Source organism: Neolamprologus brichardi, chromosome 18 (genome assembly GCF_056152115.1).
Source record: "Neolamprologus brichardi isolate AB-2024 chromosome 18, ASM5615211v1, whole genome shotgun sequence".
In the NCBI taxonomy this organism is placed as follows: Eukaryota; Metazoa; Chordata; class Actinopteri; order Cichliformes; family Cichlidae; genus Neolamprologus; species Neolamprologus brichardi.
The window spans coordinates 2,749,347-2,820,669 of record NC_142121.1 but is presented as its reverse complement, the minus strand read 5'-3'; the positions used below and the strand labels follow the sequence as shown (position 1 = coordinate 2,820,669).

At 41.4% G+C, this 71,323-nt stretch overlaps 5 protein-coding genes across 10 annotated transcripts; 2 read left to right on the top strand and 3 right to left on the bottom strand.

The window, feature by feature from the left end:
- The first annotated feature begins 15,053 nt into the window (after positions 1-15,053).
- LOC148097286 (uncharacterized) lies at positions 15,054-15,633 on the top strand. Its single transcript, XM_087832184.1, has 2 exons — positions 15,054-15,350; positions 15,458-15,633. The coding sequence occupies exons 1-2, from the start codon at positions 15,140-15,142 to the stop codon at positions 15,631-15,633; spliced, it is 387 nt and encodes a 128-aa protein (XP_087688310.1). The 5' UTR covers positions 15,054-15,139.
- Positions 15,634-20,628: 4,995 nt separating this feature from the next.
- LOC148097285 (immunoglobulin lambda-1 light chain-like) lies at positions 20,629-36,404 on the bottom strand. The gene is made up of 6 exons (XM_087831804.1): positions 36,362-36,404; positions 35,934-36,269; positions 22,974-23,024; positions 21,338-21,649; positions 21,131-21,205; positions 20,629-20,777 (listed from the first exon to the last, which is right to left on the bottom strand). The coding sequence occupies exons 1-6, from the start codon at positions 36,402-36,404 to the stop codon at positions 20,629-20,631; spliced, it is 966 nt and encodes a 321-aa protein (XP_087687930.1).
- A 2,507-nt stretch (positions 36,405-38,911) lies between these two features.
- LOC148097284 (immunoglobulin lambda-1 light chain-like) lies at positions 38,912-52,214 on the bottom strand. Of its 4 annotated transcripts, XM_087831681.1 has the most exons (8): positions 52,172-52,214; positions 51,775-52,079; positions 48,334-48,342; positions 45,732-45,747; positions 41,257-41,304; positions 39,621-39,932; positions 39,414-39,488; positions 38,912-39,060 (listed from the first exon to the last, which is right to left on the bottom strand). In XM_087831681.1, exons 1-8 carry the CDS (start codon positions 52,212-52,214, stop codon positions 38,912-38,914), a joined length of 957 nt encoding a protein of 318 aa, XP_087687807.1. The 4 variants fall into 4 exon arrangements, with proteins under 4 accessions (XP_087687807.1, XP_087687808.1, XP_087687809.1 ...); XM_087831682.1 differs by lacking the exons at positions 45,732-45,747; positions 48,334-48,342 and having other exon boundaries at positions 51,756-52,079; XM_087831683.1 differs by lacking the exons at positions 45,732-45,747; positions 48,334-48,342; positions 51,775-52,079; positions 52,172-52,214 and adding an exon at positions 40,033-40,051 and having other exon boundaries at positions 39,621-39,920; positions 41,195-41,401.
- A 3,002-nt stretch (positions 52,215-55,216) lies between these two features.
- Positions 55,217-56,008, top strand: LOC148097283 (uncharacterized). Its single transcript, XM_087832218.1, has one exon. The coding sequence runs from the start codon at positions 55,217-55,219 to the stop codon at positions 56,006-56,008; it is 792 nt and encodes a 263-aa protein (XP_087688344.1).
- Positions 56,009-60,250: 4,242 nt separating this feature from the next.
- On the bottom strand, positions 60,251-62,313 carry LOC148097282 (immunoglobulin lambda-like polypeptide 1). Of its 3 annotated transcripts, XM_087831527.1 has the most exons (4): positions 62,113-62,313; positions 60,949-60,967; positions 60,537-60,836; positions 60,251-60,405 (listed from the first exon to the last, which is right to left on the bottom strand). In XM_087831527.1, exons 1-4 carry the CDS (start codon positions 62,311-62,313, stop codon positions 60,251-60,253), a joined length of 675 nt encoding a protein of 224 aa, XP_087687653.1. The 3 variants fall into 3 exon arrangements, with proteins under 3 accessions (XP_087687653.1, XP_087687654.1, XP_087687655.1); XM_087831528.1 differs by lacking the exon at positions 60,949-60,967 and having other exon boundaries at positions 60,537-60,848; positions 62,175-62,313; XM_087831529.1 differs by lacking the exons at positions 60,949-60,967; positions 62,113-62,313 and having other exon boundaries at positions 60,251-60,396; positions 60,537-60,753.
- Between the last annotated feature and the right edge of the window lie 9,010 nt (positions 62,314-71,323).

Sequence of the window (71,323 nt, the reverse complement as noted above, 5' to 3'; positions counted from 1 at the left end):
AACGAAAAATGAGCAATGTGGGATACTGTTTGTCCGTGATTTACACAGGGGGAACAAATTGTGGCAGGATCAGCCTGATATTATTTGTATCCCACTATAACTTCGTTGTATAAAGAGCTAACATCTCAAAAATGTCAGGAGTAGTTAGTCATTATAAGAAGTGTTTGTAAACTAAAAATCAACAATGTGGGATACTATTTGTCCGTGATTTGGACAGTCCAGCGTGTGCTCCCGAAGCAGGGGAAACAAATTCTGTCGGGGATACCTAATTTGGCACAACACCGGCTCCGAAGGACCAAATAAATGTTGGGTCTGTGTTTCCACAAGCCCTGCTAATTCTAGAGACTTATTCATCATGAAGAAAACAAGACAGTCGATCGATCGATTATTTGCACAAGGGAGGCCTCGTCTGTGTCCACCACGAAAATAACCCCCAGATCTGACCTCGTCCTGCTGCCTTTATTGAGAGACGGTTCACACAAAACACGTCAGAACAAAGCCACGCCCACATGGTTCTAAGACAAAGCATTGTATGTATATGTGTGAACTTCTGTAAGAATGTATGTGTGTGTGTGTCAGACCTCCTGCTGACCAAAGGGTCGTAAACGCAGGAAGCTTACATCAAAAGAAGCACAAGGATGTGTCTGTGATAAAAGACTACAGCCCCCCCCCCCCCCCCCCCCCCCCCCCCTAGAACCTCGAGAATCTGGGGAGGGGAGGACAGAAAGAATTCCTTTCACAGAATTAAAACAATGTACGAATGGCAAACATAAAAATGACAAACATTTAACAATTCACCCTGACACACAGTGTGTGTGAATTCCAGATTAAACTTTTTAGTTCAACATACAAGTGACGACCTTTGACCTTCATCAGGTTTTATTTAATTGTATCAGAAAAAATCTCACTTCATGCAGCTGACTACATTCAGTGTTTAAAACAGAAGCTGTGCAGGTCTGAGATCAGCAACTTTCTGAAACACCAAACTGAGTTAATATTTATGCTCCTATAGTGACACAGTTACATGGATGATTAATCCCTTTGACTTTTTGTCTTTAACTTTATCAATAAAACAGCTGCAGCTTCCACTGACAAAGAGTGAACATGTAGGATGATGTGTGTGATGTCACTGGGTGGTGCTGAGGGCAGCTCCTAAAATCACAAAGAGAACAGAATCATCACAAACTGTGAAAGTTTATCCATCAAACCTGAAGTAAAGCTGACTCTTCTCTGTCCTCACACACTTCAGGATCTGAAGTTCTACAGTTCTGCTGACAGCTGATAGATGAGCTGTTTGTTAAAAAAGACAAAGTCTTATATACTAACACATTATCCAGTATAATATTTACCTTTGAGTCATTGGTGCTTTTTAAATGGAGACCTCAAAGATGAGATGATGAGCAAGTTTCCAGTCCTGGTTCAGTCTGCTGAGTATTGGACAACATATATTATTTATCTCTAAGGATGGAAGATGTACAGAGTACTGCACATGTAACTTTGTGAACAAGACTCATTAAGAATAAATCAGACTGATCTTTAACCTGAATATTTCAAACAAATTCAGTAGAGAAAAATCTATAAATAAATAAACAGTCTGGAACAAAATCCCAGAAATTTCCTGTGATTAAATGACTAAGATTCAATTTGAGGAAATGTGAAGTTATGTGAGTTAAAACTGGTGAACGAGAGTGTTTTACATGGAATCACTTTTTCTGCTGTTAAATCTGTGTGTTTGATCCAGTCAGACTCTGATTCTTCTTCAGCAGCGATGCTGCAAATGAAATTAAGCAGCCAAAGCTGCTCAAATGTGATTGGTCAGGAAACAAAAGGAGAAAGCAGAAATCTTGTCCTTTTATTCCAGATTTGACATATTCAGATACAAAATCTGTTTTTTTCTATCAGAGAGAAAAGACGGTGACAGAAAGATGAGGCACCGTGACTGATTCATCCTCTATAAACATCCACAGGAAACTGATGGAAATCTATCCAACAACATCAGCGTCCTAATGAGCCGCTGCTAGAAGGACAAAATCCTGAGCTGACATCAGTCCAAGTGTCTGGTTAAATGTACTGAAAGGTGTTAAACAACAAGTGCTGCTGGAAGAGTTTTCATGAAGAGAACATTAACACTGTGAATGAGGGATGGACTTTGATTCAGTTTGACACAATCTGTTTTTCTTTCACTTTGAATAAATGTTTTTGTGGGACTGAGGATACATTTGTTTCCATTTGGAAGTTTGATGTCATCTGTTCCTCTTGTTTCTGTCTTAAAACAGGATGAAAAATCTGTTCAAAACAGAAATAAATAGAATTGAATTTCTGACAGCAGTAAATAAAAATCGTCCCTGAGCTCAGTATGTTTGTGACTCTGAGATGGAGGTGAAACATGTGAAGCTGGGCTGTGGTTTACTGCTCTCTTCCTGTCACAGACACTGTTTGACATCTGTTCATCTGTTGGTTTTTGTTCAGGCTGCAGGGATCATTTCTCACTGTGGGGAGCAGTCTTAATACAGGAGCAGTAGTAGGTGGCTGAATGATCGAGTTTAACTTTTTCTATCTTCAACTCACAGCCGTTCTGTTTATTCACAGCTGAGAAATCATCTTTTTGTGCATGATTGTAACTTTTATCTATGCCATCATTTGTTTTATCAATATCAAGAATAGCTTTGAATGTTTCTTTTTCTTTCTTCTGGTACCAGAATATATAATCATTATCACACTTATTAATCCCTCCACAGCTGAAGGAGACACTTTCTCCAACTCTCCTGGTCAATGTTAAATCGTCCTGAATCAGCTGTTCTGCTGCCATGGTAACCAGTGCTGTAGAGACACAGACAGATAGATGAAGGTTAGTGTGACAGTGTTTGTTACAGGTTGACTTTGTTGGCTCCTGATTGGCTGGAAACACTCACCTGAACACAGACAGCACAGAGCAGCAGCTGGGAGGAAAAGCATTTTGTGCAGTGGTGTTTCCTCTGGTGAACCTGGGGAGAAGTGGCGCTCTGATGCAGCTGAGGCCAAACAAGGACGAGCTGCGAGATCAGACGAGGGCCACGTGGTTTCTAACAGGTCCTCAAAGCTCCCATCAGCCCCTGCGGCCCACAGATAAGACTGCTGCTGCTGATTGACAGCTCAGCTGAAGCTGCTGTGGTTTCATCGTCTTCATTTCAATCTGACAGCAGATCCAAAAATCTGGGTCACATGATGCAGAAACACTCAGAAACATTCATGTAGCTGTGAATTTAGTAACACACACTGTTATCTGTGGTTTTCTTCTTTATATAACTTTTTGAATATCTTCACCTTTTCTTTGTTTTTGTAAATCAAAATGAATAAATAATATTCACAGCATCTCATTTTTAATTGTTCTGTTTTATTGACGACAGTTTTAAGAATCATTCAAATGATGATCATCAATTCTAATATCTATAAACAGTAATAAAAACAGGGCTGTGTTTCACGTCAGCTTCATTTATTTGTAGCCATGGTTAGATTTCATTTGCAGTAGGCAGTCATCCACCTTTACACACACATTTACACAACAGTACAAAAGTAGGAATATTTGGAAACATCTCTGTGATCTCTACTAAGACAAAAGGATCGGAGAGGCTGGTGTCGTCTCAACACTGTTCATAGTGTTTTCCTTCAGTGCTGCTGACAGCGTCTCACAGCGTGGTGTGATACGTGATACCTTGTAAATTAGTCATTTACCTCAGAGACGATTTTTAGTTCATGTTTGTTTTCATCTCTCGTTGTCGTCACACCGAACCTCCTGTAATAAACTTCACTTAATTCTTCACCATCGAGCGTCTGAGTTTTGTCTGCGCCTGAGTCCACTCCTCGATGACGACATCTGTTTCATATTTTGTCTTTTTCACTTCATAGTAAATCACTTAAGTTATAGATTATTTACCCTGACATAAAACACAAATCTGTGGAATAAATCTCATCAGATTTTATATTTGCATTTAAGATTTTAAAATCACAGATTCTTTAAAAGCATCACTAAAGTTCAGTTAATTGATAATTTATCCTCCTGCACTTGTGTCAAATATGGACACGCCTTTGTCCTCATGAAAGTTTGCCTTCACTCAGACCCATGCCCTGCTGTTCCTACCATGCCAAAATACAGAAAACTGTCAGGCAATGAGTTGGAATAAAGTTGAATGAAACCTTGAAACACAGAGATGGATGATATTTTATACCTTTCATTTAGAAATAGTCAAAGCAGACGGGGTCATTTTGGAGCCCAAAGGAAAACGTGATTATTTGCTGCCAGTAAAAAACTTGTAGTTTAAAAACAGCTTCCTACATTAACTTTGACATAAACCCGTCTGTGATCCAATCCAATTTTATTTATAAAGCACTTTAAAATACCCAGCACAGGAACAAAGTGCTGTACAGAGAATAAGTTAAAACAATAGAATAACAGAAAACAGCAAAATAAATAAATAAAACACATAAACATGAAATTAAAACAGCCCTATATTAAAACAAAAACAAGATAAAACAGCATCGAATCTCCTAAAAACAACTGAAATAAAGATAAAAATAAAAAACAACATCTCACGTGGTGTCAAAGGTCAGGGTAAAGAGGTGGGTTTTCAAGAGTGACTTAAAAACAGATAAAGAAGTGGCCTGTCTGATCTCTAAAGGAAGCTCGTTCCACAGTTTTGGAGCTGCTACAGCAAAAGCACGATCACGAAGTTTACGCCCAGTCCTGGGTACATGCAGGAGCAGCTGATCAGCTGACCTGAGAGAGCGGGTGGGTGTATGAGGCTGTAGCAGCTCAGAGAGATAAGATGGGGCGAGGCCATGGAGAGCTTTAAAAGTAAATAAAAGAATTTTAAAATGAGTCCTAGAAGAAATGGGCAGCCAGTGAAGTGAAGCTAAAACAGGGAAATGTGCTCAAACTTTCGAGTGCCAGTTAAAAGACGAGCTGCGGCATTTTGCCTCCTCTGTAGATGACTAATATATGATGCGCTGACCCCAATATAAAGTGCATTACAGTAATCCAGCCGAGTGCTAACAAAGGCGAGGATCACTGTCTCAAAGTGCTGCCGTGAAAGAATTGGCTTTATTTTTGCAGCTGCCTGAGCTGAAAGAAGCAAGATTTTACCACTGCCTTAATCTGATTGTGATCATCTGTTAAAGCGACCGACTCTGGTTGTGAAACAATAATCACAATAACTCATCATTTAATGTAGTTTTTTACACATTGACAATTTATACTTTAAAAAACACTCAAATGAAGTGGGGACATTTCTGACCCTGAGGACCACAGGTGTATGGAAATCGGGACGACATTATGAGGGTTAAATCTGAATATTCATATCAACAGAATTTATAGCACAGCGTGAACTTAATAAATATTCATCACTGGTTAAATCATCAAATTGATGAATGTTCTTTGTTTGAGTTTGTTTCTCTGTGCTGGTCTTAATTATAATAATTATGTTTTTATTTCAATTTTTAACTCAATTATATTATTTGTATAAATTGTACTAGTCTGAATAATTAAGCTGATTAATCAATGACACATTTTGATTAAACATTTCACATATTTATAATTATTAGAAAAAGTGAGAAAGATGCTCAATATCCATCTGAACTGATGGTGTTTTGTGAAATTGTTTTTACAAATGTTTTCTTAATTTATTCACTTTTTCAGTGTTTTTAAATCATAACGGTTCAACTTGAGTTCTGTGGGATTTAATGTTTAGACTTCATCTTGTATTTGTCTTTTGTGATCGTACTAAACATCAACTCTGTAACAGCTCTGAGTTCACACTTTGTTTCTCTCACACACATGAACACAGATGCTTCCTGAACAACTTTCAGCAGAGTTCATGCTTGTAACTGTCATTGTGTTATTAAAGTGAAAAGCCACAGCTAACGGTGTGGAGGCTGCAGAGCAGAAAGCCACACAGCCCGTCTGCTGCAGGAGAGCAAGTTTATGATCTGTGAATGCTGCAGTCACACAGGTTATGTATCACAGAAGAAATGAGAAATGCATTCTTAAAATCCAAATCTTTATTTTTACTTCAGACAAATAACTACACTGTTATTGTGTTATGGTGGGATCTGAATACATCAGTTGAGTTGAGCGAACATAGCTGCTACACTGTTCAGTTCCACAGCTGAAGGAGACACTTTCTCCAACTCTCCTGGTCAATGTTAAATCGTCCTGAATCAGCTGTTCTGCTGCCATGGTAACCAGTGCTGTAGAGACACAGACAGATAGATGAAGGTTAGTGTGGCAGTGTTTGTTACAGGTTGACTTTGTTGGCTCCTGATTGGCTGGAAACACTCACCTGAACACAGACAGCACAGAGCAGCAGCTGGGAGGAAAAGCATTTTGTGCAGTGGTGTTTCCTCTGGTGAACCTGGGGAGAAGTGGCGCTCTGATGCAGCTGAGGCCAAACAAGGACGAGCTGCGAGATCAGACGAGGGCCACGTGGTTTCTAACAGGTCCTCAAAGCTCCCATCAGCCCCTGCGGCCCACAGATAAGACTGCTGCTGCTGATTGACAGCTCAGCTGAAGCTGCTGTGGTTTCATCGTCTTCATTTCAATCTGACAGCAGATCCAAAAATCTGGGTCACATGATGCACAAACACTCAGAAACATTCATGTAGCTGTGAATTTAGTAACACACACTGTTATCTGTGGTTTAACAGCTGTGATGAAAACACTAAATATACAAACTAAATATAACTAAACTATAAATAAAGAGAAAAATAATAATATGGTTCAATATTTTAAAAGTTCATAAATTGCACACAAAGTAGTTAAAAAAACAAAATCATATATAACAACATTTAGAGTAAAAATCTTCTTTGAAACAAACACATGTGGTTCTGTTGTGTGTTTAAAATATGTGCACACTGTGCTTCTTTCCCACATCTTCTAATGTGTTTTGTTCCAAGTTGGTTTCAGACTGAAGGATTCATTAAAGCCTTTTTAAGAATCATTCAAATGATGATCATCAATTCTAATATCTATAAACAGTAATAAAAACAGGGCTGTGTTTCACGTCAGCTTCATTTATTTGTAGCCATGGTTAGATTTCATTTGCAGTAGGCAGTCATCCACCTTTACACACACATTTACACAACAGTACAAAAGTACTTTTTGATTCATGAAAGAGAAATAAGACAAATGTTGCCTTTGTATCATCTCTGATATGGAAGGTCTCATTTGAAGATGTGAGTGAAGGACACAAATCTTTTGATCTGGTGTTGTTCTACATTTTAGGACTAAAAGACAGAAGGAAGAAAGTGAAAGTGACTGTGCGAGGGGTTGAAGTCATGAAGTCAAGTGGAGGCCGCTGACTGCTGTTACTTTCTGCTGTACAGCTTAAACAGGGACTCACAGTCAGCCTGCTAGAACATTTGGATGAAGAGAAAAAGGAGGAAAAAGACTTTGAGGGAAAAATCCAATAAGATCAGCATGTTTTTAATGTGGGAATACAACAGTTTCCTCCACCATGACACACACTGGAGCCTCTTTTTGCTCACAGCTTCACTCTTTGTCTCAAAGTTCAGTTTGGAGGCCAAAATTGTTGCAACACATTTGTAAGTTTGCACTAATTTGACTGTGTGACCCTTAATGGATGTAATCAAAGAATCAGTCAGTGAAATATGAAGCTGTGCTGTAAGTTTGGAGGAGAAAAGTGTCTCAGTGACTTTAATGAGGTGAACACATGAATACAGAGCACTGACTGACACGTACAGACTCCTTTAATGAGTCGCACACATTTTTGTGACTTCATTAAATGTCAAAAATGACACAACAACCTGCGAGCACATTATTGTCTGTTTGCTGTTTGTGTGCTTTGTTTCCTGTTATGATAGCAGGCATACAGCCATGTTCTCAATGTCTCAGCTATCATTGATTATTTCTGCTTTTCCTCTTCTATTAGGCACTTCAACTCAATGAATGACACACAGAAAGATTTCATGACTGTGTTCTTCAAAATAAGGACAATATGTTATCTGCATCTGAATGACTCATGTTGCCTTGTTTCTACTTTGTTTGCATATTTCTGCTTGTTGGAAACGATTTTCTGAATCATTCAGTAGTTTTTGTAATAATAAGGACATTTAGCAACACTTCAAAATGATTCTCCAACATTTGCTGTTCAGACTTGATCTGTTCTTACGTGTGTGATATCCAGAATGAAAAACTCAGCTCAGCTAATAAAATGGGAGCTGAGCAGACTGCAGGGGCTTCATGGTCTCTCCTTTGAGTCCATGAAAGTTCATTTGTCAGCTCTGAGTTGAGGATTTGAGCTGTTTCTCTCACAGGTGAAGAACACAGATGCTTCCTGGAATCATTCTTGAAGCAGAGTTCATGCTTGTAACTGTCATTGTGTTATTAAAGTGAAAAGCCACAGCTAACGGTGTGGAGGCTGCAGAGCAGAAAGCCACACAGCCCGTCTGCTGCAGGAAGTTTGGATACAGTCAGTTTGTGCTTCACTCACACGGCTTGTTGTTCATCACACAATGAAAGTCGAATCAAAGTCTTCATCTTGAAATCTTTATTATTCACACAAACACAACTACACTGTTTGACATTTGAAAATCAAACAAAAACAAATCAAACTGAAAACTTGTGATAAAAATATTCCTGATGATTTTTGTTACTACAATAAAAGTCACAATAAGTACAAAAAGAATTCTAACTCAGAGCAACAATACATGTAAAGATGGATTTATTTCAGATGATCTTCTAACTGTTGAAGAAAAAGGCAAAATAAGCACAACACATCATAACTAACATTTGTGAACACTGATCAAAGTGATGAATGAGATGAATTGATGAGATCTGATGGTGAGAAAAGGCGAACAGGAAACAGTCAGTCAGCATGTGTGCAGTTGGTGGACGCTCCCTTGTTTGTGAGCATCATCAGCAGAGAGAGTCCACAGCAGTACACCAGACTCTTCACTATCAGCACTGTGTACAGCAGGCAGAGCAGCTTCACCCTGCACTGAGACTGGAAGGACACTGAAGGACAGACAGACACAAAGAGACAGACAGACAGTCGGGTTATTCCTCTCAGATCAAGGAGAAAAAGTCCAAATAGAAACAGTCACAGCTTCTTCTTCAAGTGGATGAATTGATGTAGTGTTTGTGTCCACTTGGGGGCAGAAGAACTCCACAAGCAGCTAACAAACTGATCTCTGACATATTATGGTCTGTCTGCTGTTTGGTGCTGAGCAGCTAGTGTACAGTGGCTTTATCAGAGCTTGTTGGATGAAGATTTGATCAATTAGTGCAACTTTAAGACCCTAAACTTGTTCCAGCTCCCTCATTGGACATTGGAGCTGTCCATGCAGAGAGGCAGCAGGTGATCTTACAGTCAGCTGGCTGCAGAGCTGGCAGGTCTGCTGGCTCTCTCTCTGGAGGACAGGAGGCTGCTGGAGCTGGAAGCTCTGAAACAGAAAAGGAGTCAAATGTTTGGAGCTGCAGTGAGAAATGTCAGTCCTCTGCTGCTCTGCTCTCTTTGACAGCATCTCCACATGAAGCTGAATCACTGCTCAACACAGTCACCAAGCCTTCATTACCTTGTTGTGTTTGGGCCTCCACTGTGCCCCCCTCGTGCTTCACCCAGCAGCTGTATTTATATGTGTTGGTGTCCTGCTCCTGGATCAGTAAGATGGAGGCGCTGTGTCCCGACTCTCTGAGCTCCAGCTGCTCTCCCTCAGCAGGGGGCAGCTCCTCCGCTTCTCCGCCGTTCTTCTTCTGTCTTTTCCAGGAGAACTGGACCAGAGGAGGAAACATGGCTGAGGCCACACACAGCAGGGAGCTGTTCCCCTCCAGGTGGGCTCTGGATGCTGCTGGGTACACGCTCACCACGGGCTTCACTACCTGCTCATCTGAAGTTTGACAGCAGCAACAAGCAGCACAGACACACATTCACACAGTCAGCAGCAGCTTCCAGCACTGCACTGCATTCAGTCTGATCCTGGAAACTACATGGACTCTGATCACTAAACTACTCATCAATACAGCACAAAGTTCACTACATACACTGGATTCAGCTTCATATCAAACACAGTCATCACCTCATGTCATCATGGCTCACATGAGGAACACTCAGCATGATTTTAAAGTCAAATTAAATTAAATTCAGTTTAATTCGTCATGTGTTTGTTTGTTATTGTTTTATACATGTACAAGATGGGTATGTATACTTGTACCCAGAATTTAACAACTATAAAGTTGTAGCATGTCAGACCATCTTGATTGAATGTAACTTTGCTCCACACAAGTTTTATGGTAGACATATTCATATTGGTATCTAATAAATGATTAATTCTTAGATTTTATTGAACGTTAATTCATAAATTGTTTCTGTCTTTATGTGTTTGTTTCAGATTATGCAAGATGAAATTATTCAGTCAGCAAGACACTTGCTGCAGTTGCTGACATCATCCAACCGAACTGCTGCTGTGATGAATCATAATACAAGGTTTACTTTAGCAAGACTTATGAGTTAATGCTACATTTAACTAAATTGTTATAAATTTTTTGTGTCCAATATTGTCTCCATATGATTTAGTTTTTTGCAACATCTTGCAGAGAACAGAGTCAAGGTGGCCAGGGTACCAGCTTGGTCAACCCTGAAAGACCATCCGTTCATCAAGAAATGACCAGGTGAAAAAGTCATAAACTAAACACTCTGCATGGAATTTAGGATTCAACTTTATATCTTACCTGCTCTACACTCAGGGCTTGAATTACAACAACAGTCAATCACATAAAAAAATATACTTTTGGTAGTTCTGTGTCTCTCTCCTCCAAACCCAGATGGCTGCTGGTACTGAACCGGGTTCTGGTTCTGCTGGAGGTTTCTTCTTGTTAAAGGGGAGTTTTTCCTCTGCACTGTCACTTCATGCTGCTCAGTGTGAGGGATTGTTGAGGTTGAGTCCATATGTCCTGGGAACAACTGCTGGGCAATGACACTATGCAATCTTCTGGGATTCCTTAGAAAACCTGTGAACTGCAGTTGTCCTTGGTCTTCACAGCTCACCTTTCTACTGTTTATTGAATCAAAATGCTCCAGTGACGTGGATTCTACATGTAACTGATGTGATGTTCTATGAAGTGGTTTTAATAAAAAAAGGCAAAAATTAGTTTGTTTCTTTATTCAACTTTTGAACAGTGATACTCAGTCAGTACATATTCAGTAAATGCAAATTATTTACACTGCAGTGCACTACAGGCATAAATCTAGACCCCTAGATAAAACATTATGGCATTATAGCAGTGACAACTCCTCCACAGGAGCAGGTGGGATTTTTCTTTTTTGAGGACGGCTCCTTTTACCTGTCACTACAGATGGTCTGTTTGTTTTGATCAAGAGCCTTTTTTTGGGCAGCTGAAGAGGAGAAGTCTATCTTACGGCCAACCTCTGACTGTATCTTGGTCACATTACCCAGCAAAACCCAGCATGCAGGTTCATCTGTAACAGTCCTTGTGCCACAGATCAACACTGTTGCTTCTACATTAAACAGAAGAGCAGTGACGTGGGTGCAGGTCTCCACGACTCCGGCCTTACAGGTGCTTCAACCTTCCCTGTGATGCTCACAGTGACCCATGGCTGCAATGCTGGTTCATTCAGTCTTTGAGAGAGCAGGACCTGAAACACACACAAAGTTCATTTAAAGACAAGAACTATGAGCCAAGATCGACATAAATGTGTTTTATCTACTTTATCATAAATGTAACAGTGTTTAGAAAGTTAGCACATACATGTAATTTTTCATTTCTTTATGTGTCCATCTATAGAACGCTGCATGTTATAGTGTAAATCTGCCTGTTCTCTGTCAGAAACCTGCCTGCAGAAAATGAACCTAAAGGATGTAATGCAAGGATGTCATCACTTTAGAGATGGAGAAAGCATAAAGTGACAATTATGAATCACTTAATATGATAAGGAGATTCTGCAGGTCATTAATCAATGTATAAAATTAAAATAAAATGTATTTTTAGTGACACAAGATACAAATATGGAAGCAAGATGTATAATCACTCAGTTTGGGGAAATTGTGGGTAGCCTGCAAGGGCCTCAACTTCTCCATTCCCACAATGTGCAACAAATGGGCACAGCTGATCTTCAACAGTGGAACATCGGCCAGTTACTTCCAACTTTAACGCAGCTTGTAGTCTTGGAGAGCAGCACACCAAAACTGCATGCACAACTTCTGCTAACAGTGGAAACGGATTGAGAAATCCATGCAAACAGATTCATGAACCGAAAGAATATTATTTTACAGGATTAATTATATCAGCCGCTGGCTGATCACAAACCCTGAGGGTGTATACGAGAAGCAGAAGAAGCAGAGGGAATATCCCGTTTAAGTTTAGATAGTATTTGTAAAGATATTGACCATATCCTTTTCTGAAAGTGTGGATATAATGGATGGGGTAAGGTACTGACATGCTACAACTTTATAGTTGTTAAATTCTGGGTACAAGTATACATACCCATCTTGTACATGTTTTTTTTAATTATTATTATTATTATTATCATTATCCTACCCAATTACATGTTTCTTTTAATCAGAGTATGCTGTTTTAATGACTTTACAATATCATTTACATTGTGTTCCTCACATTTTCCCTAATTGTATGTTACATTAATCCTATATTTCCGTTTTAATATTTCTAATGTTTGCCTTGTTTTCTTCACTGTCTGGTCTGCCTCTGTCTCGCCTGTATGGATGCATTTACACCTAAATGTCCCCAACAAAGGATGTTTTAATTCACCACTATTCCAGTGAAACACGAGCCTCCCATCTTCCTGCTACCGTCTCGAGTTTTTGTTCACCAAAGCACACACCAACTTCATACTGACGGACAGATCACTGCCCTTTTGCCGCCTTGTCTGACCGTGTTTTGTGGCTTTGGTTCACTTCACCTCACTCTTCCGTTCTTGTCATTAAATCAGGCCGTTCTGCAACCATGGCAGCCATTCACTCTATGGCTTTATTCATGGTGTATTTTACCCCTTCACCAAAGGCCGTTCTCGTTTCCAACATTATATTTGCAGTCTTCGTCTATCTATCAATATCTGCGGAGTATTTTTTTAACGAGTATCCTATTTTCTAAAGCACAGCATGTAAAGGGTAGCTCGGTTAGCAGGAAGCTAGCATGTAGCACTTAGTGAGACACGCCTCAGACGAGTTGAGCAAAGACCCCGTCTGTGTACTTTATACGTGAGCAACGGATTTAAATAAAATTAACGTTTCAAAAGACAAACTTGAAGATAAAAAACAATATACTTACCGGAGAACCGCCAGGGTTTGCTGCTTCCATCTTGCTGCTCCTAAATTCAAAACTGCCTCTGCAGACAGGCAGGAGAGGTGTAGAAATTGTCTTTGAGTTAGTCAAACGTTTTCCTTAGTTCGAGTAGATGATAAAATAAAATAAAAATAAATGGGATGTTAAGTAGGACTAGGCGTTCTGTAATGATCTCTATTTAGGAGAAAAACTTAATCACTCACCTTTAAACAGCTCTCTTTTAGGAGACACACTGCTGGCTAACGGTGTCATGTGATCAAACAGCGTAATTTAATTGGCTGAGAGCCGCTCGACTCGATCTAGTGCTGATTGCTCTGGCTTGGGTCAAAAGTTCATCACTTTTGCAGTTGAATTTTTGCAGGTGAATTTTTTGCAGGTGAATTTTTGCAGGTGAATTTTTTGCAGGTGAATTTTTGCAGGTGAATTTTTGCAGGTGAATATTTTTGCAGGTGAATATTTTTGCAGGGAAATTTGGAGGATAAAAATTCAGTGTTATAAATTCAATGTCTAAAAATACTTGAATTCTGATGATACTATATTTATTCCATAATTTAGTGATTTTCCAATAAATGAAAACCCAGAGATCATCCACATTATTATTTTTCAGGATTTGAAGAAATTGGTGATGATAAATAATAATAAAAAAAAAAAATTAAAAAAATGATGTGGCACAAACATATAATTACATTTTGGTTCATGGTGTTAATATATTTCTTCAATTTTATAGTTTAACATGACCAGATAAAATAACTGTATGAAGGATGTGACAATTAGGAAGAGCCTGCTCCGGTACCGTACATCAGCCTTCATTAGAGAAGGTTTAAATGATTTATTACTAAATATTAGACTTAACAGTTAAAGTGAGTTAAGTGCTAGAAAAGATCTCTTGGTAGTTGTTGTCTATTGTTTCAATGATTTTTCATCAAAACAGCGCAAATGTGAAATTTGCTATTTAGAATGAGAGGAAGTTATCTTTGAATATATTTGATAAGTGATTGTGCAACCATGACAAACATGAAGCAAATATATCCAAAGATAGCAGAGACAGCTGGTTTGCTGAACAGTTGTTTTAAAAAAGTAGATAAAGAAATAAAAAGAATTAATAGTGAGCCGGTGAGCAGTGAAACATACACATGAGCAGAAATTACTTTGCACTTCTAAAGGTGCAGCAGAGCAAGTCAAACATCGTCTTGTGGATTTAAGAGACGTTTATCTTTAACGACAAGACTTCATGACCTCACCTGTAGAGGATTCAGATAAAACCACAAACTAGTCTAATCTGGAAAAAACAGGCCAGTGATTTCCCAGGATACACATATAAACTAATATGTATCTTTATGTCATTGTAGACTAGTAATGCATTTATCATATACTTAGTATTGTGGATTCTTTAGCCATAATTCATAGTAATATTTCACTGTAGCTATTATACCAACATAATCTGTATATTTCCATTTATTCACAGGGAAGTTTGGATAATAATGATTATGAATGACATAGTTTAAATTTCCTGTATACATAGATAAAAAAATAAATTCTGTTATTAAGATGCACATATAAAACTGCAGAAGATTTGTGATAAATCATGGTACATATGTGCAGTACATACTGTGTATGTGTATATGAGTGGTTAATGCTTATGGTCCATGTAGTTTCCAGGATTGGGCTGAAAGCCGTGCTGGAAGCTGCTGCTGACGGTGTGAATGTGTCTGTGCTGCTTGCTGTTAAACTTTAGATAAGCCAACAGTGAAGCCCGAGGTGACCGCTTACAACGCAGCAAACAGCACCAGCCTCGGGGGGAGGAGCGCCCTGGTGTGTCAGGCCTCAGGAATGATTCCTCCTCTGGTCCAGTTCTCCTGGAAAAGAGAGAAGAACGGCCGGCTGGAGGATCTGCCCCCTGCTGAGGTGGAGCAGCTGGAAATCAAAGAGCCGGGACGCATCACTTCCATCACGGTGCTCGATCAGGGTGATATCTACTCATATAAATACCTCTGTGAAGTCAACCATGAGAAAGGCAAAGTGACCGGCCAAAACAAAATAGGTAATTAACACTTCATGACTGAGTGATTCAACAGTCAGAGAATATTCAGAGAGCAGAGGAGAAGGTCACTGACATGACTTTGTTAATTCTTTCCTTTTCTTTTACAGAGATTAGAGGACCTTCTCCTCCCCCACCGCCTCCCCCACGCTGGTTTAAAGAGAGGCTGCTGTGTCTGATGTACACAGTGCTGATAGCGAAGAGTCTGGCGTACTTCTGTGGACTCTCTCTGCTCGCGATCACGAGAAAGAAGGGACGTTCAACCAACAGCGCACCTGCTAACTGACTGTCTTTAAACAGCTTTTATGTCTCAATTACATCTGTTAAAACTATATATACATGATGAATTTATGCTACTGACAGACTTGAAATGTTCACTGTCAGCAATACTTTGCATTTGAGTGACATATTCCTTCAAAATGAATGTGACTTATTGTAGATAATTAGAGTTTTGTACACAGTTGTCCTCATGAGAAACTTCCAGTCATCTATCGCACACATGAAACAGAAGCTGTTGTTAATTTGTAAAAACAAAAAAACTTTGCTTGTGTTCGCAGTTCAACAGCTTGTTGTATTTTATAGACGGCAACAAACTGTGCCAAGGAAAACACATCGGTACAAAATGATTGTTCGATACATACATGAAGCTTTTGGAAAAGAACACAAAATCATAATGTCAAAATAAAAGAGAACCCCGTCACACGCAGAGATAACACCTGTTATATCACCATTTTTTAAGAAACGTTTTTTTAAAGCCTAAAATGTATATAATTTATCAAAAACATGATTTGGGAGAACAGTTCTCACAAAAGAAGCTTTTGGTAATTTTATGTCTTTCATATTTTAAATATTGTTTTATTAATAATACTTTTTTGTTACTGTAAGAAAAAACATCATCTTTTTTATTCTTTTCAGCTTTTAGCTGTTACAGATTCACTTTTATGAGTGTCTGTTTGACTTTTATAGTGTCAAATTTTAATAAATCTATTTCTGCACCAGACTTACTTCAAGAAGAAATTATTTGAAATATAGTTTTTCATTTTTTATGTCTTTTGTAGCAAAGTAAGCTTACAAAAATTATTATTGTGGAGTAATTCCCTATGAAAAATATATGAAAAGCTTTATAGTTTGTTGTAAAGACCAGTAAAATATTTCTTTAGAATCAGATTTTGATACTTTTGACTTAACCGAATATAATAACTGATTCATAGAGAAATAAAATGGCCAAAAATAAACAGGAAGCTCAAATTTTTTATTTTATTTTATTTTTTTTCCTGTCCCATTTGGTTCTTTTTCATCAGAATTATTGTCTAAAGACGAAGAAAGATGCCCAACGGACTTACTTTACCAAATTGACCATCCCAGCCTTGCCGTAATGGTCTATTTGATTCACCTTTTATCATTTATTTTATTTATTATTTTTTATTTTCACTTGCTAGATACGGGACAGACTTGAATGAGGAAAAGAAAAGGGAGAAAGGAAGAGGGGAAAAATTTGAGTCTGTAATACTTGTTAATAAAGTTTTTCATATACAGTTTATTTATGATTCCTATGCAGTTTCTCTGAGTTTGCTTTAATGTGGCAGAAACATTACAACATTTAAAACATCAGTAACAGTGAACAGAAAATTATTAACCCACATCTAACAAAAACAGTTCTTTAAGTACAAAAATATTTTATTTACTGTAAAAAGCAAATTGAGAACTCACTTAAGTTTTTTCAATTAGATTAACCTTTAGACCAAGGGGGTCAAACATGAGGCCTGGGGGCCAGAATTGGACTTATTTAGACTGACCAGAAAAACATTTTTTATTTTTCCTCTAAAATTTAAATTTACAATTTTAAGTTAAGAAATAACACTTTCAAGTAGTGAAAATATTATACAGAAAATAAACCGTCCAAATCTGTAATCTGGTTCAAATAATAAATAATAAATCTTCAAGCATCAATTCATAAACAGATTTTACAGACTTAATCTGAACTGTTCAAATAACTCAAGTTTATTTATGTAACGCCGTTTCACAGCAGTGATCTCGAGACAAAAGGCTGCTGGAGGGAGAAGTCATGACCGAGCACAACACATCCTGAGTCAACACACCATAAATATGACAGATATCTTAATTTATTTCATGATAATTTAACTTCTAGGTAATTCATATTCTCAGTATTCGACTATATTCAGATCATAGCCCTCTAGTATGTACGGCGGGCTTGTTGGTTTCGTATCACTTGGTCAAAAACAACTGAAAGTGGGTCATTAATATTGTTTGTTTGAGTGTAACTCTGAGTGGGTGGAGGGGGCTCAGTGGAAAAAGGAGCTCTTACATGTGAATCTGTTCTCAGTGCATCAGCACTTCCTTCCTCGTGCAGCAGATGGGCTGTGTGGGTTTCGACGCTGCAGCCGCCACACCGTTAGCTGCGGTTTTTCACTTTAATGACATGTTGACAGTTACACGCACTGGTTAAAGAACGATTCCAGGAAGTCGGTCTGATTTCAGCTGCGCCTGCAATGATCAGTGTTTTTAATCTGTGAGAGAAACAACTCACAGATGAGTTCAAAACAACTGTGATGAAATAAAAGAAGAGGTGAAAAACCCACTCACGAGTTCGTTGGTGACCATTTACAATGAAAAAAAGTGACACATTAAAAAAACTTGCACAATAATAACCATTGTGCACATATACAGCTACGTATAACAATCAACACATGTCACAATTTATGCAAAATATCACATTTGTCCAACCTTTGTTTTTTAAACTAGTGCAGTCGTTTGTGTTCTTGTTCATTTAATTTAATTAATTAATAGATTTTTGTGTTATTATCTTCATATGGGAGGGTTTACAAAAATGCCTCCTGTACATCTGTTCCTGTTATCAGATCAACAGAACATGAAACCCCCGATACAGAAGCACAAAAGTCCCGTTGTTGCCTCATTCTTAGAAAAACAAAGACTTCTTCAAACTGAAGAAAACATTTGTGCTTATTCACCAACAGTCTCTTTGTTTCCGCTCATAAATATTTAAAAACCTCTTTTGCATCTTATTTACTGAAACATATTTATTTCTTCTAACATGAAGTGTTGTTAATATGACACATGCAGACAGATACAGATATTATTATTAGTGTTAAGGACATTGTGTTTTTGGTAGCACTAGTGTGTGTGTGTGTGTGTGTGTGTGTGTGTGTGTGTGTGTGTGTGTGTGTCATTCTGTCCCTAAACAAAAAAGCTTAACAATTAATTAACAATTAAAACGTATTTTTCAGCTTTGTAGAGTAAAGTCATGTTCAAGGTCGGCTTAATGATTTATAAATTACATAAATAAATAAATAAAAATATTTACATAAAACCTCATAACCTACAAGAAACACAAGTGCCGTGTCAGCTTAGAGAAAGTAAAGTGTAAAGGTTTAAAATATCATATTTGACCTCTGACCTTCAAAGTCAATAGATTGATCTGAAGGTCAAAGTTATGATAATGGTATGTAAAGTTATTTAAAACTATGCCTCTTAATGTCATTTTTTGCACTAACAGCATATTCAATTCAATTTTATTTATATAAAATCACAACAAAAGTCGCCTCAAGGCGCTTCATAGATACAGAGAAAAGCCCAACAATCATATGACCCCCTATGAGCAGCACTTTGGCGACAGTGGGAAGGAAAAACTCCCTTTTAGCAGGAAGAAAACTCCAGCAGAACCAGGCTCAGGGAGGGGCGGGGCCATCTGCTGTGATTGGTTGGGGTGAGAGAAGGAAGACAGGATAAAGACATGCTGTGGAAGAGAGACAGAGGTTAATAACAGATATGATTCAATACAGAGAGGTCTGTTAACACATAGTGAGTGAGAAAGGTGACTGGAAAGGAAAAACTCAATGCATCATGGGAATCCCCCGGCAGCCTACATCTATTGCAGCATAACTAAGGGAGGATTCAGGGTCACCTGGTCCAGCCCTAACTATATGCTTTAAAGGAAAGTTTGAAGCCTAATCTTAAAAGTAGAGATAGTGTCTGTCTCCTGAATCCAAACTGGAAGCTGGTTCCACAGAAGAGGGGCCTGAAAACTGAAGGCTCTGCCTCCCATTCTACTTTTAAATACTCTAGGAACAACAAGTAGGCCTGCAGAGCGAGAGCGAAGTGCTCTGATAGGGTGATATGGTACTACAAGGTCATATATCACATATAGAGAATGAAATATGGAGATGCTGAATTTGACATTACTTTATTCCTCTGAGCTCTTCTTCAAGGTCAAATAATGTCAAACTTTCATAAAATGTCTTTCAGCTCTAGGATTAAAGCTGAAAATGCTGCTGCCTTTGTGCGTATTGGCAACATTTAGGAAGTAATACGAGGATTCTGCACCTCACATGTGGCCTGCATCCAAATGTCATGTCACATTTGACCTCTGACCTCACATTTACACATCACATCTGCCAGTTATGTCAACCATTTTAATATATACCAACAGCACTAAAAACCTCTTAAAGTACTTTTAAAAAGAGCAAATAAAACCAAATGAATATCTGCTGAATACCATACTTTTACCTCAAACGTAAATGTTGAGTGTGAGGTGTTGTGATCATAATTATTTCATCATTGTTTTAAAATATTTTCAAAATTGTATTTTGAAAAAAGTATCACTAAGTATTAATGAAGCACAGGTCTGATGTTCTCTGACATACAAAACAACTCCAGGTGTCGCTGTTGACAAACTTTTCATCCACAGAATCTAAAAACTTATTCAGTCACAGTTCAGATGATTTCGGTTAAAAGTTGTGTTTAAATATTTTACATGTTTTAGTACATTTGAATCATTCATTTGACTTTTGTCTTCTTCAGATGCAGGAGTTCTGTTTGGAAATGGATATAATTTAAAACTAAAGATGTAAATGTGACAAACAAGTGTTAGCATGGTTTCATAAATTACTGATTTTTTGAATGCATGAAAAAACTCACTCTGGACAATAATGTAACTATAACAATGATAAAATATGAAGCTTTATTTTTTTGTTTTAGAATACATGACCGAATTAAAAATCAAAATAAACTAGACAAAAAAAAATCACATTTATTTTGATCAGTGATCAGTTTATTATAGGAATTTCCATTTGATCCATAACTGTCCATATATATACTACTTTAGAATAGAGTGTGCATAAACATGCAATAAAAAAACAGAATAGAAGAAGAATGAACTACATCATGAACACAACACTGATCAAAGTGATGAATGAGATGAATTGATGAGATCTGATGGTGAGAAAAGGCGAGCAGGAAACAGTCAGTCAGCATGTGTGCAGTTGGTGGACGCTCCCTTGTTTGTGAGCATCATCAGCAGAGAGAGTCCACAGCAGTACACCAGACTCTTCACTATCAGCACTGTGTACAGCAGGCAGAGCAGCTTCACCCTGCACTGAGACTGGAAGGACACTGAAGGACAGACAGACACAAAGAGACAGACAGACAGTCGGGTTATTCCTCTCAGATCAAGGAGAAAAAGTCCAAATAGAAACAGTCACAGCTTCTTCTTCAAGTGGATGAATTGATGTAGTGTTTGTGTCCACTTGGGGGCAGAAGAACTCCACAAGCAGCTAACAAACTGATCTCTGACATATTATGGTCTGTCTGCTGTTTGGTGCTGAGCAGCTAGTGTACAGTGGCTTTATCAGAGCTTGTTGGATGAAGATTTGATCAATTAGTGCAACTTTAAGACCCTAAACTTGTTCCAGCTCCCTCATTGGACATTGGAGCTGTCCATGCAGAGAGGCAGCAGGTGATCTTACAGTCAGCTGGCTGCAGAGCTGGCAGGTCTGCTGGCTCTCTCTCTGGAGGACAGGAGGCTGCTGGAGCTGGAAGCTCTGAAACAGAAAAGGAGTCAAATGTTTGGAGCTGCAGTGAGAAATGTCAGTCCTCTGCTGCTCTGCTCTCTTTGACAGCATCTCCACATGAAGCTGAATCACTGCTCAACACAGTCACCAAGCCTTCATTACCTTGTTGTGTTTGGGCCTCCACTGTGCCCCCCTCGTGCTTCACCCAGCAGCTGTATTTATATGTGTTGGTGTCCTGCTCCTGGATCAGTAAGATGGAGGCGCTGTGTCCCGACTCTCTGAGCTCCAGCTGCTCTCCCTCAGCAGGGGGCAGCTCCTCCGCTTCTCCGCCGTTCTTCTTCTGTCTTTTCCAGGAGAACTGGACCAGAGGAGGAAACATGGCTGAGGCCACACACAGCAGGGAGCTGTTCCCCTCCAGGTGGGCTCTGGATGCTGCTGGGTACACGCTCACCACGGGCTTCACTACCTGCTCATCTGAAGTTTGACAGCAGCAACAAGCAGCACAGACACACATTCACACAGTCAGCAGCAGCTTCCAGCACTGCACTGCATTCAGTCTGATCCTGGAAACTACATGGACTCTGATCACTAAACTACTCATCAATACAGCACAAAGTTCACTACATACACTGGATTCAGCTTCATATCAAACACAGTCATCACCTCATGTCATCATGGCTCACATGAGGAACACTCAGTGTGTCTTTACATCATGAAATAAAATATTTGTTTGCTGATATTTTAATATATTATTTATCACAAATGTACGCATATATAGATTTGTCTTCCAACTATTTAAATTATATTTTCCATCTTAAACACAAGTTTTACCAGAGATATTAATAATTCAACATGATTTAATCCCAGCAATGAAATTTCCACTTTTGTATCCGTTTTTAAACAGGTGTTTTATTCATGTTTTAATCAATACTATACTTCTTTCACAGACTTCACAATCCTTAAAAATGTTATTGGAATAATTTGAAGGGCACTACATCTATTATTTAGTTTGATTATTGTGTTTTTATTTTGTTTTGATTATATACGGTGTATGTTTGAATTGATGCACAAATTAAATGTAATTAAGCTGCAATTTGAATGAGAATTAAATACCTTTATTCAACAGTATAAATTAATTCATCATTATTTATAATATAATATCTAAAGAATCTGAAACGTCATGAAAATTATTTTTCTGAAGAAATATTTACTGAAATATGACCATTGCGGATTTTTTTCTTCATTTCTAATTTAGACTGACAAATCAAACAAGCAAGAAAAACAAACATGACTTTAACTATTTCATATTTTGTTGTTTGATTTATATTATTTATTATTTATATTTTTTCTTCACTGTTTAAACACTTTGTGTCCCTAAATCAGTATCCATGTCAATTTATATATTAATATATTTAAAAAATCACCAATAGCATCTATCTTTGAATATTAAAAACATGTTTACATTTTCATTTATATTTACAAATGTACTACTGTATTATTTTAACATCAAATATGATCTTGTGTTAAAAACCAGCAGAATCACTGAGAGGATCAAATCCTAAATATTTGTAACATCACTAATATTTGCAGAAATAAAGAAGAACTTTAGTTGTTCAGTGAGATTTCAACATGTTTTCAGAGATTATTGAGCTTTTCTTCTGTAACAATGGCTGCAGATGAATTCTCTACTAATGATGAAAAACTAACATGTAAAGCCTGAAGCAGCAGAAACTGACTTTAAACACATTTTCAGCTTCTACAATAAAACAACTGAAGGAAAATAAATGTTTGTTCTTACCTGTTACAGACAGTTTAGTTCCAGAGCCACAGATGGGGTAGTAGTTATAATCTCCACAGTGAGAAAGACTGCTACAAAAACCTGTCTGCTGTTGAACGTGTCAGCTGAGGTGAATGAGTCCAAATGAGGAAGCAGGATCATATTTCAGCTCCATGATGTGTTTCTCTAATGTTCATATCAACATGACTGTCTCTTCTTCTCTTTTCTTTTAGCCACACTAGCAGCACGGCTCTGATGTTAATGTCAGTCTGTTGGTCAGTCCACTACTTTAGTCCACATGAAAATAGAAAATCACTATATAAGCACCAGTCCATTTATCCCATCAATGATGCCACCACTACAATGAAACATCTGCTGATAGTATCATGGTTTGGCCCATCTGGCTCACCATCATTAATCACACAATCAATTTTGAATTATAGCAGCAAATTCTGAAGAAAACTATCAGAACATGTGTCTGTGAACTGAATCTCAGGAGAAAGTGGGCCATGCAGCACCACAATGACACAAACCAGTCAAGTTTGTTTTCTTTGTTCCAAATATGGTGAAAGAAAAATAATCCAGTGAATCCAGCGAGTGATGTGATGAGTCTCTGATGTCTTTCTGATGTGGTTTTGTTGCGTCCTTCAAACCACACCTGGTGTATTTTAGAAGAGAAACATGTTGGTCTGCACAGGCTCTTCTATTTTCAACACTGACAGGATTTCCTTTGCTGTTTCTTCTGTCCTGCACATTTTCTTCTGTCTGGGCGAGTCCCCTCACCCACACCGGCTCTGAACTGTACATTGCCCGCTGGGTAAGATCAGCTTAACTATAAATCAGTTGTACAGATGTGAAACTGGTGATCGTTGGATCTCCACTTTGTAGTGTGTATATCATTGTGTGTGGTACCGCGTGTGACTGGTGTGTGTTTGTTACCTTTGTGGTGGGAGCCTTTCTCGGCAGCCTCCCAGGTTTCTGTTGCCCCGATCCAAAATGGAAAATCTCACCTGCAGTGACGTGCTGCTGGCGCCATGTCTCGCAGGCCGCACACTCGGTGGACACCTAGGGTCCTGCAGCCAGCATGAATATTGCCCGCGGACTTGCAGGTGTCCAGTATGTCCTGCTGTGGATCACCTGCCCAGTGTGAGTGGGAGTTCTCTGGTGGAAATCAAGCTGTTCTCACAGTCTTGCAGGTTTGTGCTCGGTGCCCTCTCCATGCTCGCTGTTGTAAGCTTTCTGAGGTCTCATCTCGGAGAAATGCTCCAGGGGTTAATGTGTGCTAGACAAAGTGAACAAGAGACGCCCCAGCAGTTTCTGTATCGCATGATTGGACTTAAACAGAAGCTTCTTTTTCAGTCAAAGCAGGCCAACACTGAGATCTCCTATGACCCGAGGACCGTCCAGGAAGTTTTCCTTCACACAATCTATCAAGGGCTGGGAGCTAAGTACGCAGACTTGCGACAAAGACTAAGACATCTCACCTCAAACAACAATGTCACTGACGAAGAGTTTCTTAGTGAGGTCACAAAGATTATCAGTGATGAAAATGAACACCAGCGAAGGTTAGGCCAAGTCACCCGCCAAAGGAGTGCACAAGCCCAAAGTGCTGGGATCGAAGCAAACAACAAGATAGCCAAAGAACAATCCTCACCAACAATCAAACAACTTGCCGCCCAAGTACAGACTCTAACTAACATGGTCGCCAGCCTAATTAAACAACAGGAGGCAAAGCCTTGCCAGCTGTCCCTACAACCACCTCCCAACCCGCTTTTCCAAACCCCAGCCAACCCCAACAGACCTCCTCAAAAGAAAGCATTCCTTTGTCCAAAGTGTACTGAGCAGAACTTGCAGGACTGTAGTCATTGCTTTGTATGCTGCGAGTCAGGACACCGAGCAGTGGGATGTTTAAAGCGGACCAAAACTCAGGGAAACTGGAATCGGTCTCTGTTGAGGGACAGCCAGAGGCTGGCGCAGAGTCACAGTCCCAGCCCCAGCCAGTAAGGTCCTCCTCTGCACAGCTTACTACTGAGTGTCTGTGAAGGTTCTCAGTCATCCAGGTCATTGTAGTCAAAGGAGCTTGCAAAGAAAAGCGTCTGGACTTCTTTAAGTTGCTTGAAGACATTTCACCTCTCATCCGAGAGGCTTCTTCAGTTCTAAGGTCAAATGGTGGAGAGTCCCAGATTTAAACCTACTGGGAGTATCCCCCCACAGAGGGACAAAAGGACCCCCTGATGATCCTCTAATCGCCTGAGCCAAGGTGTGAAACTGGGTGTGGGTCCCAATCAGCCAGAGTTTCGGGTGAGTTTGTTACCGGCACCAGACCTAGGGGAATCTGGACCGGCAGCAAGCGGCACACAGGCTAGAGAGCACTGCGTAGCCAAATATGAGCAAACTGTGGATTAATAGAGAGGACACCGAAGTTAGCGTCTTGCTTAGGCCGGAGCTCATTTATTTCTCCACATATACACAATACAAATCACACTAGACCATGCATTCTTCCCATAAAATAACAGAGTTCATAAACAAAAATAAAGTTACAAAAAGCATTCTCTCAAAAGCAAAATAAATACAAACTAATTCAAAATGACTTTACATACTCACAACTTAAACAAAACACTCGCGGCTAAAGCATAACAACATACCAAAATAACCCATCTCACATTCACACAACCTTTCCCCACATTCGCGCCATATACGCTATTACTTTTGAACATGGCGTACCCTGAACGCAACACAACATGGCGGCAGACGACTGCAAACGTTGTTTCACCAACGAAAAGCTTTCCCCTTAATACATGTGCTCCGTACTGCTTGGCTAACACTAAAACAAACACTACAACACATTTTCTGAAGTCGCAGGTTGCCACTGTCATAGCATATACTTATAGTGCTACATAGCATTATGCCGATGATACACTAATACTCATTACAACAAAATACCACAAAACAACATCATCACAATCATCTCAAAATATAGCCGAACAGTTGTTACTCAACTTACATGACATTGAGAACCAGTTCAGTAATATAAAAGTTTGTTTGTCAGTACCTGTGGATTAATAGAGAGGACACCGAAGTTAGCGTCTTGCTCAGGCCGGAGCTCATTTATTTCTGAGCTGCGCATGCGCAGAGCCTATAGCTAGAGTCTCTCTGGTAGTTCCACAGCAGTGCAAGAGCACCATCTACTGGCATAATGAAATATAACCATAGTCTGGCAACACATAACAATGTCAAAATAAGTCACAATAATAAACAAAAAATAAGGGGGTAATTGGTTTTCTTACAAAAATAAACATGTAGCTTTTTCAACCTGCTACAAGTTCATTGTGAAACCTGGCCCCACCTTATCATGCGAATTCCTCCTGATTTGCTCTGCTTCTGTCTGTGATAATTTATTAATCCGTATGGCCGATTCTGTGGCTGTGATGAGGTCCACTATGGGCAACTGTTGTGGAGAAATGGCAAAATTGAGTCTCAGGAGGGTTTTCTCCAAGCATGACATCCCGGTGCATTTCAGACCCAGCAACAGGCTCAGACAAAAACTGGTTCACCCGAAAGACAAAACTCCAAAACACAGACTTAACAATGTGGTGTATGCTGTACAGTGCAGCGAGGAATGCCCAGACCTCTACATCGGAGAGACCAAACAGCCACTTCACAAGCACATGGCACAACACAGAAGAGCCACCTCCACAGGACAAGACTCAGCTGTCCATCTGCATCTTAAGGATAAAGGACACTCTTTCGAGGATGCCAATGTTCCCATTTTGGACAGAGAGGACAGATGGTTTGAAAGAGGAGTGAAAGAAGCCATCTATGTCCACTGTGAGCGACCATCTTTGAAAAGAGGCGGTGGTTTACGACACCAACTCTCTGCCATCTATAATCCAGTTTTGAGTTCCCTCCCCAGACGCCTTAACGCCCACTCACATCCTGGGCCATCTGACCTCAGGAATTCGCATGATAAGGTGGGGCCAGGTTTCACAATGAACTCACCCGAAACTCTGGCTGATTGGGACCCACACCCAGTTTCACACCTTGGCTCAGGCGATTAGAGGATCATCAGGGGGTCCTTTTGTCCCTCTGTGGGGGGAAACTCCCACTAGGTTTATATCTGGGACTCTCCACCATTTGACCTTAGAACTGAAGAAGCTTCTCGGATGAGAGGTGAAACGTCTTCAAGCAACTTAAAGAAGTCCAGACGCTTTTCTTTGCAAGCTCCTTTGCCTTACTACTGAGTGTGCAAGATGTCGCAGTAAGCTAAAAAGAAAGCAGCCAAAGCGAGACCAGAGGAAGCAACAGGTAACCTCTTGCCAAAGTTTAACACCAAACAGCTGTAAAGTCCCCCTAGTTGGAAAGAAAAGCCTTCTCAATTGTTTGATTAGTGGCTATCCAGTGACAGTGTTATTTGATTCTGGCTCACAAGTGAGTTTAGTGGACAGACAGTGGGTTCAGCGGTTTATTCCTAACTATCAGGTGCGACCCCTCCAAAAGCTGTTAAATGATGGACTTGAAGTTTACGCGGTTAACGGATGAGCAGTTCCTTATGATGGGTGGGTCGAACTTACAGTCACTCTCGCTGGTCACGAAGATCCCTATCTTACTGTGCAAGCCCCTTTCCTTGTCAGTAAGCTGTCACTCCCTCAGCCCCTCCTGGGAGCGAACGTTCTTGGCGCCATTATCCAAGCACAAGAGTCAGACCGAGAGGCCAGTGCTTTATTGTGTAGTCTCCTACGCAAAGCTTTTGGTACAGACGAAGAGCAAGTGATGGCTATGGTAAACTTCATACAAGTACCACAAAGAGCAGGATGTGACCCAGCCACAGTGAGAATTGGGAAGAGCAATGTGACCATTCCTGCTGGAAAAGAAGTCCAAGTGTGGTGCAGAGTACCCCAAAGTTTTGACATTTGTGACCCCCTGGTGCTGTACGAACCCGACGAGAACACTGCCTTGAGACACCTGAGTGTTGGGGAAGGACTCCTTGAGATCAACAACCCTCAAAGGCCATTTGTTAAGGTCCCCATCTCTAACCACTCCAAACACGCTAAAGTTATTGAGACAGACCGACCCACAAACACATCAGAGTTGACTCAACCCACACAGAGCCCCATCACCACAGCTGAGGTAAGCGCAGCCACCTCTGTTTCTGAACTGTCCACTGAGTCATGGCTGCCCCCAGTTGATCTTAGCCACCTGAGTCCGGACCAACAGGAGTCAGTTGAAAAGGTGCTAAGGGAAGAGTGTGAGGCGTTCTCTCGTAGTAGCACAGACATAGGCTGTATCCCTTCACTACAAATGGAAATCAGGCTCAAAGATGATACACCCGTCCAGAGGACCTATGCTTCTATCCCTAAACCCCTCTACAGGGAAGTGAAGGAGTATATTCAAGAGCTGATTGTCAAGGGATGGGTAGTGAAGTCACAGTCGCCGTATGCTGCTCCAGTCATTTGCGTAAGGAAGAAGGATGGGTCTTTACATTTGTGCATCGATTATCGTCTCTTAAACAACAAGACTGTGCCAGACAGACACCCACTCCCCCGGATCCAGGATCTCACAGACTCGCTAGGTGGTTACTGCTGGTTCTCAATCCTTGATCAGGGTAAAGCTTATCATCAAGGTTTCATCGCAGAAGGCTCAAGGTACCTGACGGCATTCACTACCCCGTGGGGCCTCTACGAATGGGTGAGGATACCCTTTGGACTGTCGAATACCCCAGCCGCCTTCCAACGGAGCATGGAGGAAATGCTTGACACCCTCCGAGACGAGTGCTGTATCCCTTACCTTGACGACGTGCTTTGTTTTTCCAAGTAGTTCGGCGAACATGTCAAAGTGCTACAGAAAGTCCTCCAAGCCCGACAACGGCATGGTGTAAAGCTAAAACCCGAGAAGTGTGAGCTGTTCCGTAAAGAGGTTCGCTATCTCGGCCGATTGGTATCTGCAGATGAAGTAAAGGTGGACCCCAAAGATACTGAGGCAGTACAGGTACTCAAACACAAAAGGCCACAGACCGTCGGAGAAGTCAGGCAGCTTTTGAGATTCCTAAGCTATTATCGGACGTATGTGCAGGACTTCTCACGCATAGCCAAACCGTTGTATGACTTGCTCCAAGTCCCGTCCAACACACTGCCACCAAAGTCAAATAGAGGCAGAGCAAAACACACTCAGCAGCCTTCTCGAGCCCTGATACAGTGGAACAAAGAACACCAAGAAATCCTCAAACGCTTGATCGACATGCTCACTCAGCCACCAGTGTTAGCGTACCCTGACTTCACCCGCCCTTTTATATTGCACACGGACGCATCCCAGAGAGGCCTTGGTGCCATCCTATATCAGAACCAACAAGACAAGATGAGAGTGATTGGGTACGGGTCTCGCACGCTCACACCTGCTGAACAAAACTACCACTTGCACAGCGGAAAACTAAAGTTTCTCTCTCTCAAGTGGGCAGTTTGTGACAAGTTTAAGGATTACCTCTACTATGCTCCACATTTCACCATTTTTACAGATAACAATCCCTTGACATATGTCCTCAGCACAGCAAAGCTCAACGCAGTCGGACACCGTTGGGTCGGACAATTGGCAGATTTCCACTTTGACATCAAATACCAGCCAGGAAAAGTAAACATTGATGCAGATGTGCTGTCACGTTGCCCGCTTGACATTGAGAGGTTCATGGAAGAGTGCTCAGAGGAACTGTCGGAGGAAGCCGTATGTGCAGTTTGCGAAGGGAGCAGAAGAGCGGAGCAAGGAGACGTAGCATGGATTGCAGCCCTTAAACCTACCCGTCAAAGAACCCCTACAGTCAATCAGTCATGACCAATTTGTACAATCGTAGACAGCAGATCCAGCAATCGGAAAAGTCATTGACATGGTAGAGAAGGACATAAGACCAACAGAAGATGACAAGGCTGACACTAACACAAAGAGACTGTTGAGAGAGTGGAGTCGGCTACACATGGAGAATGACCTTCTCTACAGAAAGACTGCAGGACACAAGCAACTGGTCCTACCTACTCTCTACAGACAGGTCGCTCTCACACACCTCCACAACAACATGGGCCATGTCGGCGTGCCTGGCTTGAACCTGGCTCGAGAGCGGCTTGATTGGCCTTTCATGAAGAGAGAAATTGAAGAGTACATCACAAGGAAGTGTCAGTGCATCAAGCAGAAGAAGCCGACACGAGAGGGCACCCATGAGTAGCATAACATCCAGCTCCCCTCTTGAGCTCGTTTGAATTGACTTCCTGCACTTAGAGTCTTGTAAAGGTGGGTTCGAATATATACTGGTTGTTGTGGACCATTTTACCAGGTTCGCACAAGCGTATCCCACCAAGAATAAGGCCGCAAAGACCACGGCAGACTGCGGCAGACCGCCTCTTCAACGACTACATTCCCAAATTCGGCTACCCCTCCAAGCTCCACCACGACCAGGGTCACGAGTTCGAGAATGAGTTATTCAAGTCCCTAAGAGAACTCGCAGGCATTGGTCACTCAAGGACATCCCCCTACCATCCCCAATGCCACCCAACTGAAAGACTGAATTGCACCCTGTTACAGATGCTGTGTACACTGGGAGGGAGAAACAAAATTGGATGGAACATCTACCCCATGTTATCCATGCTTACAACTGTACCAAGCATGAATTGACTGGCTTCTCTCCGTACTACCTCTTGTATGGTCAATACCCTTGTCTTCTAGTGGACCTTCTCTTTGGTCTCATGGCAGAAAACAACAGTGAGACACCACATGGGTATGAAGAAAGATGGAAAGGGAAGATGACAGAAGCATACCGCATTGCAAATGCAAACAGTCAACAGTCAAGTTCCAAAGGCAAAGCAAGCTATGACAAAAGGTGCAAAGGAGTAATGCTACAGACAGGAGACCGAGTACTGGTACGAAACCTGAGTGAAAGGGGTGGCCCTGGCAAACTGAGACCCTACTGGGAGCAAAGGGTCTACATTGTAAGGGAGCAAGTGGGCGACAACCCCGTCTACAAAGTGAGTCCAGAGGCGGGAGGCCATCCTGTTCGCACCTTGCACAGGAACTTGTTGTTACAAGTAAACGACTTGCCAGTGGACATTATCCAAAGTCAGGCTACAAGACCACCCAAGAGAAACAAGAAGTCTACTGGAAGCCCAATGACACCAGAGCCGAACCCTGACGCAACTGACTCGGAAGAGGGTGAGCCATTCTACTGGCTTGGTGTACCCAGATATCCTCGAGGGGGCCATTCTCCAGTCACACCAGTTCCAAGTGGAGCGCAACGGACCTCCGGTCCAAGTGAACTAGGACAAGTCTTAAGGGCTCGTGTCCAACCTAGAAAAAAAAGTGGCATGGTTCTGGAAGAGGATCTAATCGTGTTAAGAGACTCAGACCTATCTCAGCTAAGTGACGATCAGGAGATGCCTCAGGTTCAAGAAGAAGTTGACGTCACTGAGTCCAGTCCTGATCCAGTAGAGGTTCCTGACCCAGAGCCGGAACCCAGGGTGGAGCCAGGGGATGACATCCATCCAGAGCCACCGCCTCATCTTAGGCAGTACAGCAGGCAGAGACGTCCCACCACATTCTTCACCTACCCGTCCTTGGGTCAACCAGCCTATCAGGCTCATCCTGCGGTGAACACCATCAACGTCCAGCATTCGCCATATCCTTCCCTGTACTACCCTCTTCTCTACTCCCAGCCCCCCTGCCCCTCTCCCCTTACCCTTAGTCCTTACTTATCTGTTTCATATGTGATTCCTTGCTATTGAATCGAACAGAAATCTCAGGAAGAAGGATGCCTGAATTCTAAGGACACCTGGGCAAGAGGAATATTCCAGGGACTTCTGTAAAGAGACTTTGTTAGTTTAAAGGTTTTTTTTATAATTCAAGTTAAGTGTCAGGAGTCACTTTGCTGTTGGGGAGCATGTGGTGAACACAAATGTGCTACCACATTTTGGTAAATTTTATTATTTTTAAGAAAAATATATGCCAGCAATTAAGACAATTATTATTTTACATTCATTACGTGTAGTCCATAACAATTGAGGAGAGTAAAAGTGAGAAATAATATGTGGAACTGTTGACACTGTAGTCGTTCGCCCGCGGTTGCCTAGAGTGGACATACTTCCTGTCCTCTCAGACGCAATTCGGGAAAAGATACGAGTGCTCCTGTGATTCTTTCTCTGAGACTCCACCTTTATTTTTACAGGTCAGTATCGTCTTAAAAATACAGTGTATGAGGGTTTTGTGCCTCGTTCTACTTCGGTGTTTACTGAGAGTTATGTTGACACCACCGATGTAACCTTAAATGGGGTTTATTTTAAAGTTACTGAAGCACGGCACCGCAGCGGTGATAAAGCCGAGCTGCGCAGCCCCAACTCTCGCGAGAGTTACCGCGAGTTATCGCAAGAGTTACCACGAGAGTTCGCCAGCCCACGGGATGTATTTAAACTTGGTAAACTCCATTTAACAATCAAATATGTGTGTGTGGTGCTCCAATTTAACCGTAAAGGCCCTGGCATCAGATTATTCAAGTTTAAAATATCTCATATACACATAAGTGATGTGGAAATGTTAAGAATAAGCTAAGAATGCATGTACATTTATGTTGTTACATTGCAAAGTAATACATTCAGGTGTGTTTTGTCTAATCTAGTAAGATTTATGCACTTATATCAGATTTGTGGGTAAGCTATTTTGAGTTTGCCCTGTATGTGAGAAAGAGCAATAAGATGTTTAAGGCATTATATGGTATCTGCACTGCTAATGTAAATGAGTGAAGGAATAGTGTAATTAACAGTGTAAACTGGAGAAATGTAATGACCATAGATACATATATTTGCCAAATGCCTTTTATTTACCTTTTACAGTTATTGAGCATATCTGACAAGTGAAAGCACTGGATGTAAATTATATTTGTTGATCTGAAATAAGAGACGCAATTCGGGAAAAGATACGAATGCTCCTGTGATTCTTTCTCTGAGACTCTACCTTTATTTTTACAGATTTGCATTTTTTTTTTGTTATTGTGGTCTTCACACCTGGGACCTGTAACATTGACATCTAATCATACAATGCCCCCCCCCCCCCCCCCTTATCATCTATTTCTAACTTTTTAAAAAAAAAGTTTGCTTAAAGACCTTATGTCACGAGTTGCAGGGGGCAGACCGTGTGGAGAGAGTAGAGGACCCAAGCGCAGACAGAGGCAAGGAGACAAAACTGGACTTAATGAAAAGCGAACCTTTATTTAGGGCTGAAAATTCACAAAAATGCAAAACTGAGGGAAAACCTGAACATAAACTATGACTAGGACTCTCACTGTGACTTCATAACTTACTGTGACCTGACTGGGAAACTGTGACAAGGGGTACATACAGAAGGAAACACAGAGAACGCGACACTGAACACAGGAAGACTGAGGTCTTAAATACACACATGAGGTGATCAGGGGAAGTGGAGACACATGAGGACACAGCTGGAATGAAACATAATGACACAGGGGAGAGTAAAACTAACCACACGAACACAGAACATAAGACCCTTTTCAAAATAAAATAGAGAACATGAAGACTTAGACACGACAACAAAAGCTTAACAGACCTAAAACACATGACAGACTGGACAAGGAACTAAAAACAGAAACCATGGAGTTAGATGATATATAATCACTAACCTAAACCTCCACTAAACCCAAAATAAGAATAAACACACAAACTTATATTCACCAAACTAACATGAAAACGTCAAACCTACAAAATAAAACTGAAAACACTGGGTCAGAGACCGAGCCTGTGACACCTTCATTACATTTTCTTCATTTCTGTAATATTCTTAACACAGAAAATTCTATTACATACACATGAAAATATGCTTCACATCTTGTTTTATGCAGTTTATGCAACCTTACTTCCATCAGGACATTTTCAAAAGAACATTCATTTTGGCATTGTCCTTTTTTAATCCAGTTATACACAAACACATTCTTTTACTGTTTATCAATCACAGTTCACTCAATATGGATTTCTTTTAAATAAATCATATACAGTGGAACCCCGACTTACGAAGTTAATTCGTTCCAGAGGGTCTTTCGTAAGTCGAAGCACCTTTTCCATCGCCTTTTGAGTGAGGCGGTGCTGGCTGCAGACGAAGTTCTTGGTGGAGGAGGAGGTGGCGGAGGTTGAAGAAAGCATACGTATGCATGCATACATACATGTACATAACATTATGGAATTTAATTTTTTTTTTTTATCTATGTCGTTACGTGGGCATTTTGCCGTACCATGGGCAGAAATATTGCCGTTAAGTGCCTTTGTAACTTGAACTTTTCGTTAAATGGGGTCTTCGTAAGCTGGGGTTCCTGGTGGCCTGTGTGTCGCACAACACACACACACACACACACACACACACACACACACACACACACACACACACACAGACCAAGGACAAACTCTCAGAGGCTTAATTTTCAGGATCATAATACTGGTTAACTTAAACATATTTATATTTAATATTCTGATCTGTATGGTGCAATTATGCATAATTAATCTTCAGTAAGATCACATATAAATGATGGTTCTGTGTTTAAAGTTTACAACACTTGATGCTATTTCCCTGATTCAGAATCACTTGAAAGATGAGTTGATGACATTTCTTATCTCCCTGCATCCCTACAGACAAGATTATTTGTTTTTAACATATTTGGAGAATATTAAATGAAAATTGCTGTATTTTAGCCTCCTGTCACCACACCCTCTCAGCTGTAATAACAGGTGGCAGCGGGACACTACATTCAGTCATTCACACATTCACTCACTGCTGATAGCAGCTACATTGTAGCCACAGCTGACCTGGGGCACTGACAGAGGCTCTGTAGGTGGAATCAGCAGGTCTGACTCTGCAGTTTTCTTAGTCTGCAGGAAAACCACCAGTTTGCTCAGGTTGTCTTTCAGGACACTTCTGTTGACTTTTCATCTACTTCCTGTTTACTTTCAGTCAGAGACTAAATCATGTAAAACTCATGTAATATCTTAATACAAGCCGCTTGTTCAGGACAACATGTTTCCTAAATTCTCTATGTGAGGATAAAGCACGACTAACAGGACTTAAAACCAAAGAGGGAATTAAAACCTTTCAACATCATGATCAGAAACACTAAATGTACAACATTTCCTTACTAGCAGGACTTGCAGACAGTGGGGAGGAGCAGCTCTGTTTTTCAGGGAACAAACCTCTGACACAACTAGGTCAGGGCGGCCATGACCTGCTGGGTTTGGACAATTTCTGAACCAACTAGATGGAAATCTGTCCAACAACATCAGCGTCCTAATGAGCCGCTGCTAGAAGGACAAAATCCTGACCTGTGATTCCAGATTTGACATATTTAGATACAAAATCTGTTTTTTTCTATCAGAGAGAAAAGACGGTGACAGAAAGATGAGGCACCGTGACTGATTCATCCTCTATAAACATCCACAGGAAACTGATGGAAATCTGTCCAACAACATCAGCGTCCTAATGAGCCGCTGCTAGAAGGACAAAATCCTGACCTGACGTCAGTCCAAGTGTCTGGTTAAATGTACTGAAAGGTGTTAAACAACAAGTGCTGCTGGAAGAGTTTTCATGAAGAGAACATTAACACTGTGAATGAGGGATGGACTTTGATTCAGTTTGACACAATCTGTTTTTCTTTCACTTTGAATAAATGTTTTTGTGGGACTGAGGATACATTTGTTTCCATTTGGAAGTTTGATGTCATCTGTTCCTCTTGTTTCTGTCTTAAAACAGGATGAAAAATCTGTTCAAACAGAAATAAATAGAATTGAATTTCTGACAGCAGTAAATAAAAATCGTCCCTGAGCTCAGTATGTTTGTGACTCTGAGATGGAGGTGAAACATGTGAAGCTGGGCTGTGGTTTACTGCTCTCTTCCTGTCACAGACACTGTTTGACATCTGTTCATCTGTTGGTTTTTGTTCAGGCTGCAGGGATCATTTCTCACTGTGGGGATCTCTCTTCCAACAGTTACAGTAGTAGGTGGCTGAACGATCGAGTTTAACTTTCTTGATCTCTAACTTACAGCTGTTCTGTGTATTCATGGATGAGAAATCATCTTCCTGAGGATGACCGTAACCTTTGTTAAGCGTGCAGCTACCTCTCTTAGGCGTATACCCAATCACTCTGAATGTTTCTTTTTCTTTCTTCTGGTACCAGTATACAAAGGGCAGAACGTCAGCACACTGTTCAGTCCCTCCACAGCTGAAGGAGACACTTTCTCCAACTCTCCTGGTCAATGTTAAATCGTCCTGAATCAGCTGTGCTGCCATGGTAACCAGTGCTGTAGAGACACAGACAGATAGATGAAGGTTAGTGTGACAGTGTTTGTTACAGGTTGACTTTGTTGGCTCCTGATTGGCTGGAAACACTCACCTGAACACAGACAGCACAGAGCAGCAGCTGGGAGGAAAAGCATTTTGTGCAGTGGTGTTTCCTCTGGTGAACCTGGGGAGAAGTGGCGCTCTGATGCAGCTGAGGCCAAACAAGGACGAGCTGCGAGATCAGACGAGGGCCACGTGGTTTCTAACAGGTCCTCAAAGCTCCCATCAGCCCCTGCGGCCCACAGATAAGACTGCTGCTGCTGATTGACAGCTCAGCTGAAGCTGCTGTGGTTTCATCGTCTTCATTTCAATCTGACAGCAGATCCAAAAATCTGGGTCACATGATGCACAAACACTCAGAAACATTCATGTTGCTGTGAATTTAGTAACACACACTGTTATCTGTGGTTTAACAGCTGTGATGAAAACACTAAATATACAAACTAAATATAACTAAACTATAAATAAATAGAAAAATAAAAATAATAATATGGTTCAATATTTTGAAAGTTCATAAATTGCACACAAAGTAGTTAAAAAAAGAAAATCATATATAACAACATTTAGAGTCAAAATCTTCTTTGAAACAAACACATGTGGTTCTGTTGTGTGTTTAAAATATGTGCACACTGTGCTTCTTTCCCACATCTTCTAATGTGTTTTGTTCCAAGTTGGTTTCAGACTGAAGGATTCATTAAAGCCTTTTTAAGAATCATTCAAATGATGATCATCAATTCTAATATCTATAAACAGTAATAAAAACAGGGCTGTGTTTCACGTCAGCTTCATTTATTTGTAGCCATGGTTAGATTTCATTTGCAGTAGGCAGTCATCCACCTTTACACACACATTTACACAACAGTACAAAAGTACTTTTTGATTCATGAAAGAGAAATAAGACAAATGTTGCCTTTGTATCATCTCTGATATGGAAGGTCTCATTTGAAGATGTGAGTGAAGGACACAAATCTTTTGATCTGGTGTTGTTCTACATTTTAGGACTAAAAGACAGAAGGAAGAAAGTGAAAGTGACTGTGCGAGGGGTTGAAGTCATGAAGTCAAGTGGAGGCCGCTGACTGCTGTTACTTTCTGCTGTACAGCTTAAACAGGGACTCACAGTCAGCCTGCTAGAACATTTGGATGAAGAGAAAAAGGAGGAAAAAGACTTTGAGGGAAAAATCCAATAAGATCAGCATGTTTTTAATGTGGGAATACAACAGTTTCCTCCACCATGACACACACTGGAGCCTCTTTTTGCTCACAGCTTCACTCTTTGTCTCAAAGTTCAGTTTGGAGGCCAAAATTGTTGCAACACATTTGTAAGTTTGCACTAATTTCACTGTGTGACCCTTAATGGATGTAATCAAAGAATCAGTCAGTGAAATATGAAGCTGTGCTGTAAGTTTGGAGGAGAAAAGTGTCTCAGTGACTTTAATGAGGTGAACACATGAATACAGAGCACTGACTGACACGTACAGACTCCTTTAATGAGTCGCACACATTTTTGTGACTTCATTAAATGTCAAAAATGACACAACAACCTGCGAGCACATTATTGTCTGTTTGCTGTTTGTGTGCTTTGTTTGCTGTTATGATAGCAGGCATACAGCCATGTTCTCAATGTCTCAGCTATCATTGATTATTTCTGCTTTTCCTCTTCTATTAGGCACTTCAACTCAATGAATGACACACAGAAAGATTTCATGACTGTGTTCTTCAAAATAAGGACAATATGTTATCTGCATCTGAATGACTCATGTTGCCTTGTTTCTACTTTGTTTGCATATTTCTGCTTGTTGGAAACGATTTTCTGAATCATTCAGTAGTTTTTGTAATAATAAGGACATTTAGCAACACTTCAAAATGATTCTCCAACATTTGCTGTTCAGACTTGATCTGTTCTTACGTGTGTGATATCCAGAATGAAAAACTCAGCTCAGCTAATAAAATGGGAGCTGAGCAGACTGCAGGGGCTTCATGGTCTCTCCTTTGAGTCCATGAAAGTTCATTTGTCAGCTCTGAGTTGAGGATTTGAGCTGTTTCTCTCACAGGTGAAGAACACAGATGCTTCCTGGAATCATTCTTGAAGCAGAGTTCATGCTTGTAACTGTCATTGTGTTATTAAAGTGAAAAGCCACAGCTAACGGTGTGGAGGCTGCAGAGCAGAAAGCCACACAGCCCGTCTGCTGCAGGAAGTTTGGATACAGTCAGTTTGTGCTTCACTCACACGGCTTGTTGTTCATCACACAATGAAAGTCGAATCAAACTCTTCATCTTGAAATCTTTATTATTCACACAAACACAACTACACTGTTTGACATTTGAAAATCAAACAAAAACAAATCAAACTGAAAACTTGTGATAAAAATATTCCTGATGATTTTTGTTACTACAATAAAAGTCACAATAAGTACAAAAAGAATTCTAACTCAGAGCAACAATACATGTAAAGATGGATTTATTTCAGATGATCTTCTAACTGTTGAAGAAAAAGGCAAAATAAGCACAACACATCATAACTAACATTTGTGAACACTGATCAAAGTGATGAATGAGATGAATTGATGAGATCTGATGGTGAGAAAAGGCGAGCAGGAAACAGTCAGTCAGCATGTGTGCAGTTGGTGGACGCTCCCTTGTTTGTGAGCATCATCAGCAGAGAGAGTCCACAGCAGTACACCAGACTCTTCACTATCAGCACTGTGTACAGCAGGCAGAGCAGCTTCACCCTGCACTGAGACTGGAAGGACACTGAAGGACAGACAGACACAAAGAGACAGACAGACAGTCGGGTTATTCCTCTCAGATCAAGGAGAAAAAGTCCAAATAGAAACAGTCACAGCTTCTTCTTCAAGTGGATGAATTGATGTAGTGTTTGTGTCCACTTGGGGGCAGAAGAACTCCACAAGCAGCTAACAAACTGATCTCTGACATATTATGGTCTGTCTGCTGTTTGGTGCTGAGCAGCTAGTGTACAGTGGCTTTATCAGAGCTTGTTGGATGAAGATTTGATCAATTAGTGCAACTTTAAGACCCTAAACTTGTTCCAGCTCCCTCATTGGACATTGGAGCTGTCCATGCAGAGAGGCAGCAGGTGATCTTACAGTCAGCTGGCTGCAGAGCTGGCAGGTCTGCTGGCTCTCTCTCTGGAGGACAGGAGGCTGCTGGAGCTGGAAGCTCTGAAACAGAAAAGGAGTCAAATGTTTGGAGCTGCAGTGAGAAATGTCAGTCCTCTGCTGCTCTGCTCTCTTTGACAGCATCTCCACATGAAGCTGAATCACTGCTCAACACAGTCACCAAGCCTTCATTACCTTGTTGTGTTTGGGCCTCCACTGTGCCCCCCTCGTGCTTCACCCAGCAGCTGTATTTATATGTGTTGGTGTCCTGCTCCTGGATCAGTAAGATGGAGGCGCTGTGTCCCGACTCTCTGAGCTCCAGCTGCTCTCCCTCAGCAGGGGGCAGCTCCTCCGCTTCTCCGCCGTTCTTCTTCTGTCTTTTCCAGGAGAACTGGACCAGAGGAGGAAACATGGCTGAGGCCACACACAGCAGGGAGCTGTTCCCCTCCAGGTGGGCTCTGGATGCTGCTGGGTACACGCTCACCACGGGCTTCACTACCTGCTCATCTGAAGTTTGACAGCAGCAACAAGCAGCACAGACACACATTCACACAGTCAGCAGCAGCTTCCAGCACTGCACTGCATTCAGTCTGATCCTGGAAACTACATGGACTCTGATCACTAAACTACTCATCAATACAGCACAAAGTTCACTACATACACTGGATTCAGCTTCATATCAAACACAGTCATCACCTCATGTCATCATGGCTCACATGACGAACACTCAGTGTGTCTTTACATCATGAAATAAAATTTTTGTTTGCTGATATTTTAATATATTATTTATCACAAATGTACGCATATATAGATTTGTCTTCAAACTATCTAAATTATATTTTCCATCTTAAACACAAGTTTTACCAGAGATATTAATAATTCAACATGATTTAATTCCAGCAATGAAATTTCCACTTTTGTATCCGTTTTTAAACAGGTGTTTTATTCATGTTTTAATCAATACTATACTTCTTTCACAGACTTCACAATCCTTAAAAATGTTATTGGAATAATTTGAAGGGCACTACATCTATTATTTAGTTTGATTATTGTTTTTTATTTTGTTTTGATTATATACGGTGTATGTTTGAATTAATGCACAAATTAAATGTGATTAAACTGCAATTTGAATGAGAATTAAATACCTTTTTTCAACAGTATAAATTAATTAATCATTATTTATAATATAAAATCTAAAGAATCTGAAACGTCATAAAAAGTATTTTTCTGAAGAAATATTTACTGAAATATGACCATTGCTGAATTTTTTCTTCATTTCTAATTTAGACTGACAAATCAAACAAGCAAGAAACACAAACATGACTTTAAGAATTTCATATTTTATTGTTTGATCTATATTATTTATTATTTATATTTTTTCTTCACTGTTTAAACACTTTGTGTCCCTAATCAGTATCCATGTCAATTTATATATTAATATATTTAAAAAAAAACACCAAAAGAATCTATCTTTGAATATTAAAAACATGTTTACATTTTCATTTATATTTACAAATGTACTACTGTATTATTTTAACATCAAATATGATCTTGTGTTAAAAACCAGCAGAATCACTGAGAGGATCAAATCCTAAATATTTGTAACATCACTAATATTTGCAGAAATAAAGAAGAACTTTAGTTGTTCAGTGAGATTTCAACATGTTTTCAGAGATTATTGAGCTTTTCTTCTGTAACAATGGCTGCAGATGAATTCTCTACTAATGATGAAAAACTAACATGTAAAGCCTGAAGCAGCAGAAACTGACTTTAAACACATTTTCAGCTTCTACAATAAAACAACTGAAGGAAAATAAATGTTTGTTCTTACCTGTTACAGACAGTTTAGTTCCAGAGCCAAAGATGTCATACCACCGTCCTGCCACTCTCACAGTGAGAAAGACTGCTACAAAAACCTGTCTGCTGTTGAACGTGTCAGCTGAGGTGAATGAGTCCAAATGAGGAAGCAGGATCATATTTCAGCTCCATGATGTGTTTCTCTAATGTTCATATCAACATGACTGTCTCTTCTTCTCTTTTCTTTTAGCCACACTAGCAGCACGGCTCTGATGTTAATGTCAGTCTGTTGGTCAGTCCACTACTTTAGTCCACATGAAAATAGAAAATCACTATATAAGCACCAGTCCATTTATCCCATCAATGATGCCACCACTACAATGAAACATCTGCTGATAGTATCATGGTTTGGCCCATCTGGCTCACCATCATTAATCACACAATCAATTTTGAATTATAGCAGCAAATTCTGAAGAAAACTATCAGAACATGTGTCTGAACTGAATCTCAGGAGAAAGTGGGCCATGCAGCACCACAATGACACAAACCAGTCAAGTTTGTTTTCTTTGTTCCAAATAATGTTGAGAGAAAAATAATCCAGTGAATCCAGCGAGTGATGTGATGAGTCTCTGATGTCTTTCTGATGTGGTTTTGTTGCGTCCTTCAAACCACACCTGGTGTATTTTAGAAGAGAAACATGTTGGTCTGCACAGGCTCTTCTATTTTCAACACTGACAGGATTTCCTTTGCTGTTTCTTCTGTTTTGCACATTTTCCTCTGTTTTGTGCAGCTTGATGGAGCTTCTGTAAAAAATAGATCCAGAGTTATTTTTAGTGGTGCAGAGCAAAGAGATGCTTCAAGGATGCTTCTGAAATGTGCTGTGGCATGTCTGCTGGAATCATCAGTGTTGTACTGAGTGGCCTCAATCAGCTCCAGCAGCCTCGTAGGAACACAAAGTGTCCATGCCTGCTGTTAAAAATAGAGCTTTGCAACAACCAAGTCCAACAGAGTCCAACAAAGATGGTGTGAAAGAGCTGGAAGCGAGCAGTTCATGTGAGAAAATCCAACATGTCAGAATTAAAGCTGCTCTGTGTCAAAAATGGAGTCAAATTCTTCCAAACTGATGTGCTGGACTGATTATCAGTTACTGCAGGTGCTCCAGCCGAGGAGGAGCAGGAACCAGCAGAACTGCCAAACATCACACACACCACAAATGCCACACTCACAGAGAGACAAAGATAGAAAGCAGAGGGAGGAAAGATAGATGGTGGGTAGGCAGCAGAGGATCAGGGGACCATAACACCATCTTACACAGTTATTAACTAATGAGCTCATTGACTAATCTGAAACATCACTTTGATTTTTCTAACAGCTTCATTGGAATTTCAGCTCACAGTGGATCTGCAACATGAGCAGCTGAAGACCTTCAAGAGACGAACTTGAGGTTTAAACACACAGTTGTACAGAAACTGTGGCAAAATGGTTTAAAGGAAACAATATGAAGTTATCAGAGTGATCATCACAAATCTGATCTCAGCTCAATAAAAAAACAAAAAACCCAATTTCACTCTGAAGAGAGGTTGAAGTCTACTGGCTTTCCCCTGTCAGCACATCTTTGAGGGGGTAAAATTAACATCCAGCCTTATGTGTTAGGTTTTTGGTATCACTGTAAAAAAGAGCTTTGTCCATGTCAGCTAGTAGTAAATCATCTTTATTTTTAATCAAATTTATAATCAAAGTGAAATCCTGATCAATATGTTAAATGACGAATGTCTAATGACGACTTTGGTCATTAGAGCTGGGCGAGTCCCCTCACCCACACCGGCTCTATGTGAACTCTACAGACCAGCTTAACTATAAATCAGCTGCAGATGTGAAACTGGTGATCGTTGGATCTCCACTTTTTAGTGTGTGCATGCTTGTGTGTGGTACCGTGTGTGGCTGGTGTGTGTTGGTTACCTTTGAGGTGGGGAGCCTTTTGAGGCAGCCTCCCAGGTTTCTGTTGCCCCGATCCAAAATGGAAAAGCTCTCCTGCGGTGACGTGCTGCTGTCGCCACGTCTCGCAGGCCGCACACTTGGCGGCTTGCGAGTGTGCGGCCGGTAGGTCCAGTATGTCCTGCTGTGGATCCTCTGCCCAGTGTGTGGGAGTTCTCTGGTGGACATCGAGCTATTCTCACAGTCTCATGAGTTCGTGCTCGGTGCCCTCTCCATGCTCGCTGTTGTAAGCTGTGTTCCCTCTGGGAACATGCCATGCAGACCAGGGAAGCTCCACAGTCCTGCATGGACTGTTTCATATTGCCGGCACATAACAGAGAGGCTCGTGCTCGCCTTTTTTTACTCTAAGCGTACCAGCCAACGACTTCCTGACATGCCTAAGGCTAATGTAGAGAAGGTTGACACCTCACAGGCAATGGCAGAGTGTCCTCAATATGCTGTGTAGCCAGCTCCCTCGCTCACTTTTTTTTGTTCATAAAGTTGTTCTGAGACAAACTGCTGCTGCCTCCAGCTGACTGGTTCCAGGTGTTGCAGGTATGAATCCTCCTGATGGTTCAGTCTGAGAAGAACTGAAGTCAGAACAGTTTTTAAAGTTTTCTTGGCACAAAAACACAACCTGACATCCAAGGTAAAATACTAGAGGTGGGAATCACCATACATCCCACGATACGATATTATTGCAATTTTTAAAAATAGTTTGCGATATTCAGATTCTGTACATAAAGATAAACTTTATCAATATTCATTTTCTCTAATATCAAAGTCTCACACTCAGTCTTTCTCTCATTTCAGTTTTATTGTTGACAAACTGAACGGTTTGTATTACAGTCTAGTCCAACTTAACTGAATCAACCATCTGGTACAATTATAGCTATTCTGAACTATGCAGTTTATGAAAACTATGCAGCCCCTTCAGCAACTGAAGAATTTGAAAGTAAGTTAAAACAAAATATAATTTTACATTAAATAAAAAAGTTTTAAACTTAATTAAAATAAAACTGTCATGTTTATTGCTGCCAAAAAAAACAAGTTAAACACATTTGGACAGTGAAGGAATGTCAGGATTCTTGCTCAGAAAAAGGATCAACATGCTCTGAAGTCAGAGCACAAAAACCTTTTTTGTAACAAAATATCGATTTCTGCTGTCCCTGTATCGATACATTATTAGCAAACAAAATATCACCATACTACACAGTATCGATTTTTCCCCCACCCCTATAAAATACTGTGATTTAAAAGTGGAATTAAAGAGAGGAGTGGTGATATCACGGCCACTGAACTGTGATTAAATAAATGTTTTAAAGAACAAACAGTGTGCTCTGTAGAGCTGTTTGATAGCCAGAATACACAGAAGTCCTGCTCTCACACTGACAGCAGTGATGGACACGTACAGCTTCATGATGGCTGCCAAACACACAAAGAACACGACAGGATCAACAACCTATTAAACAGTTTTACCAGTTTTTATACAAAATGTCATCTCTGTCATTCTAACTGTAAGCGATCATTAGCTAGATTAGCCACACTGTATTACAGGGTTGTTGCTAGTTAGCGATGCTGCACACCTGTTACTCCCGTAGTCTTTATGCTTCAATGATTCCACAGGGCTCATTTTTTCTTATCCTGTTTTAGACAGAGATGACATCAGCAGCAGACTCCACAGAGACCCAGAGTTACTGTTAGTATCTGAATTATATGGATTTAAACAGTTTTAGATTCAGTTCACACAGAGCGCTCTACAGCCTGGTAACATGGAAAGTTAAATGAAATAAAGCACACTGACAAAAGGTTTCATAGAAGTGTAGTTTGTTCTTTTCATTTAATAACAGGGTCCAAAGTCCACATTATTATCAACAGCTACATTCACCCTGGGGAACAACAAGTGAAGGTGACCACGAGGACCAAGCTGGGTTTCCTGGGTCAAAAGGTTTGAGAAATGTCCTCGCTTTCATTTATCACAGCTTCTGTTGACCCACGGAGGAAGACTCCTGATGTGTCATTTCAGAAACATCAGGAACTGAAGGTCACCACAGGGATCAAGCAGAACTCACAACCTTCACCAGCAGCTTCCTCAGAGGGAAATCTTCAGACCTCCACTAGACGCTCAAAAATAGGAGATGGACAAATCTGCATTTCATGAGCAGTGTGATAGAGACCTTTACTTTGTGTGATGTTAGAAGTTTTCACATCATCCTCAGATGAAGCACAGAGACTCTGGACTTTTACATAATGATGTTATATTCAGTCCTGTAGAAAGTTACATATTTAAAATATATGTTATCCTTTCTGGTTACTCTGGTATGAACGACTCTGAATGACTTCATGGTAAAGAACACAATATTGGCAAAACACAGTGTGTGTGAATTCCAGATTAAAGTTTTTAGTTCCACATACAAGTGACGACCTTTGACCTTCATCAGGTTTTATTTAATTGTGTCAGAGAAAATCTCACTTTATGCAGCTGACTACATTCAGTGTTTAAAACAGAAGCTGTGCAGGTCTGAGATCAGCAACTTTCTGAAACACCAAACTGAGTTAATATTTATGCTCCTATAGTGACACAGTTACATGGATCAAATCAAAAATCAAAATTTGTTTATATAGCACATATTAAAACAACAGTGTTGACCATAGTGCTTCACAGTCAGTAAAAGCATGAGACAGTTAAAACAAACAATGAAAGAGGACAACAAACAATAGGTAACAACACAACAAGCTGGACCAGCCAACTAGACAGAATCAAAAGCCAAAGTAAAAAAAAAAAAAAGTTTTAAGGCGTGATTTAAAAGACTGGATCGACTCGGCAGTATGAATATGAACAGGGAGGTTATTCCAGAGTCTGGGTGCCACGGATGCAAAGGCCCGGTCTCCTCTCGACTTCATTCGAGACCTAGGTTGTGCTAGGAGCCTGTGATTGGACGATCTAAGTGCTCTGTTGGGATTGTATAAGTGGAGTAGTTCAGAGAGATAGGTGGGCGCTAAATTATTCAGAATATTAAAAGTGAACAAAAGAATTTTAAAATCTATGCGATATTTAACAGGGAGCCAATGTGATTAGGCTAAAATTGGAGTTATGTGTTCATGGATTCTCGTACCTGTTAAAAGACGTGCAGCTGCATTTTGAATTAACTGAAGCCAGCAAAGAGAAGAGTGTTGGAGGCCCGAGTAGAGGGAGTTACAGTAGTCCAATCTGAATGTAATAAATGCGTGGATAAGCTTTTCAAGGTCCTTTAAAGGAGGAACGGCTTTGCTTTGGTAATCTGACGCAACTGGTAAAAGCTGTTTTGTACCACAGTGGACACCTGTTTCTCAATGTGGTGTCGCGATGAGGAATAACCGGGGACGGTAACTAAGATGTTGACAACGCCACCTGGGGGAGGGAGTTACACCCCAGGAAAGATTTCTCTAGCCAAAGTAAGTATTACACTGGCTACCAAAGCCCACAGACTTATTATTAACGGCAGAGGTGAGACAGATGAATTTCACAAATCAAAGCTTATTAAGAACTACTAAAAACATAGAATTATAAAATCAAAAAGGCACCTAAGGTAGCAGGGTTGAGACGGCAAAATAGATAATTAAAACACTTTATTAACAAAGCAACCAGACTCCCTACCACGATGCTACCCTAAAAACAATCACAACATGTTAAAAGAATAACTAAACAAAATGGTGGAGACCGGCCACTTGAGGAGGCAACCTACAGGGAGGAGTGCCCAAAGGTGCCACCAATTACTCACCCGTGTGATTTCACTGCAGACCTCACTCACACTAAACGGTGCAATCTACCTATGCCCGGTGTGTACACTCGCATGCATCGGGGAGGGGATTCCACCTCATGTGCCTCGCCCCTCAACAAGTGGCCGCACCTCCACTAACACAATAAAAGAAAGCATAAAACGTTAGACAAATTAGTAAAAGATCTACATAAAACAAATACACCCCAAATTACTGTTCATTATAAAAGCATCGCATAACAACAAAACAGCATGACAAGACAGCAGCAGTATAGTGCAAACCTGCAACAAAGGAGGGAAACAGTTGTCAAAGTCCACCCTACTACATGCCACGTTATGATGAACACAAGAGTCCCACTTACCACTCTAATGGGCAATACTAAACTCAGTAGCTTTCCTTGAGAGATCTGCAGTGCTTAGCTGCCTAATGCTCTCAGCCACCTTGGATGGACAAGACTGCCAAATGCCTCCTTCTGGTAGTGAAGCTCAGCTGTTCCTTATAAGCCTGCTAATTATCAACTGGGAAGGTGTGGATGTTAGTGGTGCATTTGTGGATATCATGTAAAATCCTACCCCAGAATCTACTTCACTACAATCTACCCCCGGGATTTGAATCGTCGTCCCGACGATTGACACTCACTGCCAAGGTCTAAACAGGGTAACTGTATTAGGCACAGGTGCCTGGGAGTGCCCAGCCCCTATTGCTCTACTTCCTGCTACCTGGGGCAAATGATGCAGATTCGAGTGCGTCCCAGCATTCCCATATGGAAAAGATATATATAAATCTTATAAAGTTTGTATCTGTCTTGTGTGAAACTTGTATGAAAAGCATATAAGAGTAAAAACAGATATAAGATCCCTTGAAAAATTATATAATGAAACTTGTATGTTTTGGATACTTACTAAAACAATATATGAAAGTAATGAGAAAGTGGCCACTTTCATGAGTTAAGTCATATAAGTTTTTACTATTTCTTTTCCATATGGGTTACCACGGGTAGTCCTACGTAGAGGGGCTATATTGTTATGAACACCAGCCATAACTGGCAGTTGATCAGTGCAAGCCGACACCATGGGGGACGTTGAGGGTTCTAGCTCGTCTGGTCTACAAGGGCTAGGATTCTCTGGTCTTGGTTGGCAACTGTTTGGAGCTGGAGTAGGTTCAGAGACCAATGAAAAACCACTCGCCACCTTGAATCGGTTCTTCTACAGGGGCAGTTTCTAATGTTTGGATCGGAGCACAGGGAGGGTAGGTAGTCACACCTTCCACCTTATTCTTTAGTAGTGAACGGTGGACATGTTTCACATGACTCAGGTTATCTACCGGAGCAATAGTGTACACGGACCCTTTTTGGTCAGGGGCCTTAAGCACTTTATACACCACCGAACTCCAAACATCCTGAATTTTATGACGGCCTCTAAACCCAACCTCCTTAAGGTAAACCAACTGACCTTCTTGCAGGGGAGCATCCCTCACATGCTGGTCATGACGTATCTTGCGCCAATTAGCTGCAGCCCCCAAGCGTTTTAGCATGTTCAAATGCCTGACGTAGTTGAGTCTGGTCCTCTACAACCCAGTCATGGGTGCTACCAGCCACAGGCTCCTGAATCCTACCCAACAAAAAGTCAATGGGTAACTGGGGATCTTGGCCAAACATCAGAGCAAATGGTGACTCGCCTGTAGACTGATGTACTGTGGTGTTATATGCAAAGATCACTTGTGGCAAATAACAAGCCCAGTCCCTTTTCCGAGAGGTAGGGAGGGTGAGCAGCAAATTGTGTAAAGTGCGATTAAACCGCTTACATTGACCATTACCGGCTGGATGGTAAGGGGTAGTGCGACTCTTCGCAATACCATACATTTGGCACTGCTGCTCAACCAGATTACTCTCAAAGTTTCTACCTTGATCGGAATGGAAACGCCCTGGCACGCCAAATCTGCAGAACCACTCCTTCACCAACACTTCTGCCACTGTCGATGCCCGTTGATCATGGGTTGGGATGGCCTGGGTATATTTTGAGAACACATCTGTCATAACAAGAACATTTTCAACCCCATTACGTGATGGCTCCAATACAGTAAAGTCAACTGCAAGGATCTGATTTGGTCGGGATGCAAGCAAATGGCCCATGTAAGCGTTAGGATAGATTTGAACATCTTTAGCTAGTTGGCATTGCTCACACTCCTGGCACCACTGTTGGATGCCATGGTACATCCCCGGCCAGTAACACCGCTGAGAAACCAGGTCTACGGTTCTCTTTACACCCTGGTGTCCGTGCTCCTGGTGCAACGGACAGAATCTAGAATCTACTTCACTACATCAAGTTTAAAAGAGCCATCCAGGAACACTCCGAGGTTTCCTACAGTGGGCGAGAGATGGCTAGCGAGAGGGCCAAGGGCATCAGCTAACTGGTCTAGTGGAGTGTGAATACCAAACATTATGGTTTCGGTCTTATTCTCGTTCAATGTAAGAAAATTATGTGTTAACCAAATTTTAACTTCATGCAAACAGTTGAACAGAGGTTGCAAAGAAGCAGTCACATCGGATTTCAAAGGTGAATAAATCTGGATATCATCAGTATAACAGTGAAAGGAGATGTTGTATTTTCTAAAAATTAATCCCAACGGCAACATGTACAAAGAGAAGAGAGCAGGACCAAGCACAGACCCTTGAGGCACACCACAGTAAATAGGGGCAGAGGCCGAGGAGTGTTGCCCCATAGCAACAGAGAACGACCTCTCTGAGAGGTAGGATTTAAACCAAGTTACAACTGTACCTTTGAGACCAACAACATGTTCCAATCTTGATAGAAGAATGTTGTGGTTAACCATGTCAAAAGCAGCAGTCAAGTCAAGTAAAACTATAACCACGGAATAGCCAGAGTCAACGGTTAAAAGAAGATCATTAAAAACTCTAAGTAAGGCTGTCTCTGTGCTGGGGCGAGGTTTCAAACCAGACTGAAACTTTTCATTAATACCATTTGCATCTAAAAAGGCCTGAAGTTGTTTAGAACTACCTTTTCCAATATTTTGGAAATAAAAGGGAGTTTGGAGATCGGCCTGTAGTTAGTGAGACCATTAGGGTCAAGATTTTTCTTTTTCATAAAAGGTTGCACAACATCATGCTTAAAGACAGACGGTACACAACCTGATGACAATGATGCATTCAGCAGAGATAAGACACAAGGACCAATAACATGTAAAACTTCCTTAGAGAAACGAGAAGGAAGAATATCGTGCGGGGAACCAGAGATTTTGAGATGATCAATTATATCTTTTAAAGCAGAATTAGACACTGGCTCAAACTGTTGAAAGACAGTCAAGCAGGCTGGAACTGGATGTTTAATCCCTTTGACTTTTTGTCTTTAACTTTATCAATAAAACAGCTGCAGCTTCCACTGACAAAGAGTGAACATGTAGGATGATGTGTGTGATGTCACTGGGTGGTGCTGAGGGCAGCTCCTAAAATCACAAAGAGAACAGAATCATCACAAACTGTGAAAGTTTATCCATCAAACCTGAAGTAAAGCTGACTCTTCTCTGTCCTCACACACTTCAGGATCTGAAGTTCTACAGTTCTGCTGACAGCTGATAGATGAGCTGTTTGTTAAAAAAGACAAAGTCTTATATACTAACACATTATCCAGTATAATATTTACCTTTGAGTCATTGGTGCTTTTTAAATGGAGACCTCAAAGATGAGATGATGAGCAAGTTTCCAGTCCTGGTTCAGTCTGCTGAGTATTTGACAACATATATTATTTATCTCTAAGGATGGAAGATGTACAGAGTACTGCACATGTAACTTTGTGAACAAGACTCATTAAGAATAAATCAGACTGATTTTTAACCTGAATATTTCAAACAAATTCAGTAGAGAAAAATCTATAAATAAATAAACAGTCTGGAACAAAATCCCAGAAACTTCCTGTGATTAAATGACTAAGATTCAATTTGAGGAAATGTGAAGTTATGTGAGTTAAAACTTGTGAACGAGAGTGTTTTACATGGAATCACTTTTTCTGCTGTTAAATCTGTGTGTTTGATCCAGTCAGACTCTGATTCTTCTTCAGCAGCGATGGTGCAAATGAAATTAAGCAGCCAAAGCTGCTCAAATGTGATTGGTCAGGAAACAAAACGTGAAAGCAGAAATCTTGTCCTGTGATTCCAGATTTGACATATTCAGATACAAAATCTGTTTTTTTCTATCAGAGAGAAAAGACGGTGACAGAAAGATGAGGCACCGTGACTGATTCATCCTCTATAAACATCCACAGGAAACTGATGGAAATCTGTCCAACAACATCAGCGTCCTAATGAGCCGCTGCTAGAAGGACAAAATCCTGACCTGACATCAGTCCAAGTGTCTGGTTAAATGTACTGAAAGGTGTTAAACAACAAGTGCTGCTGGAAGAGTTTTCATGAAGAGAACATTAACACTGTGAATGAGGGATGGACTTTGATTCAGTTTGACACAATCTGTTTTTCTTTCACTTTGAATAAATGTTTTTGTGGGACTGAGGATACATTTGTTTCCATTTGGAAGTTTGATGTCATCTGTTCCTCTTGTTTCTGTCTTAAAACAGGATGAAAAATCTGTTCAAAACAGAAATAAATAGAATTGAATTTCTGACAGCAGTAAATAAAAATCGTCCCTGAGCTCAGTATGTTTGTGACTCTGAGATGGAGGTGAAACATGTGAAGCTGGGCTGTGGTTTACTGCTCTCTTCCTGTCACAGACACTGTTTGACATCTGTTCATCTGTTGGTTTTTGTTCAGGCTGCAGGGATCATTTCTCACTGTGGGGAGCAGACTTAACACAGCCGCAGTAGTAGGTGGCTGAATGATCGAGTTTAACTTTCTCTATCTTCAACTCACAACCAACATTTTTAATTTGAACCATGAAATCATTTATCTGAGGATGATTGTAATCCGTGTTAAGTTCACTGGTATTTTTGTTAATGCGGAGAATCAAACTGAATGTTTCCATCTTTTGCAACCAGTATACATTCCCAGTGCTATCACACTGTTCAATCCCTCCACAGCTGAAGGAGACACTTTCTCCAACTCTCCTGGTCAATGTTAAATCCTCCTGAATCAGCTGTGCTGCCATGGTAACCAGTGCTGTAGAGACACAGACAGATAGATGAAGGTTAGTGTGACAGTGTTTGTTACAGGTTGAGTTTGTTGGCTCCTGATTGGCTGGAAACACTCACCTGAACACAGACAGCACAGAGCAGCAGCTGGGAGGAAAAGCATTTTGTGCAGTGGTGTTTCCTCTGGTGAACCTGGGGAGAAGTGGCGCTCTGATGCAGCTGAGGCCAAACAAGGACGAGCTGCGAGATCAGACGAGGGCCACGTGGTTTCTAACAGGTCCTCAAAGCTCCCATCAGCCCCTGCGGCCCACAGATAAGACTGCTGCTGCTGATTGACAGCTCAGCTGAAGCTGCTGTGGTTTCATTGTCTTCATTTCAATCTGACAGCAGATCCAAAAATCTGGGTCACATGATGCACAAACACTCAGAAACATTCATGTTGCTGTGAATTTAGTAACACACACTGTTATCTGTTGTTTTCTTCTTCATCTAACTTTTTGAATATCTTCACCTTTTCTTTGTTTTTCTAAATCAAAATGAATAAATAATATTCACAGCATCTCATTTTTAATTGTTCTGTTTTATTGACGACAGTTTTAAGAATCATTAAAATGATGATCATCAATTCTAATATCTATAAACAGTAATAAAAACAGGGCTGTGTTTCACGTCAGCTTCATTTATTTGTAGCCATGGTTAGATTTCATTTGCAGTAGGCAGTCATCCACCTTTACACACACATTTACACAACAGTACAAAAGTAGGAATATTTGGAAACATCTCTGTGATCTCTACTAAGACAAAAGGATCGGAGAGGCTGGTGTCGTCTCAACACTGTTCATAGTGTTTTCCTTCAGTGCTGCTGACAGCGTCTCACAGCGTGGTGTGATACGTGATACCTTGTAAATTAGTCATTTACCTCAGAGACGATTTTTAGTTCATGTTTGTTGTCATCACACCGAACCTCCTGTAATAAACTTCACTTAATTCTTCACCATCGAGCGTCTGAGTTTTGTCTGCGCCTGAGTCCACTCCTCGATGACAACATCTGTTTCATATTTTGTCTTTTTCACTTCATAGTAAATTACTTAAGTTATAGATTATTTAGGATAGGATAGGATAGAACTTTATTAATCCCTCGCGTAGGTTCCTCTGGGAAATTTGTTTTCCAAAAAGCACAGCACCGACAGAAGTTACAGAGTCAAGAATATTATATATATATATATATATATATATATATATATATATATATACACACACACACACACACATATATAAATACAAAGACATATATAGATAAAATATACAAAGGGGATAAATAGAATAAATAGGGATAAAAATAAAAATAAAAATACAAGTGAATTACACATTTCAAGTATGATTGTTAACAAAAAGTATTGCACAAAGGTATTACACATTATTATTTACCCTGACATAAAACACAAATCTGTGGAATAAATCTCATCAGATTTTATATTTCAATTTAAGATTTTAAAATCACAGATTCTTTAAAAGCATCACTAAAGTTCAGTGAATTGATAATTTATCCTCCTGCACTTGTGTCAAATATGGACACGCCTTTGTCCTCATGAAAGTTTGCCTTCACTCAGACCCATGCCCTGCTGTTCCTACCATGCCAAAATACAGAAAACTGTCAGGCAATGAGTTGGAATAAAGTTGAATTAAACCTGGAAACACAGAGATGGATGATATTTTATACCTTTCATTTAGAAATAGTCAAAGCAGACGGGGTCATTTTGGAGCCCAAAGGAAAACGTGATTATTTGCTGCCAGTAAAAAACTTGAAGTAGTTTAAAAACAGCTTCCTACATTAACTTTGACATAAACCCGTCTGTGATCCAATCCAATTTTATTTATAAAGCACTTTAAAATACCCAGCACAGGAACAAAGTGCTGTACAGAAAATAAGTTAAAACAATAGAATAACAGAAAACAGCAAAATAAATAAATAAAACACATAAAACATGAAATTAAAACAGCCCTATATTAAAACAAAAACAAGATAAAACAGCATCGAATCACCTAAAAACAACTGAAATAAAGATAAAAATAAAAACCAACATCTCACGTGGTGTCAAAGGTCAGGGTAAAGAGGTGGGTTTTCAAGAGTGACTTAAAAACAGATAAAGAAGTGGCCTGTCTGATCTCTAAAGGAAGCTCGTTCCACAGTTTTGGAGCTGCTACAGCAAAAGCACGATCACGAAGTTTACGCCCAGTCCTGGGTACATGCAGGAGCAGCTGATCAGCTGACCTGAGAGAGCGGGTGGGTGTATGAGGCTGTAGCAGCTCAGAGAGATAAGATGGGGCGAGGCCATGGAGAGCTTTAAAAGTAAATAAAAGAATTTTAAAATGAGTCCTAGAAGAAATGGGCAGCCAGTGAAGTGAAGCTAAAACAGGGAAATGTGCTCAAACTTTCGAGTGCCAGTTAAAAGACGAGCTGTGGCATTTTGCCTCCTCTGTAGATGACTAATATATGATGCGCTGACCCCAATATAAAGTGCATTACAGTAATCCAGCCGAGTGCTAACAAAGGCGTGGATCACTGTCTCAAAGTGCTGCCGTGAAAGAATTGGCTTTATTTTTGCAGCTCCCTGAGCTGAAAGAAGCAAGATTTTACCACTGCCTTAATCTGATTGTGATCATCTGTTAAAGCGACCGACTCTGGTTGTGAAACAATAATCACAATAACTGATCATTTAATGTATTTTTTTACACTGAATTGATTGACAATTTATACTTTAAAAAACACTCAAATGAAGTGGGGACATTTCTGACCCTGAGGACCACAGGTGTATGGAAATCGGGACGACATTATGAGGGTTAAATATTAATATTAATATCAACAGAATTTATAGCACAGCGTGAACTTAATAAATATTCATCACTGGTTAAATCATCAAATTGATGAATGTTCTTTGTTTGAGTTGGTTTCTCTGTGCTGGTCTTAACTATAATAATTATGTTGTGGCGGACCACCAGGTGGCTCCACTCACACCCAAGTTGAAGGGAAGTGAGGGGTGGAGATTTTGGCGCTATCTATATGTGATGTTCTGAGAGTCAGTTAATAAAGTTGGAGTGACTGAGACACTGAGACCTCTCCTGTCGTTATTACATACCTCCACATTGGTGACCCCTGTAGCGAACATGCTAAGGCTCGACGACGAAGCCAGCTCCGGCCTGGAGGCATCGGCTGCGGCCGGACTTTCACCTCCGCCGATGGCTGCGTTTGCTGTGGCGCTTAAACTGCCGGATTTTTGGCTTCACGATGCTCCTTCATGGTTCGTGCACGTAGAAGCTCAGTTTGCTCTTCGTGGAGTTTCAGCCGACGATACTAAATACCACCATGTGGTGGCGTCACTTGACCCGCTGTCAACCCGCCGCGTGATGACTCTCCTCCGGGACCCCCCAGCCCAAGGCAAGTACACCGCCCTGAAGGCGCTGCTGCTGCAGCGTTACTCCCTCTCTGATGCTGAGCGGGCCGAGAAACTCCTTTCCCTCGCGGGCCTGGGCGACGGCACCGCTCTCGAGCTCATGGAGAGCATGCTGTCCTTGCTGGGCGCGGATGACGGAGGATTTCTCTTCACCCACCTCTTTCTCCGACAGCTGCCGGCTCCAGTGCGCGCTGGCCTTGCCAACTCCCCGCTATTGGCCACGAAAGATTACCGCTCCCTTGCGGAAGAGGCGGATCGCATTCTCCTGGCTACCAGGAATTTCGGCGTCCAGGCGATTGTTCAGGACTCACCAGCGTTTTCCCCCGCCCCCTCACCGATGCTCCAGGGGCCCTCCGACTCGTCCACGGTAGCCGGAATCGCTGCACGGCGGCACCGCGGAAAAGGGCTTTGCTTTTATCACCAGCGCTTTGGAGCGAAGGCACGGCGCTGTCTCCCGCCTTGCAGTTTCCAGACCCAGGGAAACGGGCATGTCAGCGCTCTGTAGCAGCCGCGACCGCTGGCAACAAGGAAAGGCTGCTTTTCTTAGAGGACTAACGCTCAGGGAGGCGTTTCCTGGTGGACTCCGGCTCACAGAAGAGCCTTCTTCCCCCGGCTGGCTCGGACAGGCTAGCTGAGGGCTGCGGGCCATTGCTAACAGCGGCTAATGGCTCTCCCATCAAAACCTTCGGTGAAAGGTTGGTGACTGTTTGCTTTCATGACCGTGACTTTCAGTGGAACTTTGTTGTTGCTGCTAGCTCTGTGCCTATAATAGGCGCTGATTTTCTTTGTGCCCACGGACTGCTGGTTAATGTTGCTAACAGACGTTTAATTGATGCTGTGTCATTTTCCTCATTGCCCTGTTTGACTCGGGGTGTTCAGCCTGTGGTGCATGCTAACTCAGTAGATTCGGGTGACGTTTTTCAGTGTTTGCTTTCTGAGTTTCCCTCACTCACTGTCCCCACTTTCTCGAGCACGGTGACGAAGCACGGGGTGGAGCATTACATAACTACAGTAGGGCCCCCGGTGTTCGCGCGCGCACGCCGCCTCGACCCTGCCAAGCTGGCTGTCGCTCGGGAAGAATTTGCCACCATGGAGCGTCTGGGCATCGTGCAGCGTTCGAATAGTGCCTGGGCTTCCCCGTTACACATGGTGCCTAAATCTGATGGTCGGTGGCGACCTTGTGGGGATTTCCGTCGTCTTAATAATGTCACAGAGAACGATTGTTATCCCATTCCCCACATCCAAGATTTTTCCGCCCATCTTGCGGGGACCTCGGTTTTTTCGAAGATCGATTTGGTGCGGGGATATCCCCAGGTTCCTGTGCGCGCGGAGGATGTCCCCAAAACCGCCGTAATTACACCTTTCGGCCTTTTCGAGTTTCTGCGCATGCCATTTGGCCTGAAAGGTGCCGCCCAAACCTTCCAGCGGTTGATGGACTCGGTCTTGCGCGGGCTGCCCTTTGTTTTTGTATATCTTGATGATATACTGGTGGCCAGCAGCTCGAAGGAGCAGCACATGTTCCATCTGCGTGAGGTTTTTCAGCGTTTGGCGGAGCATGGACTGATTATTAATCCGTCTAAATGCCAGTTTGGGTTGCCGGTTCTTGATTTCCTTGGGCACCGCATTTCCGCCGAGGGCGCGGTTCCGTTGCCTGACAAAGTCCGAGCTGTTTCGGAATTTCCGCGTCCCACGAATGTTAAGGCACTGCAGGAATTTTTGGGGATGGTGAATTTTTACAACCGTTTTCACCCCAGAGTGGCACATCTGCTGAAGCCCCTTTATGGGGCGTTAAAAGGTAAGAAAGCTAATGACTCCGTTGACTGGTTTCCGGAAAGCATCCAAGCGTTTTCTGATGCTAAGTCAGCGTTAGCTAATGCTGCCCTTCTGGCCCACCCATCCCCCTCAGCGCCGATTGCGTTGACCACCGATGCGTCAGACATAGCGGTGGGTGCGGTGCTGGAACAGCGAATCTCGGGTGTCTGGCAACCGCTCGCCTTTTTCAGCCGTACGCTGCGTGACAGCGAACGCAATTAAAGCGTTTTTGACAGGGAGCTGCTGGCGCTCCACCTGGCGACTCGTCATTTCCGTTTTTTTCTCGAGGGTCGTCACTTTACCGCATATGTGGACCACAAACCCTTGACGTTTGCCATGTCCAAGGTTTCTGATCCATGGAGTGCACGCCAGCAGCGCCAGTTGGCAGCGATTTCTGAGTTTAACACGGACATTCGGCACATGGCTGGTAAATCCAATCATGTGGCTGACTGTTTGTCCCGTGCGCTGGTTTCTCCCGTCTTTCTCGGCATAGACTACTCCGCCATGGCTGCCGATCAGAGCAGTGACCCAGACATCCTCACGCTTAAATCCACCCAGATGGGCCTCATACTGGAGGACAGACCCGTGCAGGACGGTGGTCCCCCGCTCGTCTGTGATGTTTCCACCGGCCGCCCTCGCCCAGTGGTTCCCGTTTCCTGGCGTCGTCGAGTTTTTGACTCGGTACATGCTCTCTCTCATCTGGGGGTCCGGGCCTCTGTTAAACTGGTCAGCTCTAAATTTGTTTGGCCAGGCCTTCGCAAATCTGTTAAGGAATGGGCGTCGGCGTGCATTCCCTGCCAGCGTGCGAAGGTTCATAAACACACCAAGGCACCCCTGGAGCAATTCTTCATACCCGGCAAACGTTTCGATCATGTGCATGTCGATCTGGTGGGTCCTCTGCCGCAGTCACAAGGTTTTACGCACCTTTTGACTGTTGTTGACCGCACCACCAGGTGGCCGGAGGCGGTCCCCCTGGCGTCCACTACCGCAGCAGTGGTGGCCAAAGCGTTTTTGTCGACCTGGGTCTCGCGTTTCGGCCCACCCGCGGACATTACGTCAGACAGAGGCCCCCAGTTCATTTCCGAGCTTTGGTCGGCCATGGCTGATGGACTGGGGGCTAAAGTCCACTGCACAACCGCATACAACCCGCAAGCTAATGGGATGTGTGAACGGTTCCACCGGTCGCTTAAGGCTGCTTTTCGCGCCTCCTTAAAGGATGGCAATTGTGTTGACCGCCTCCCGTGGGTTTTGCTTGGGCTGCGCTCTGCGGTTAAGGAGGATCTCGGCGCTTCCCCAGCTGAGCTAGTGTTTGGTCAGCCCCTCCGCGTGCCTGGAGAATTCTTGCCCAAGAACCCTCCCCCCTGCTTCGATCCTTCTGTGCTATCTCTCAACCCGCTTTTGCACTCGCTTCAGTGCACCATTGCGTGCCTGACACTTTTGTTCCAAAGACTTTAGAGACTGCCAAGTTTGTTTTTGTCAGGCACGATGCCCACAGGACACCGCTGCGGCCGCTGTATGACGGCCCATTCAGGGTTATCGAACCGGGCCAGAAACATTTTGTTTTGGATTTTGGGGGTCGAAGGGAGACTGTGTGTGTTGACAGACTTAAACCTGCACATGTTCTTTTGGACAGTAATGTAGTGCCGGCCCAGGCCCCTCGCCGTGGCCGCCCTCCTTCGATGGGGTTGACAGACTCTGGTTTTCCCCCCAGGACTACCCCCGGACCACCGGCGTTTGAGCCTTCTTCTGCCTTTCCTGCTCGCCTTCACCAGCCTCGTTCACAGGATGGACCTTCCTCTGCCTGTTCTCTCCCTCCCAGGTTCAGTCGTTCGGGCCGTTTGCTTAGGCCCAGGGTCCTGGACTGAATAGAGACCTAACTGTGTGTTCAGGGGAGGGTATGTGTGGCGGACCACCAGGTGGCTCCACTCACACCCAAGTTGAAGGGAAGTGAGGGGTGGAGATTTTGGCGCTTACTATATGTGATGTTCTGAGAGTCAGTTAATAAAGTTGGAGTGACTGAGACACTGAGACCTCTCCTGTCGTTATTACATACCTCCACAATGTTTTGATTTCAATTTTTTAACTCAATTATATTATTTGTATAAATTGTACTAGTCTGAATAATTAAGCTGATTAATCAATGACACATTTTGATTAAACATTTTACATATTTATAATTATTAGAAAAAGTGAGAAAGATGCTCAATATCCATCTGAACTGATGGTGTTTTGTGAAATAGTTTTTACAAATGTTTTCTTAATTTATTCACTTTTTCAGTGTTTTTAAATCATAACGGTTCAACTTGAGTTCTGTGGGATTTAATGTTTAGACTTCATCTTGTATTTGTCTTTTGTGATCGTACTAAACATCAACTCTGTAACAGCTCTGAGTTCACACTTTGTTTCTCTCACACACATGAACACAGATGCTTCCTGAAAGACTTTCAGCAGAGTTCATGCTTGTAACTGTCATTGTGTTATTAAAGTGAAAAGCCACAGCCAACGGTGTGGAGGCTGCAGAGCAGAAAGCCACACAGCCCGTCTGCTGCAGGAGAGCAAGTTTATGATCTGTGAATGCTGCAGTCACACAGGTTATGTATCACAGAAGAAATGAGAAATGCATTCTTAAAATCCAAATCTTTATTTTTACTTCAGACAAATAACTACACTGTTATTTTGTTATGGTGGGATCTGAATGCATCAGCTGAGTTTTTCTGCAGAGATGTACAAAAGAAATCTTCACGTAAAGAATCTACACTTTTACAAACACATCAAACATGTTTATTTGTAAATTTATATTACACAGTTTAAGATGATTAAATGAGAAAACATCAAATTCTCAATAAACAAACACTGAACCAACCAGAAGTTAATTTACATTTCTGACTGCTGACTGGAGGAAATCTGATGGTGAGAAAAGGCGAGCAGGAAACAGTCAGTCAGCATGTGTGCAGTTGGTGGACGCTCCCTTGTTTGTGAGCATCATCAGCAGAGAGAGTCCACAGCAGTACACCAGACTCTTCCCTATCAGCACTGTGTACAGCAGGCAGAGCAGCTTCACCTCGTGTGGAGAAGGAAGAGCTGGAAGCTCTGAAACAGAAAAGGAGTCAAATGTTTGGAGCTGCAGTGAGAAATGTCAGTCCTCTGCTGCTCTGCTCTCTTTGACAGCATCTCCACATGAAGCTGAATCACTGCTCAACACAGTCACCAAGCTTCATTACCTTGTTGTGTTCGGGCCTCCACTGTGCCCCCCTCGTGCTTCACCCAGCAGCTGTATTTATATGTGTTGGTGTCCTGCTCCTGGATCAGTAAGATGGAGGCGCTGTGTCCCGACTCTCTGAGCTCCAGCTGCTCTCCCTCAGCAGGGGGCAGCTCCTCCGCTTCTCCGCCGTTCTTCTTCTGTCTTTTCCAGGAGAACTGGACCAGAGGAGGAAACATGGCTGAGGCCACACACAGCAGGGAGCTGTTCCCCTCCAGGTGGGCTCTGGATGCTGCTGGGTACACGCTCACCACGGGCTTCACTACCTGCTCATCTGAAGTTTGACAGCAGCAACAAGCAGCACAGACACACATTCACACAGTCAGCAGCAGCTTCCAGCACTGCACTGCATTCAGTCTGATCCTGGAAACTACATGGACTCTGATCACTAAACTACTCATCAATACAGCACAAAGTTCACTACATACACTGGATTCAGCTTCATATCAAACACAGTCATCACCTCATGTCATCATGGCTCACATGAGGAACACTCAGTGTGTCTTTACATTATGAAATAAAATATTTCTTTGCTGATATTTTAATATATTATTTATCACAAATGTACGCATATATAGATTTGTCTTCAAACTATTTAAATTATATTTTCCATCTTAAACACAAGTTTTACCAGAGATATTAATAATTCAACATGATTTAATTCCAGCAATGAAATTTCCACTTTTGTATCCGTTTTTAAACAGGTGTTTTATTCATGTTTTAATCAATACTATACTTCTTTCACAGACTTCACAATCCTTAAAAATGTTATTGGAATAATTTGAAGGGCACTACATCTATTATTTAGTTTGATTATTGTGTTTTTATTTTGTTTTGATTATATACGGTGTATGTTTGAATTAATGCACAAATTAAATGTAATTAAGCTGCAATTTGAATGAGAATTAAATACCTTTTTTCAACAGTATAAATTAATTCATCATTATTTATAATATAAAATCTAAAGAATCTGAAACGTCATGAAAATTATTTTTCTGAAGAAATATTTACTGAAATATGACCATTGCTGAATTTTTTCTTCATTTCTAATTTAGACTGACAAATCAAACAAGCAAGAAACACAAACATGACTTTAACAATTTCATATTTTGTTGTTTGATCTATATTATTTATTATTTATATTTTTTCTTCACTGTTTAAACACTTTGTGTCCCTAATCAGTATCCATGTCAATTTATATATTAATATATTTTTAAAAAAATCACCAATAGAATCTATATTTGAATATTAAAAAGATGTTTACATTTTCATTTATATTTACAAATGTACTACTGTATTATTTTAACACCAAATATGATCTTGTGTTAAAAACCAGCAGAATCACTGAGAGGATCAAATCCTAAATATTTGTAACATCACTAATATTTGCAGAAATAAAGAATAACTTTAGTTGTTCAGTGAGATTTCAACATGTTTTCAGAGATTATTGAGCTTTTCTTCTGTAACAATGGCTGCAGATGAATTCTCTACTAATGATGAAAAACTAACATGTAAAGCCTGAAGCAGCAGAAACTGACTTTAAACACATTTTCAGCTTCTACAATAAAACAACTGAAGGAAAATAAATGTTTGTTCTTACCTGTTACAGACAGTTTAGTTCCAGAGCCAAAGATGGGATACCTCCGTCCTCTCACAGTGAGAAAGACTGCTACAAAAACCTGTCTGCTGTTGAACGTGTCAGCTGAGGTGAATGAGTCCAAATGAGGAAGCAGGATCATATTTCAGCTCCATGATGTGTTTCTCTAATGTTCATATCAACATGACTGTCTCTTCTTCTCTTTTCTTTTAGCCACACTAGCAGCACGGCTCTGATGTTAATGTCAGTCTGTTGGTCAGTCCACTACTTTAGTCCACATGAAAATATGATGTGATGAGTCTCTGATGTCTTTCTGATGTGGTTTTGTTGCGTCCTTCAAACCACACCTGGTGTATTTTAGAAGAGAAACATGTTGGTCTGCACAGGCTCTTCTATTTTCAACACTGACAGGATTTCCTTTGCTGTTTCTTCTGTTTTGCACATTTTCCTCTGTTTTCTGCAGCTTGATGGAGCTTCTGTAAAAAATAGAGCCAGAGTTATTTTTAGTGGTGCGGAGCAAAGAGATGCTTCAAGGATGCTTCTGAAATGTGCTGTGGCATGTCTGCTGGAATCATCAGTGTTGTACTGAGTGGCCTCAATCAGCTCCAGCAGCCTCGTAGGAACACAAAGTGTCCATGCCTGCTGTTAAAAATAGAGCTTTGCAACAACCAAGTCCAACAGAGTCCAACAAAGATGGTGTGAAAGAGCTGGAAGCGAGCAGTTCATGTGAGAAAATCCAACATGTCAGAATTAAAGCTGCTCTGTGTCAAAAATGGAGTCAAATTCTTCCAAACTGATGTGCTGGACTGATTATCAGTTACTGCAGGTGCTCCAGCCGAGGAGGAGCAGGAACCAGCAGAACTGCCAAACATCACACACACCACAAATGCCACACTCACAGAGAGACAAAGATAGAAAGCAGAGGGAGGAAAGATAGATGGTGGGTAGGCAGCAGAGGATCAGGGGACCATAACACCATCTTACACAGTTATTAACTAATCAGCTCATTGACTAATCTGAAACATCACTTTGATTTTTCTAACAGCTTCATTGGAATTTCAGCTCACAGTGGATCTGCAACATGAGCAGCTGAAGACCTTCAAGAGACGAACTTGAGGTTTAAACACACAGTTGTACAGAAACTGTGGCAAAATGGTTTAAAGGAAACAATATGAAGTTATCAGAGTGATCATCACAAATCTGATCTCAGCTCAATAAAACAACAAAAAGTTTCTGATGGAAGAAAAGTGACAGAGAAGCTGAAGTCTCCTTCACTTTCCCCTGTCATCACATCTTTGAGCGGGTAAAAGGATTTAACATCCAGCCTCATGTTTTAGACCCAGATTTGTGGCATCGCTGTAAGAAAAGAGCTTTTTCCCTATGTCCTCGTAGTAAATCATCTTTATTGTTAATCAAATTTATAATCAAAATATGATCCTGATCAATATGTTAAATAACGAATGTAATTTCAGTCAAGAAAATAAAATAACTGCTGATCTTCTGTAAACACAGTGATTGGTGACGACCTACCAGAGGGAGGAGAGGTGGGGTGAGTGAACACTTGTCAGAGCATAAATTGGAGCCTCAGAGATGTTCAGGTTCTGTTTCCAGCAGTTCTGTGTGATGAGCAGTTCAGATGATCGGATACCAGAAATTCACCATTTGAAATTCTAGCAGAGACACCAGAGGGATCAAGCAGCTGCCCAGACAGTGGACTTACAAATTCAACATGGATTTGGCTCCATCTCTGCTCATCATCATCATCATCTTTGCTGTGTTGGATTATAATTCTAAAGGTTTGGACTCCCATCATTTTCCTGGTGGATTGCAGCTTCTCCCAACACTGAGAAGATCTGTGGATTGTTTCCATTAGCATAAAACACTGAGATGAAAAAAAATTTAGCGCTAGATCAGCTCATTCTCTCCTCCAACCTCTCTGGTTCCAGGTGTTGCAGGTATGAATCCTCCTGATGGTTCAGTCTGAGAAGAACTGAAGTCAGAACAGTTGTAAATGTTTTCTGGCACAAAAACACAACCTGACATCCAAGGTAAAATACTGGGATTTAAAAGTGGAATTACAGAGAGGAGTGGTGATATCACGGCCACTGAACTGTGATTAAATAAATGTTTTAAAGAACAAACAGTGTGCTCTGTAGAGCTGTTTGATAGCCAGAATACACAGAAGTCCTGCTCTCACACTGACAGCAGTGATGGACACGTACAGCTTCATGATGGCTGCCAAACACACAAAGAACACGACAGGATCAACAACCTGTTAAACAGTTTTACCAGTTTTTATACAAAATGTCATCTCTGTCATTCTAACTGTAAGCGATCATTAGCTAGATTAGCCACACTGTATCAGAGGGTTGTTGCTAGTTAGCGATGCTACACACCTGTTACTCCCGTAGTCTTTATGCTTCAATGATTCCACAGGTCTCATTTTTTCTTATCCTGTTTTAGACAGAGATGACATCAGCAGCAGACTCCACAGAGACCCAGAGTTACTGTTAGTATCTGAATTATATGGATTTAAACAGTTTTAGATTCAGTTCACACAGAGCGCTCTACAGCCTGGTAACATGGAAAGTTAAATGAAATAAAGCACACTGACAAAAGGTTTCATAGAAGTGTAGTTTGTTCTTTTCATTTAATAACAGGGTCCAAAGTCCACAGACTCGTTATTAACGGCAGAGGTGAGACAGATGAATTTTACAAATCAAAGTTTATTAAGAACTACTAAAAACACAGAATTATAAAATCAAAAAGGCACCTAAGGTAGCAGGGTTGAGACGGCAAAATAGATAATTAAAACACTTTATTAACAAAACAACCAGACTCCCTACCACGATGCTACTCTAAAAACAATCACAACATGTTAAAAGAATTACTAAACAAAATGGTGGAGACCGGCCACTTGAGGAGGCAACCTACAGGGAGGAGTGCCCAAGGGTGCCACCAATTACTCACCCGTGTGATTTCACTGCAGACCTCACTCACACTAAACGGTGCAATCTACCTATGCCCGGTGTGTACACTCGCATGCATCGGGGAGGGGATTCCACCTCACGTGCCTCGTCCCTCAACAAGCGGCTGCACCTCCACTAACACAATAAAAGAAAGCATAAAACGTTAGACAAATTAGTAAAAGATCTACATAAAACAAATACACCCCAAATTACTGTTCATTATAAAAGCATCGCATAACAACAAGACAGCATGACAAGACAGCAGCAGTATAGTGCAAACCTGCAACCAAGGAGGGAAACAGTTGTCAAAGTCCACCCTACTATATGCCACGTTATGATGAACACAAGAGTCCCACTTACCACTCTAAAGGGCAATACTAAACTCAGTAGCTTTCCTTGAGAGATCTGCAGTGCTTAGCTGCCTAATGCTCTCAGGCACCTTGGATGGACAAGACTGCCAAATGCCTCCTTCTGGTAGTGAAGCGCAGCTGTTCCTTATAAGCCTGCTAGTTATCAACTGGGAAGGTGTGGATGTTAGTGGTGCGTTTGTGGACATCATGTAAAATCCTACCCCAGAATCTACTTCACTACACCTCGGAGTGTTCCATCCAGGAACACTCCGAGGTTTCTTACAGTGGGCGAGAGATGGCTAGCGAGAGGGCCAAGGGCATCAGCTAACTAGTCTAGCGGAGTGTGACTACCAAAGACTATGGTTTCGGTCTTATTCTCGTTCAATGTAAGAAAATTATGTGATAACCAAATTTTAACTTCATGCAAACAGTTGAACAGAGGTTGCAAAGAAGCAGTCACATCGGATTTCAAAGGCGAATAAATCTGGATATCATCAGCATAACAGTGAAAGGAGATGTTGTATTTTCTAAAAATTAATCCCAACTTTAACATGTACAAAGAGAAGAGAGCAGGACCAAGCACAGACCCTTGAGGCACACCACAGTAAATAGGGGCAGAGGCCAAGGAGTGTTGCCCCATAGCAACAGAGAACGACCTCTCTGAGAGGTAGGATTTAAACCAAGTTAAAACCGTACCTTTGAGACCAACAACATGTTCCAATCTTGATAGAAGAATGTTGTGGTTAACCATGTCAAAAGCAGCAGTCAAGTCAAGTGTTGTGGAAGTTTTCCACTTAAATAAAGCCTGCAGACGAGCGGTGAGTGGTAGCTAACATTCTTTAATTCATGCACACAAAGAACAGACAAACAAGCTTGTGGAGCCCTCCATGGCCGCGGGACAGACGGTCAGCAGAGTCTCACTGAGCCTAGCATGGCTCTCAGTTAAATACCTTCTCCAGGAACAAAAGGCAGTACACAGCTGTTTCACACCTTAAGGTTCACACTCCCTTGCTACCTCCCAGAGTCCTCGAAGAGACAAAAGACTCTTCCTGTGGAGTTCCTGTTTCCCCAACATCTTTGCTACACCCCCTACCATTTGTCTTAAGTATGAGTGTCAGACATGTTAAAACAATGAAATAATGTGATTAATTCCTTAGTGAAAGAAATTCCTATACAATCCCACCCTTTGATTCTAAAATCAAGAATCACATTAAAACCAGAATTTCTTTCCTGATATTCTGTATATCACATCAACATTATTGTACACTTAAAGGAGTTTCACACTGTGTATCCTCACTTCACTGTTCTCCCACCACCCTTTGTTCATCTTTAATCTTCCCCACAATCTAAGCTCTCACATGCAAATGGAAACAACAATGATACAGAGGAAAGGTCTTCTCCAGAGTGTCAAAGTACTTTGCATGGCAAAGTGAAACAGCATTAGGTGGTCATTCTCTGTCACAGTCATGGCTCCTGGTGTCTGTGCCATTTACAGAGTCATAATTCCAACGCTGATCTTCCTTGCGCTGTCACTTTTGGAGCTTAGCACGCTCTCTCCATCCCTAGATTTCTGTTCCAACGCGGCTGTAGATTTAAGGCAGAGCACGTCGTACACCTTAGTTGTCTTCCTCAGCGTCAACGTCGAAACTCTTTCATTTTATTTTTAAGATTTTGCTGTTCAAATCTCCTCATGACAATCCTTTGGAAACCCACTGTCGTTTGTCTGTTGTCCTGCAGATTGTCCCTGCTCCTCAGTGGTCCTCTTGAAGCGTTCTCTCCTAGTCATAGTTTGCGTCTGCGCCTCAGTCAATCCTTCCATATCCCTCATGTCACGGTTCCTGCAATTTAAAAATGAAAACTTCCCCGGAAAAACCCTCTTTTGTTCTATGTCAGCTTAGCACCATTAGACATGCACAATAAAGTTGTGCATTGTCTCTTAAAAATTCTCAGGGCTTCTCCCCTGAAGTAGCTTCACTTCAGGCCCTGTTGTAAGAAAAAACATTAGCCAGTGGTGTGTCCTGCTGTAAATCATGTGATTAGATCATATGATTAGCCCTCTGCTGTGGAAAAAGTGATATAGATGTTAGCGCAGCGCATCTGTATGCACACTTTCTCACAGTGACCTCTGCACTGTAAACAATACAAGGTCATGAATAACACACCGCTGGTAAATTCACAAAGACACAGAAAGTGGCATTTAAAAGGTTAAGTCAGCACGGCTCAAAAGCTCATGCAACCCAGGATGTTGCTGTCACCTTTCTGCTCCTGTAAAAAGAAACATACATACATCCACCCTTTTGTCAGGTCAAGGTGGAGGTGCAATCTTGCATACTGGTGTCAACTTAGTCAAAGCTTTTGTCAGTCCAGTCAGTCCCCATTTTTATTTGCTGACAGTAGAACCTCTCGTGACGCAATAAGTTTCTACTGCCAGCAATGACGTCATTTCACAAAAAGAAAAAAAAAGAATTTAGACTGGATTACCTCGCTGAATCCTTTTTGACAGGGACTTGTTTTCTGATTATCCCAAATAAGTGGCTTTCTCCCAAGCCCATTTTAATTTTGGAGAAGCTCACTTGCAATTGATCAACATGTTGTGTAGCGCTTTCGATTCTGATCTTGCAGGCCTGCTTGAAAAGAGAAAATTGCCAAACAAAAAATCTCAGTGCACTGTTAAAAATCAAAAAATATGAAGGCCTCTTTTATCTAAGCATACTCCCTTAGAATGATAGATCAAAACAACTAATTGGCAGGTTCAAAGTGGTACCAAAAGAAAATGCATCAGCCACGTAAATCTCCAAAACTTTCATCCACCAGTCACACACACCTCACACAACAGCAATATTCTATTAGACAATGAGTTTTGTTTTCCCCCATGTACCCAGATGTGTGTCATGATAAAACCTCCCTCACACATCAGAAACCAGAAACTCAATAATCTATTAGTCCCCACTCATCTGACCCCCCCGCAGCATTCTGTTCACCGCTGATTCAATCATCCTTCCCCAAAAATAACACTAGTTCACTAGTCTCTGTATCACTTCTTAACCTACTAAGTGAACCGAACAAGATGATGGTAACAGAAATGCTTAAAATGCTATTTGGTCTTCATGAGCTTCATTGCATGTGTGTTTGTGTTAGTAGGATTAATGCATTTTTCTGTTTGTGTAATTTTGTGTACCTCTCCTCTTTGCGGTGCTCCAGACACTTTTCAATTCTCCACGCAAGGCAGTCGTTTTTTCCTTCCCAGTTTTCCTAAACCCAAATTTCATTCCCACACTACAACAGCATTCCTCCATGTTGTCCCCTGCTCCTTCGACTGTGGTCTCATCTCATCTCTCCCCCTTGCAGCAGTCCAGTGAGAGTCAGTTGTCTTTCAGCTTTGTCCTGTGTTTTCCACGGTCTCATTTTGCCATTTTGCGCCGAAAGTGGCAAATGTCCAACTCAGGCAGTCTTTTCAAAAGTCCATTCACACACGGTGAAGTTGCAGCCCGTTGGAAATGCACATCCATCCATCCAGTCATGATGATGCCATTTTTCTCCTTGCTGTCGCTGTCTTGCACAGCTGTTGCTGCTGGACCTTTTCTTCACTGCTCAGGATACTGCTGTGAGCTCTCGAGATCCATCTCGTTGTTCTGAAACTGCATTTCTTGTCTTCAGGGAGAGATTCTTGGAGCTTGTTTTCTCAGGGTGACAAACACATGGAAGTTAAGCTGTAAAACAATTCAGCCAAAACTTGGCTTGAGTGTTTCTAATGATGTTAACCTATAATTTTCTTCCGACTGCTGCACGTGGAAAATTGATCCGGGTCTCCTCTTCACCTGCAAGTGACACACTGAGACATTTTGATCATTCTTCTCATTGCTTAAAACAACACATCTCCCCTCTCTGGTTCTGAACTCCCCTTTCTTAGAAACCCAGAGAGATTGTAATTGTTCTATGTTGAAAAACACCAAACCCTCTTCCTATTTTTTTTGCTTATTTTTATCAACAATTCTGCTAAAACAGAAAGTTTCGTGTGTCCACCCTAGGGGAGCTGGTGGCCTGCAGTACCACCTTCTCCCTCTAGTTGGAAACAACTGTTACACACATTTCTACACTCCTCTCTCTCTCTCTTTTTTTTTTCTTGTTTTTGTTCCCCATTTTCAACATTTTGTAACCCCATTTTTCACTGTTTTTACACACACATCAACGTTTCCCACACAACCATTCTCTGCAATCTTACACACCACACATTTACTCAATTCTTACCATACAGTCATGTATTGAGTTTTGTCTCTGGCCGCCTGGTGAAACGTCCGCTGCTACTGGATCTAGATCCCATATTTACAGTCAGAGCGTCCCCTGCAATGGCCTTCTTCCCTTACCGGCAGAAAAGTGCTAAAATACCGTCACTCCACACACTGTATTGTGCAGACGTGATTATCAACGGTGGACTCGAACCACCGTTCCCTGTGATGGACCGGTGTTTTTGCAATTACTCTTGCAGACAACTGCTTTTCTTTTGCACAACACCGGAACCCAACACAAGCCTGGGGACTCTAACCCCAGGATTTTCCCTCCGGAGACTCGAACTCCGGAGCAGCAAGCACTTCACCACTCGGCCAGACACAAAACTCCTCATAACTGTATACAAAGTTAGCTACAACTCACCCATCTGCAGGAGTCCCCTCAAAATGGTCTCGGTGGCGACTGAAACACACGGCTCCGTGACTCCTCCATTTCCTTTGCTTCAACAGCTGGTAGGACAAAGGTACCTTTTCCCTCAGGGGTGATCAGCCCGTCCACGGAACCGTTGTTCAGCGACCACACGGACCACCTTGCTCGCAGCGCCATTTTTGTTGTGGAAGTTTTCCACTTAAATAAAGCCTGCAGACGAGCGGTGAGCGGTAGCTAACATTCTTTAATCCAAGCACACAACATACAAACAAGCTTGTGGAGCCCCCATGACCGCGGGACAGACGGTCAGCAGAGTCTCACTGAGCCTAGCATGGCTCTCAGTTAAATACCTTCTCCAGGAACAAAAGGCAGTACACAGCTGTTTCACACCTTAAGGTTCACACTCCCTTGCTACTTCCCAGAGTCCTCAAGAGACAAAAGACTGGTCCTCTGGAGTTCCTGTTTCCCCCCCAACATCCCTGCTACACCCCCTACCATTTGTCTTACAGTATGAGTGTCAGACATGTTAATACAATAAATAATGTCATTAATATCTAGGTGAAAGAAATTCCTATACACATGCTAGTTGTCCTGCACAGATAACTTTCTCACTGTCTACTACAGTAAAACCTGTTTTAGTCTGTCCCTCTGCTGTTGTAAAACTCAAATCATCAAGAAACCAAACCTTTCCCTAAACGAGTGGCACATTTGTTAAGTCATCCCTCAATTTACAGTCCTTCTCCACGTCCTCTCTACACTCATGAGAAGTGCCCTCCTCTTTCGTTGGCAAAAAGGGTTTGACAGATTCAGAATTGTGCACCACTTTATGGTTATGTGTGGTTGTGAGAGTAACAGTAACATTAAAGACAAGTGTCTTGTAGGTGACAGAAATGTAAGTTCAGTCTGCAGTAGTCAACATCTACCTCATGTGGAACTAACAATGTCAAAAGGTGAAATAAACTATTTCCTGAAACATTGTACAGCTTAAGCTGCTGCACATACTGATCTCACGCATGGAGGTAAAGCACAAGCAACTAGAGCTAATCTTTTAGGATAGTAGGTTACTGGCTTCACTTGTGGAACAAGTGCTGTTAGTTATTTTACAGTCACCTGGCATTTGTGCTGTTCACAGAACCACAAGTCCATCGCTGGACCTCCTCTGCGCTGTCACTCTTTG

Bases quoted from the DNA above. Each gene is read 5' to 3' on its own strand.
- LOC148097286 (XM_087832184.1), top strand. From the start codon at position 15,140: ATGATTCCTCCTCTGGTCCAGTTCTCCTGGAAAAGAGAGAAGAACGGC. The intron at 15,351-15,457 runs GTAATTAACACT...TTTCTTTTACAG, and splicing joins GACCGGCCAAAACAAAATAG to AGATTAGAGGACCTTCTCCT.
- LOC148097285 (XM_087831804.1), bottom strand. From the start codon at position 36,404: ATGCTTTTCCTCCCAGCTGCTGCTCTGTGCTGTCTGTGTTCAG. The intron at 36,270-36,361 runs GTGAGTGTTTCC...GTGTCTCTACAG, and splicing joins TCTGTGCTGTCTGTGTTCAG to CACTGGTTACCATGGCAGCA. The intron at 23,025-35,933 runs GTGAGAAATGAT...CTCACTGTGGAG, and splicing joins TTGGAAGAGAGATCCCCACA to ATTATAACTACTACCCCATC.
- LOC148097284 (XM_087831681.1), bottom strand. From the start codon at position 52,214: ATGCTTTTCCTCCCAGCTGCTGCTCTGTGCTGTCTGTGTTCAG. The intron at 39,933-41,256 runs GTAAGAACAAAC...GTCAAACTTCAG, and splicing joins AACTAAACTGTCTGTAACAG to ATGAGCAGGTAGTGAAGCCC. The intron at 39,489-39,620 runs GTAATGAAGGCT...TTTCTGTTTCAG, and splicing joins GGAGGCCCAAACACAACAAG to AGCTTCCAGCTCCAGCAGCC.
- LOC148097283 (XM_087832218.1), top strand. From the start codon at position 55,217: ATGCTAAGGCTCGACGACGAAGCCAGCTCCGGCCTGGAGGCATCGGCT.
- LOC148097282 (XM_087831527.1), bottom strand. From the start codon at position 62,313: ATGATCCTGCTTCCTCATTTGGACTCATTCACCTCAGCTGACACGTTC. The intron at 60,406-60,536 runs GTAATGAAGCTT...TTTCTGTTTCAG, and splicing joins GGAGGCCCGAACACAACAAG to AGCTTCCAGCTCTTCCTTCT.